Source organism: Neopelma chrysocephalum, unplaced genomic scaffold, assembly GCF_003984885.1.
Source record: "Neopelma chrysocephalum unplaced genomic scaffold, ASM398488v2 Primary Assembly neopelma1_26, whole genome shotgun sequence".
Classification (NCBI taxonomy): Eukaryota; Metazoa; Chordata; class Aves; order Passeriformes; family Pipridae; genus Neopelma; species Neopelma chrysocephalum.
Window position 1 is genome coordinate 953,618 of NW_020897695.1, and position 71,658 is coordinate 1,025,275.

A 71,658-nucleotide genomic window follows, 5' to 3' on the forward strand; every position below is an offset into this window, starting at 1 on the left:
ACTCAATTGAATTGCTTAGTTAGCAGGGTTTATTGTCATTTCAAGTCTAGCTATTTATAACATAAAATGGAATTGGTGCTTCCATCCACCATTCCACCCTCCATGCTTTCTAAACCATGGCTGCATTTCAAATAATAAAGTACTCTTCTATTCTGGTATTTTCAGGATATTTTAGGGCTTATTATGAATATAGATAAACAGCAAGAAATGTTTTCCTTTTTAACTGAAATTAAGTAGGTATCAATTGATAAGATTAATTATCATCACATAGTTAAAGTATACAGGCAGAAAGTGACATCATTAACCTTAGAGCTGAATGATATTGGCTATGCATCATTATATTTAATTATTAATTGTATTTAATCCTACAAAGTAGCAAAATGGAACTACTGGTTACGTTACTAGAGACTGTGTTTCTTTTGCCTAACTTCTACTGGTATTGGACAATCTTTAAGGTTCATTCTATGATTCTGTTCTGGAAATGCTACTTAATTATTCAAAATGTGGCAAAGATCACCAGGCCTGTGCTGCATCTTTTCAGCTAATAACAAGGAGAGGGCCAGTTTAACAGAGAAGTGCAGTTAATAAAGGAGAAGGGACAGAAGTTTGCAGAAAATCATCTCTAAGGTTAATGACATCAATGAAGCAATTTAAAACTTGACAACTGAAATAGAGAATGTAATGTAGAGTAATTAGAAGACAGCACGTGAATGGGATACATGAGTAATCAGCACAAAATAAAATGTCCTTTTGCAAATAATTGTGGTCATGTACGTTTGCTCTGGCACTGGGATATTTGTAGTGATAACTCAGAGTCTGACTGCAGTGAAACAGCTTTCAAGGGGCAGGTACCACCTGCCCCTCAGTGCTACATGTGCACCCAGGCAAACTACCCTGTCTGCTTTGTTCTACTCTGGCAAGACCTTCCTGTTACTCCAGAGCTAGTTCAGATATTTGTGTGCACTTGTAGCCCTGAGCTGTATAGTTTTAGCCCTGTTTGCCAACTCCACATAGATCAATAGCTGAAAACAGCATGTTCATGCTTTCTGCTGCTCCTAGAGAGGTGCCTTGTTCACCCATCCAATACATCACATAAGCCTATTCGTATTTTGCTATCATTACAGGTTCTGCTCCCTATACATTCTTTTATGGACAACAGGTAATACATGCGTGTGGGAAGCAAGGGAGGAGATATGTGGAGGGATAGTCTAATATGTGGTGCACCCAGTTCATGCTGAGATCAATACTCTGACTTACTTAATTGGAAACTGAAGGCTCTATTTTTAACATAGATTAAGAAACTCTGGAAACCAGACAGAGCAGGCATCAGCCTTCCAATTAAGCATAGGAGAGGTCACCCACAAAACCATACTTTCTCTCATCTACCCATTAATTCTTGGACCACCTTAAGTAGCAGATTTGACATAAATTACTATTTTTCATATTCCGTAGACTGACAAACTGAAGCCAACAGTTGACCTGAGGTAAATTGTGCCTTAGGAAGAGCAGATGCACAGTTAGAGCCCATCCCTCCACCTACAAGGCTGGTGTATAATTTGGTAAATCAGACTTAGTCTCAGATTGTTCTTTAACTCAACTCAGACTAGTAAATGCAAACACAAGACGAGAACTTGAGATACTTGGGATTTTATTTTTTTAATTATTATTTTTTCTTGGAGTTTCAGTGTAATTCTCTGGCTTTGTGCTTGTGCAGAAATCCTTCCAAATGCAAATCAAAGGTTGTCTTCAGGTAGAGTTGCAGTTTAGCGTTTGGAAACAGCCTGCTGTGGGAGGTGTGAACTTCCACACCCTCCAGTGGTAGAAGTGGAAAGGCTGCTGCAGTAGATGGGCTTTGTGGTAACATTAAGTCTTCCACAATCAGCAAAAATCAAGTCTTTTTCTCTGTATGGAGACAACCACATGCTGTCCTGATCTTTTGGGTTCATAGTGGTATTACTGTAATTCAATTAATCTTCTGACACCATTATTGTAAAATAAGGAACAAGACAGAAACACCAAGTGTGGCAGCGCAGTACTGAGTAAGTAGTATCTACACCCAGTCCCTCTTGTCATTAGATGTATATCCAGGCTCTAAAATTATCTTTAAAGAAATGCCTTGTTGAAAAGCATAATATGGCTGTTTCTGGGGGAGACATATCTCCTATTCTCCCCATAGCGGTAGTCCAGCAGTCAATCCCAAGTGATGCACAGGCACTTGGGAAGCATTCTGTTGTTGAGCTGTACTATTCAGCTGTTCTTCATCACTGGGGAAGACCTACAAGCTGGTGGAAAGTGTAATGTCAGAGTATAAACATTCATCAGCATAATCTAGGGGATTTTTGGTAAAAGCCAAAACTGAGAAATGAAGAGGAAAAGGTTCTGGTTGCGTTACTTGATTTCCATAGAGGGTTTCACTGAAATGGTCACATATGTATAAATTGGTGATGTGAACAATCTTACATGTGCTGTATCTATACCACCACTGTTGTGAAAAGCTGGTTACAGGGCCATGATCCTTCAGAAACTGCTCTAGTGGTGATGAAAACAGGTTTTTTTCTGAGGATGGATAAATTATTGCAGTAATAATCAGTGTGAGCAGCCATGAGTATATTTTAATACTGTCTGCTGGAGGAAGAAACAGTGTTAGTAAGACTAATATTCAAAGCCACATGGTGCAGCATTATTAGACTCTTTCAGAAGAGATGATACATTCCCTTTGGTAAGCTACAGGGAATGGTCATGTCTGCAAATGTGAGACCCTGCTTCCCTCCCATCCCCATTGGCACCTCTGTTCCATTCACATGAGCAGGAACTTTCTACAAAAAAAAAGCAAAAAGGATGGAGACTGACCTTACTGCTGTGCTTAAGCCAAAGGGTCCTTAGGGCAAAATGGTATGTGATCCTGTAGTGCAGCTGGGAGCTCTCAGCCTGGAAACTAAAGGTACCAAGATACTGTCTATGGCTGAGCAGAGAAAATAGTCGTATTATATTTTTTTTTCCTAAAAAATACATAAAAATCAATGCAGACTCCAGAGAAATCTTAACATTTGTGGTTGGAAATATTCCCCATCTCCTCAGTGGTCAATAGCTTTATATATTGATAGGAAAAGACTTGAAAATTCAATTGTCTGACACTCTGGGGAAACTGAATCCATTATAGTCTTCACAAATTTCAGTGAGCTTCAGGAGCATTTAATTTCCCCTCAGAAAAGAGCTGTTCCCTCAGGCACATCAAAAATTCAGTTCTCCTCACAATGGTCTTGGGAAGGACCATCTCCATCGTAGATTTTAGCAGACCAACATTATTTGCAGTTGCAAGAGAGGAGCCCCGAAGAAAAGATACAAGGACTCCCTGAAACAACATCTCAGCCTCAGGCATATTGATCACCATAACTGGTCTACTCTGGCCTCCAATCGGGAGGCCTGGAGACACACCATCTATAATGCTGCTGATGCTTTTGAGAAAGCACGCAGGATCACCCTTGAGGAGAAAAGACAACGCAGAAAGAATCGTGCCTTGCAGAATATACCATCTAAGGAGTCTTTCTACTGTGCCTTTTGCAACTGGACTTGCCTTTCTCGTATTGGCCTTTTTAGCCACCAATGCGCTTGCAAGAAATGTGGGTAGAGCCCTTCCCAAATCTTCGTTCGCGAAGCCTAGCCATGATGCTGATTATTTGCAGTCAGATTTGCACCGTAAGCAAGTTGAACTGTGAGGGTTTAAAATGATCTGTGGACATGCCATGGACTCTTCCCAAAGTTACTGCAAGCTTTTCTTTTCTCTGGCAGTGAAATAAGTTTGTATCCCTGGAAATTTCAATAGGACTCATTGAATTGTCACTCTTATACTTTCTGTATTCAAAACCAGTGTTTACTGTGGGTTTTTTGAGGCATCACACTATAGATATCACATTTCTAACTATTTCCTGCATTAGCCTCTTCTGCAGCCAAGAGAGTAATGAATTTGCTGTTTTGTTCAGCAGCTGAAGACTCTGCTGCAAGAGCATCTTTCCAGGCCACTTGGCTCCAGAGGAGCTGCTTCAGGTCTTTAATAGCAGTTGTCCTTGATTTCTTATTCACTTTTGATGGTGATGAATTTTATTAATTACAATGACTAGCAGATCATATTTGTTGGATAAATATTAGTTTGGTTCTCTGTAAAATTAAAGACTACTCCTAATCTTGCAAGCACATAACTATGGGACTAATTTCATGCCTGTGAGTAGCTCCGTTGAACTCATTTAAGTGTTTGCAAGTAGCTACATACCATGTTCTCAGTGTCCTGTGTACTAAATTGCCTCTTTTTCTGTTTTAGTACATAGAGAAAACTGTTGGTTGGGGTTTTGTTGTTGTTGTTGTTTTGTGCGTGTATGTATGTGTTTAGGCAAGTAAATTTGTCTTCTCACAGTTGGCAATAACAAGTCATCTGGTCATTTCCATCTGTGGCTGACAAAGAAGACATAGTGTATTGGAATATCATTTCTAACGACTGGAAATTGTGTTAGGCATCATTGAAGGAAAGTACATCACAGTGACAGATGAGTGTCCTACATATCTATCTTTTTTTACAAATGACTGTTTATAAAGCTAAAGTTCCCTTCCAATCTTGAAAAGAAAGTTCAGAAAAATTGAAAGCAAAAAATAAAATCAGTTTAAAATAAAAATAATTTTCATATTTTAAAATATTTAAATAGAATGTATAAAATTGAAAATAATAATTTATTTTGAAAATATATTTAATCTTATTCCAATATCCTGTTTTTAAACCTCTTTACATTTAATCTTTAGTGTGTTTTGTATGAAGCAATAATTTAAAAACTCTTATACGTTTTGATGACTATTAAAACTGCAGTTTTTATAAAGTTTACGCTTTCATATCAAACCTGTAAAGTAAATAAATCTGTTGTGATTTTTAGAACAGAACACCATCTCATTATGTTTGCTGCTGTTGAAAGCTTGTCTTTTCTGCTCCTGCCACAGCATTTTGTTGGGAATATGTGGAACTAATACAGTGTGGCCACTTGGTTTCCTGGTTGCCATTCCACTGAGTTTCACATTTTAATAACACAGAGTTGCCCTATAAAAGCTGAAATATCAGCATATTTTTTAAAAATGCATTTTTAAAAAATATAAATTAGCACTGATTCCTTCTTACCCTAGCAATACAAGCCCTATAATAAATATTTTAAAAGTCTGATGCTATGACTATAGATAAAACAAAACTTGAAGATTGCTTCTGAGACCACTAAATCTGAACAACTTCATCACTAGAGATTAAAAAACCTCATCATTTGGATAAATGGGAATGGGTAGTGAAGCGAAGCTATTACAATACATGTAAATGAGGGATTTTGCTAACCAGCCATATATAATTCCAGCATTGAATATATATTTGGCTTGGATATGTTGTTGTGAAATGACATACAAATGACATCGATAGCCCAAACTTTTTATGAAATCACATCATCCTATGTCTGTATTAGAAGAATTTGTTTCCAGTGTCCATTTCTACTGCAGATGGGTTCAGTGCCTAGGCACCAGAATAGGCAGTGGTGGCTGCCCAGCTGAACCGACACTGGTCTCATTCTGCCCTCAAAGTCCACACAGTCAGTTCATCCACATGACCTGTTCAGTGTATATTTTATTTGAAATGCTGTAGAAAAAAAGAAAAAAGTGCATTTTAAAGATTGGTTTTGACAGTGTGTTACATAATAGAACTGTTTTGTTTGTATCTTCAGGATGTTGATCTGAAAGCATGTCAGGAAGCTTTGGATGACTGCTGTCCACACCGAGGAGATGATCAGCTGGAACTGCAAGAGGAGGAGGAGAAAGACATAAATCAAGTAAATGATGAAAAAAGTGGGAGAAGAGAAAACTGTGAAGAGAAAGTGAGGGAGGAAATATCCTTATCAAGATAAGGAGAAGTGAAAAGAAATGGAGTTAAAGGTTTTTGAAAGGAATATTTTATTTCCTCTTTTCATTTGGAATATCCCTTGCAAGGGCAGGAAAGGAATGGTCACTTTAGAGGATACTTCGTGAATGATGCCCTTGTACCTTCTTGAAAATTGCCTCCTCCTCTCTACCCCCCAGTATAGTTTATGTAGTTGAAATATTCTAAAGTTTACAAAAACACTTGCAAATAACCATTTTTCAATTTGGTTTGATTTCCTCCATCATGAAGGTGTTGTGCTTGTGGGCAAGGGTTTTCTTTTACCTACAAACACTAGAGACATGGATGATAAATTATACTGCTCTCACCATTTATGTAAAGCTTAATGCTTGGATGTAGAATTCCATTTGGGACACTGTGATTCTGTGCATTTCGGGGTTTGTTCTCCCTGAGAGCTACAATGAAAAGGGCACTCAATCTTCTTGAGACCTTGTGAAAGCTGAGCTGTTCTGCTAATTCTAGCAACGTGTTATCTCCCATCAGTATGAGGACTTGATGATGGGGTCAGCAGCATTATTTCACAGAGCTGTGCTCTGTTTCCTCTCAGACTGTGATTTTTACCTCCTTTTATGTAAAATAACTGTCCTTTACAACATGTTTCTCTTTCTTCTGTCACAGAGCAACCGCAACCATGTAGATTCCCTTCTCTCCCTCGAGGGCTATTTACAGCTTCTGTCATCGCAGATGGAAAACATGCTAGAGGTAAATGAGAAAAAAACGTATTGCTGATAGATTGGAATACAGTCAGCAATTACTGGGTAATGACTTATTCTGTTTCATCTAATAACCACAGCCTACCTCACCCACTCCAGGAATATACCAGCAAATCAATGTAGTAAATCTTACCTGAAGATGCTAAAGATGCTCCTATCCACCTTTTACAGCAGCTGTCATTGGCTCTACTTGAAAAATTTTCCCCAGGAACTTGTCTGGGATATGAAAGCTACAGAGCTCTGTCTGTACTGTGACCTGGTGTTCAAAGTTGGATGGAGCCACTGGACAACTATTAGTTCAACTAATAGTTGCTTTTCTGAAACCTAATGCCATTTCATATTTATACAGTAGCTCTTGGTGTGTTTCTCTAGAGCAACACTGCGTTATTACACAGTAGCAGCTATTGAGCATTTGTGGTGAAAGATTACAGTTGTCATAAATACTGGGTCATGTGCTGACAAGGTCACTACCCTCAGGGAGAACAGACCCATCTTCACTGCAAATCAGGTCAGTCAGCATTAGCAGCAAACTCATTCAGTTTCTGGCCTTCTGATACTATTGTTTACTTTCTGTGTGCCTGTCTTGACAAAAAAACCCCAGTAGTTATTTTAATTGGAGTCTCCCTTCTCTCCCACAGCTCATAGCTGCAATCATTAACCATGAAGCTATTCTCTACATTCCTTTTTTGCAACACTTCAAGGGCATCTTACATCCACTTCATCATAGGAGCCTCTCCCAGGGTCAGTAGTGTTTTCCATATAACTTCATAGATTTGGGAACATAACTACCTAGATTTGATAATCCCTAGGTTGGATAGTGCCTCCTAGCCCAGAAATTAGTCTTCTCCTCTGTTCAGTTCTAGTAATGGATTGCATGCTAACAAGATGCAGAAGTTCATCAGTTTAGTTTTCTTCATTCTCATAATTTGAAAGGAATTTGGCTGTAGCCTTTATGCAGCTCTAACAATACACAGTTCCATATTTTATTTAAGACTATTTATGCAGTGCTATCTTCTGACAATCTATCTCTTGAAAATGGATTGATTGTTTCTTCCAGGTATCAAGTCTTTATTCTGCAGGGGGTCTAGTACAAGGTAACTCCCTAGGAGAAATAAGGCAAGACCTTCTTTGGTTACCTGAGCTCTTAGTAAGGATAATAGAGACTTTAAGATGTTCTGGTCTTTATGGTACATCATTCCTTCCCTGTGCAAAGTGCTTTTTACACTGTCTGTTCAATGAATGGCAATCTGAAAGCCCTTTCCTGCAACACACTAAGGATGGAGGAATCCTTTATGCTTCCTACTAAATGTATTTACATTCTCAAGTATTTTGTATCCATCTATGGATATGACTACTCTGCTTGTCAGCAAGTGCCCTGACATAATCTCAGGCAGTGGCTTTGTACTTCTAGAACCCAGCAACTATAACTCAGGCCAGAAAAGGTGGACCTTAATGCTACTGGAGCATTATCAGTCCAGTTTACTGTTTGGACTTCAGGGCTGAGGGATCACACATCAGCTTTATTTTTGTAAAGAAAAAGTGAGTGGTAATGTAAAGTTCTAAGACATCCAAAAAATGTGTGATCTTGGGGGAGCTGTTTCCTCTAAACTTACTAACAAAGGAATTTGGTTGAAATCTGGTCGCAACAGACATCAGTTAAGAAGAGCTAAGCCAAATGTGGCACCTCACAGCCCCCAAAGCTTTATAAACTGTGAGAGAAAAGTAGTGAGACTGTGACAGCAAGATCCTAATGTTCCTGTCTTCCACCCTTCTTTTCTTCACCAGTGTTCTCACTGGTTAACTTCTGTACTGAGCTATTTATCTTCTTTAAAAAGTTAATTTTCTAGCAGGTTAGCAGATTGAACCAGCTCACCCTTGAATCATCAATACCACTACCAGTGAAGGGCCATTGTTGCAGTCAGAAATTCGGATACCAAAACAAAAGGAACTGATAGGATTAAACAGGAAACCTTGGGCCACAGGGGCTGGGGAAAAACCACCATCTAAAAGACCAGACAAGACAAGATCCATTGTCCTGATCTCCCCCAGCAGCATGTAGAGAGACTTTGCATGATGCTGTCAGATTTCCCATTGTTTTCTCCCTCCCTGTGTAAATCCTTCTTTGGGGTAAAAGCTGATCACCCTTCCCCAATGTAACCCTGCTTACTGGAAATATCAAACCTTTTTCCCCAAAATGTAAATACTGTATCTGAGAAATGTAAATCCATTTTTCCCCTTATGTCACCCCTGTTACTGGAAACGCTAATAGATTGTGGAAACCCCTGTTTGGAATAACTCTGCCTCCTCATTAGCATGTAAGCCCCTGAGACCCTTAAGTAGCACTTGCTTGTTCAATAAATCATTCCAGATTTTGCCCCCATATCTGGGATTGTGATAGCTTTCTTGGACCATTACAGGCCATGACCACTCCTCCAAGAAAGACCTTTTCTTAGACCAGATCAGGTGTAACACACAAGTGTAGTTTGATGTACACTTGGCAACAGTCCCATTTCTACCTCTCAACACTCATCAGTCCCACACTGTCCTTTGCAAGTCCTTCTCCCATTCCTTAAGTCATTTTACTTCTGCACCCTTCCCATTTCCTTTTGCCATATGCCAGTACAGGTTATGCTTTGTAAAGATGGCAAACAGCATTCAGAATAGCTAGAAGAAGAGTTTGACATATAAAAAATTGGCTTTAATAGAGTCAAATAGTGGATTATTAAAAAACAAATTGATTGTGACTGTGCAGGTGAGGGATATAGAGGCATTAATTTTATAAAGATCCCATTTTTCCCCCCATTATCTTTTAGGTGAGCTTACTGGAAGATACACAAGTTGCTACTTCTAGTAGAGGTCAAAACCCATCATCCTTACACCACAGTATAAATTTGACCCAGACACTTCACGACTATTTCAGTCCTCCTGATGCCATGCTACTAAAAACAGACTACCCCACTCAATCAAATTCAAAACCAAGACATTTACAAAGGCAAGAGTCTTTTCCTCAGTCAAGTTCTAATATCACAAATCCAGAATCACTACTTCATGGGCCAAATTTGACAGGGCTGGTTTCAGCGGTTGACCTTAGAAACCTAACAGCCCATGATGATAATTTTGATGAAATTAAACTCACGTCTTTGGCTTTGGATGAAGACTTTGGTCCTATAGAAATTTCTCAGATCTTTGAAGAGTCTGGCTCAGATTTGGGACTATCTTTGAATTCAAGTCACAGTACCACCTCTTATTCAGTCTGCTGTGAAGATGCTGTTGGGTACAGCAGGGGTGTTAAATCTGCTCCTTCACATGGCATAGGAGCTGTTGATGGCCATTGCCAAGAAAACACTAAATATGACCATGTGGAATATCCAGGTGATGCAGAGTGTCCTAGAGAAGCCACACTTCAGCAGTTTCTTCATAACCACACTTATAATCAGCTGCCAAGTCAAGGAGCATCTGCTCCAGAGCATCAACAGTCATGGATGAAGAAATCGAACGATATAAAGGATAGGTGCCATAATTCTACTGATACAAACCATAGTAGTGATGAATGCTCTGCAAAAGCTCTGAAAATACCGTTTTCAGTCGATGAAGTTGTGAGCATGCCCATCGACTCTTTCAACACCATGCTAGCAAAGAACCAGCTGACAGACACTCAGGTATCACTTCTACGTGACATCAGACGAAGAGGAAAAAACAAGGTAGCTGCCCAAAATTGCCGTAAACGCAAACTAAATGCAATTCTTGACTTGGAAGAAGATGTGTGTAATCTTCAAACGCAAAAGGAGAGCCTTAGAAAGGAGCACTCTCAGTGTAGCCGATCAATCAGCCAGATAAAGCAAAAATTAAATAACTTGTACTGTGACATTTTCAGTAGACTGAGGGATGACCAGGGTAGACCTGTTAACCCACACCAATATGTCATTCACTGCAGTAATAATGGTAGTGCTTTCATAATACCCAAACACTTGGTCAAATCTGAACAGAAACAAGATACTGCAAAAGCGCAGAAACAAAGATAAAATGGCTGAAGATCAACTAGGTTTTATTTTGCATGGAAGAACAGGGAGACTTGTGTGAAAACTGGAGGTCAGTGATTACAGTAGTTCAAACAGAAACAACTACACTTGAGGAGAAACACTTCATATTCAAAGGTCTGTCAAACTCACCTGACTGGGATCTGTTAGAAAGTCATCAGAGTTTTAGTCAGAATTAAAGGAGCTAGCCCATCAGTATAGGTGTAGTTTTATATACCTACGTTAAAACTAGGAATTTCGTTGCTGGTGATGGGGGGAGAGGGGAGAACATCAGTGGGGGGATAAAAGCCAGCTTTAGATCAAAGTTAGACATGCAAGAAAAATGTGTTTTAGTCTTGAGTACTTGATTCTTCATACAGAAAGTGACCTTATTTTATTCTCTAGCACTGAAAGAAAAATTGTAGCTCTAGTGCATCTCTAACTTAAATTCACTGTGGATTCCCATATTCTCAAGACATAATCTCTGCTTCGCATTTGTTCAGAACTGTTCTGCTTTTCCTAGTTTTCCCTTGAGAAGAGAGGCCCAGGAGGCTACTGTATTTTTCCTCACTGCTTTCATCATCACAGCTTCAAGCAAAGATAATGTACCAATTAATTTTACAACTCAAATGATCAATCTGCAAATAGATTCTGAAAAAGTGTCTGATTCAGTATTGTCTTACCTTCATCTACTGCAACTGAATCATTCTCAGCTTTCTTTCATGAAAACAACTGATGGTGAACAAGTTCCCATTCTGCTTCCTAGTGACTGGGATATATTTACTTGTGCACCTTCCCTTTTCCCACCATTTGATACCTTCAAGGAGAAGTACTAGAGTTTTTCTTTTTGGCTTTATTAAACTGGTATTTTTTAATGTCGTCAATGTTACAGACTATTTTTTTAAATATTTTCCCTAATCTTTAAAGTAAATTAAATTGACCCAAATTACTGTTTATCTGTACTTGTGACTATGAGTTTACACTGATAGCACTGTGAATGAAGTTTTTGGTTTGGACATTTCTGTCTTTGTGCTATGAAAAAGAAGACATTTTATTCACTCACACACCTAATCACAACATCCTGTCCTTTACTATTTTACAACCTGAAAAGGTTGCAAAAAGAGATGGCCTAAAAGGCATGTAATGAATGACTAGGAAAGAATATTGAAGTATAGTAGTCTCTAAGGTATGAAAATAAATATTAACATCTAGATAGCACAAATAAATTTTTATATATTTTATAAGCAAAACATAAAATTGGTATTAAAAAAAAATTCTCATTGGTCATGGCATAATGACAATGGAGCAAATTTACAGTCAGGTATGTTAAAAAATTGCTTGTACCAAACACATAAGAACTACATATACAAGCTTAAATGCCAAATTATACCTTTTGAAAAAAACTACCCTTAAATCATGTTGGTTGCTTGCACTTATGTTTAAGCAAACTGATAGTCTATCAAATGATATTTTCTAAAAAAAGGAGCACTGACTCAGTGCCAAGGGCACTGGATTATCAATAATGAAATCAGCATGTTTGAACAATTTGCTTAGCATTTTATATTAAAAGATTTCTTTCAAATAAATGTGTGCATCTGTTATTTTTTTCACCACAGCCTCAAATTCATAGCGTAAATTCATAGCAAAAAGTCTCATTAGTGAGGCCATGAAATTTGTTAAGCAGCAGTGTGAAGCATATCTATCCTAAATGGTATTCACAAGGAATTCATCTAATAGCTAGATCACCAACTTCAACCAAAACATGCAGTAGGTACCAGAAACATATGATGAATTGTGAACTTTACTTCTAGCGGCAGGGGGAAAAGGTACATGTTTGAGTCAGCGGGATTTTAATCTCTTAATTAAATGACATAATAAGCATTTGAAAGTCCATGCACTTACCTTTTGCAGGACTAGGCCTTTAAGCCTATTTCTTTTTTCATGTGCACAAATTCTGATACTAGATTAGGCTCATAACTGATAAATCCAGAAAGCCAAGTAGTTGTTTTGGGGCCTCACAAGGGCAGGGGAAAAAAAAAGTAAGTAAAAAAGGCTAAGCCTTTTGGTGCCCACTCCTTCAGTAGCAGTGGCAGGTAATCTCTATGGACTCTTAAAAAGCCAGCTGCTAATATGACATACACCCAACTGGGAAACAGTTACTGCCCTCAACTAACTCAACCCTCGTTATTGTTCAATAAATGTATATGTGAATCTCAATTTCTCAGAATTCAACTAGCTACTATACCCTTACAAAAACCTCTTAGGCAAAAGACCAATTGTGAGTGGACTGTAACAGCACTGACACAGATACTGAGCATTAGGTCTGGATGTACTGCACGATTTTCTTAAACATTCAACTATCTGCCCACAGAACAGACAAAACTGTAAGCAGAATTCAGACCAATGTCCTGTTTTTATAGCTTGAGTAAACTGCCATTAATATTACCTAACAACTGGTGTTAGCTTTTGAAGTGTCTTCCCCTTCTGCAGCTAGCCTAGGTTTAAAGAAAAAAACAAACAAAGCAACCAAGTCCCAAACATTGCTCAGTCTTGATTATGCCTTACAATTTCACATCCTTAAATGATTGGTGGTTAGGCCAGACAGCCTGAAGCTTTTAATACACTTCCTGTAATGGCCTTAGTCTGTATTTGCAACCCATATACAAAAAATGCGATACTGTACAGGACTTACAGAGCTATTCAGGAAGACTGATAACAGAACCTTGCTACTGAAATGGTTGTAAAAGGTGGGTAACACCTGACTGACGTCTGTCCTGGCTTCATTATTGATAGATCTTAACTTTCAAGAAACCAAAACCTAAAGTATACAAGTCAGGAACTTTATTATGTAAAAACATATGATGGATTATCGAACCTGGTGTGTAAAAAGCTATTAAGGCTGCATCCTACCTTACTATGTAGAAAAGCAACTCTCTGACACAGGAACAATAAAAACATTAGAACACTGCAAAGCTGAGGATTGTAAATGTAGCTGTTGATACAGCAACAAAAAAATGGAAATGTCAACGTGGGACTAGTCATTAAAGTATCGTTTCCATGGTAAAGCTATTATGTAGCCTGTAACACTTCCGGGTACACTACATTTTTCATTACATTAATAGTGAAAAGTAAGAAATTATCTTCAAGGTAGAAAAGGTCAGATTATATATAAAGAAAAAACAGTGAGTGGTGGGGATATCACAATGCATATATATTACTTCTGTTATTGCTGGAAGCAACATGCTTGGGCACTACAGAGCATTACCTGCTGGCTGCTCTTAGATCCACACCTTTCAGGAAAAACATCCAACCAGAAACAAATGCGAGCCACGTACTTTATTAGACTGCAATATGCACCGTATGGTTTATGACATGTAAGGCTGAACACTCCTGCAGAGGCATCCTGCAGACAAGCCCTTCCTGAGGAGTCACAGCATATAGCTCCAACACTACAAACGCTTCGAATGACCACTACAGCACCGCACTGAAGTGTAGCTTTAGCTTCACGGGTTTGGTTTTGTTCAACAGATTTGGCTTTTTACAAAGCCAAATTTTACGAGCTAAGGCTGTTCCTGCTCAAGAGCTTACAATCTAGTTATAGAGGGAAGAACCAGAAAAAAAATTTCAATGAGGAAATACGAGACAAAACACCTTCATATCAGTTTGTCAATCTTTGTCCCAAAACACACACAACATTTGTATCTTATGGGAGTCATAAGTACAGTATTAACAAGAATCTTGAGGAGAGTTAGCAGAGGCCTATAAATGAGGCAACAGGACACTCAACACCAGTTTGTAGTGAAAAACTATTTATTAAATAAACCAATCAGAGATGGCACATGTAACCATGTGAAGTCTTATCACTGTAGGTACCTCGTAAAAGTGCTGCAACTTGACACCTGCTACACAGCTACTAGAACTCCATTAAGTGCATCAGCCACTCACTTTCACACATGAATGCCCCAAAATAAACCAAGAGGAAGCAGACCAAATAAGGAGGGAAAGGGAGGTACTGGTAACAGCAATTGTCTAGGACTTTCCCCCAGTCATACTTTTTCATACAGTGAAGCAACATGGGAGGTCACACATAGTTTGTAACTATATGGTCCCCAAATATGTTCACAGCACTGTCAGGCAAGTCACACAGCTATTTATATACTGTTAATTTTACTGCTGATAAACAAGTTCTTTCTCCATTAACTGGAATAACTCCTGACAACACTGAAACTTCTGCTGCAATGCCAATCAACACTAGCTGCAAAGCAAGAACACGACTGTTAAAAGGGACAACTTCTGGAAAAATGGATCGGTGTTACCAAGACAAACCCTTCCACGTAACACTCCTGTACATCCCTAGTACACTGAATGGTACAGCTGAATAAATGAGGACTGGGCATCTACCTTAGGAGAAAAAAAAAAACCAACAGCACTACTATGAGGTTTCGCTCACATCACACACCCAGCTTTGAAAACGAACTGAAACACTACAGCTACACAGAATGCACTGTTCCAGTATGTTCCCAGCAAATCATCCTGCACCACGGATGTGGTCAAGCTGCCAAAACACACTCAGCTGACAACTCCTTGAAAATTCATATCTGTTTCTGGGCCTTGGTTCTTCTTCCCCAGAAGTAGTTATGATTTCATCCCCAAGGTATCATGTACATTCATCATAAACCTAAAATACAGTCTTCTTCCCTACACGTAACGAAGTTCAAGTCCCGTTCATTTTACAATATTAAAAGCGATTGTTCACATTTTCCTAAATGGTTTTCAGCACCTGCAGCACAACAGAAATTAATAAAATCCAATTTTCATTGTAAATAACACCATCTCAATGGCCAGACCCCTAGTACTGACCTTTTCACCATCACTTTATTTGCAAGTCAACCACTGTGTTTTTTGGCTCCCATACCAGTTACCAACAAGTTGTTTTTCATCCTTCCCTCAGTCTGCTGCAGAAAGTGTTTTTGCTGGGGGAAAAGTGGGCCTAGTACTGACAACCTGATCCTTAGTTGTTAGTACACTGAAACATGATGTTATGCTTACTTTGAAAACGAAGGCTGTAGTGACATAAACCCAACTTGACAGAAATTCAGAAGTACACACTGTCTACAAATTGATGACCAGGAATTGACCACACACACTGCTGTTTTTATTTGAAGTTGCTGACTTCCAGCATCAGGCTGACTCAAAATGGTGATTTCTTTCACCAAATTCATGGGTGAACACTGCAACTGTCACTTGCTTTAACTTTTAAGAAGGTACCAAGAGAAAAGTCATGAAAATTCAACAGTAAGACATCAGGAAACTTAAAACACCAGGTTTCCAAGACTTTAAATATCCACTAACTTCATTTTTGCGTAGTGCTGTCACATTATACACTCCCTTCCCCCACTGCCAGCAGATCAAAATTAAAACATCCTCATTATGGAAAATATAAGACATTTAATTCAAGTAAATTTTAAACCTTGTTGCAAAATTACTGAAAGACTATCTCAGAAATAGAAGAATTAATTACTTCCCTTCAAAGTGGTTAGGGTTTTTTTTAATGTTGTATGAATGTGGACTTGGCAACTGTAAAGAAAAAACTTCCATCAACTAAATCTAAGTTACAGGAAAGAAGGCAAATTCCTTATGATCTGGTCAACTCATTCTGTTGGAAAGAAGAAAGTAAAGCAGATTTTATCTTCATTTTCTGCTTCCGTTGCAGCCCACCGGTTACCTATGCAAATATTTTAAAGTTCAATTTAAGAAACAGAAAAAAGTTGCATGTGAATCCTTAAACAGTATTATAAAGAAGGTTAAAGACACGATGATTCTGCCAAAGCTAGGCATATAAATTTCAAGTTTAGAATAAACTGTGTATGAAGGTAACTGGTTAAAACAGTATAAACTGAAGATACTTTCCCTCAAATACATTCTCAACTGAAGTTTTCCCAAGCTCAGACTTAGTGTTTGATTTTGTAGGGTTTTTGTTTTGTTTGGGTTTTTTTTGGTTTGATTTTTTTTTTCCGCCCCCAGATGCAGCTATCAATACAGTTCTGGTACAGCAAGAACTCTACATTCCACTTGGTCTTTCTCTCTTCACCCTAAAAGATCTTTACAGGTGAAAAGGATATTGTCCTATTGCAATTTGACAAACTGACAAACACAGCCAAAAAAATCTATTTTTAAGCACTTGTGTCCAACAGCAAAGAGATCAGCCTTTTTAAGTTGCAGCACTGTTTCTCCCAGCAGAGAACAGATGCCTATGGTCAGAGAAACAAGTTATGTAAATACACTTATCAAACTGATTCTGTTTTAAATTCACCTCAAAATGGAATGTTTCAAATCATGAAAGGGTCTAAAAGCTGCACATAAACATTATTTAATGTTAGATACACACTAAGTTTTTATTAAGCATTACACTAGAACTACTTTGGTATAAAAAATACTTTATTTTAAAGCTATGAAAGTTATAAATATATGTAGTTAAACTTTCTACTCACAGAATGTTTTCTATTTTAACATTAGTGATTTGTTTCTCCTAACGAATCTGAATTTTATTCGAAAGGTTTACAAGACATTATTACTATAATTTAAAAAACCCAGCATTACAGGGAGCTGTACTAATTGTGATGTTTTATCAGTATTCATTTAACCTCTAGATTTTTAATGAAGGCAGCAAAAACAACTATTTTCTGATGATACAGAATTTCTTATTTCTTGAAGCGTTTCTGTGGTTGACCACTTCTTCATTAGTTACCTGCAGCATGGCACCTTCCTGCCAAAGAAAAAAAAAGTGTATCTGAAGATGTTTATCACATATGTCTAAACCAAATTACCAATAGGGGAACTTCAGCCATTTTTTTTAAAAAAAGAAGTATAAGCAGTTCACTGGTGTGTCTAACACAAAAGGAACAGGACTCCTGTTAGCTGAGTCCATGTTCTTCAGTGGGTAGCCTTTTAAAGGCAATGGAACTTTGAAATTAGGGCATTTTTTGGTTGCCTTTTTTGATAGGCTTCTTTGATTTTTATTTAAAAACCAAATCTATTAGAGTATGCCACCCTTACTCTGAATAACTTGTTCATTACTTGATGAATTTTCATTAATTTGAGGTGCAAACATTCAATGCAGTGAGAGTAAGGCTGACTGAATTTGGCACTAAGGTTTGTTAGCTGCAAGAACTATAAAAAATGGTGGAAACCTCAACATTCTAGCCAAATTCCAATTTACATAAACACATTGTACACTAAAGAAATACCACCTGCAGTTTCATTTGAAGTTTTCACTTCCCCTCCTAAAGAACTGCTTATGCAGTTGTTAAAAGAATGGACGACACATTCCTTCACAGAGGCAGATGTATTCTGTGGTGCAATTTTTTTCCTTACACGTAAACAGTCTACAGTTACTTGGGAACCTTCAGGATGAAACGTGTTATATAAAATAGATTACAGCAGACAAGACACAAAACAACATAGTTCATTTTCAACAGCACAGAACTACCTTCATTGCATTACCTTGCAACCACCATAATGCATAGACTCCCAAGAAAAAAGAAAATGTTGCAGGATGCAAAAATAAAGTTGTACGATTTAATTAACTTGTGACCTACCATTTTAACTACCAACACCAGGGATGGAACCCTTGCAAAGCTTTACTAATGGACACTTGCAGGTCTCATTTGTTCAACTGTAGCAGTGTACAGTGGCAGCAGGCTATGCTTGTCCAGGGTTCATATCATAGCTAGATTCCAGTAGGAAAAAAATATGTTAAGTAGCTGAAATTAACAAAAATTTGTTTGTAAAAATTTAATACAAGAAAACAGGATTCACAAATTTCTTTTTAATTTGTAATTGTTAACTCAATTAATTGCTATGTTAAACTAAATAACGATAATCACTATACTGAAAGAATACTGTCAGACAATATTAGATTTGGTTTTGATACATTAAGAAAGGAAAAGTAAATAAGATCTTACCTAAAGAAGTTTAACTGAAGCTTAGAACTATTTTGCTCTACACCCTCAGCCTTCGTTGGCATCCTTATTAATCAACTACCGTAGTTAAAGCTTTGCAGAAATACAGCACAGCTTTTTAAGACTGGCTGAACTTAGTGACGTTTTCAAGAGTTCTCTTGTACTAGACCTGTGTCCCTGGAAGAGTACCTTGCTGGGGTTATTTCCTTCCCTTGCCATTGAAGAAGCAGCATCTAAAAAATCTAGAAAGGTGTTTCTCCTTGCAGAGATACCCCTTAAGTTACCTAGATATTTTACACCTGATCATTTACAGACAACATACTTTTTCTGACCAGCATTTAGTTTACACGTACAACAAAAGCTTTATATTATTTGTGGGACCTTATACTACCCACTCCTTGCCTTATTTTACAGTATTAAAAAAAAAATCTAAAATTACACAATATTTCCTTTAGAATTATTTTATTAAAATCATAAATGTACAACAGCTTCTTAACTCTACACACGCACTTAAATTTTTAAAAGGAAAACGTTATGTCTTATTACACCATGATCCTGGCTAAAAGCTTTTCAAAACTTTGAGAAAAATCTTAAAAAAGGTTTCACATGTCACCTGAAACTTACAAATTTAACATTATCAAAGGAATGCTTCTACACTTACAAAGACCACTAGAAAGAAACAACAATTAAAAAGCTAAGAAACTGTCTCAAAGGCATTTTTACAATCCTTCCTCCACGGTAAGGTAATGTTATTAAATAATCCAAATCCATTCACAAAATGGCTCTCTGCATCTGCTCTGGTGTCTTCTGCCATACCACTGCATATTTATGCATGACTGAGATAAGTGTTTCCTTAACATTGTTATTTCGATAACCTGAAGCTGTTCTGTTACCTCTGGGCTCTCATCCTCTCCTATTTATACAGTGAAGCCTGTTTCAACAGAAGTAAAGAGTAAAAAAATAGGTTATGAAATTATTCATCTAACCATTTTTTAAAGGAAAGACAATATCCTAAAAAGCTTTAAACTCCTGCAGCTACTCTCAAGAATCACTGCATTTTTAACACTTATAAACATACTTACCCATGGCATGCTTGAAGAAACTCAGTAACGGCTCCTCCCTCCATATCCACCACTTCCTCCACTGCCTCCTGGACCATAGTTTCCTGCAATTGCAGAACAAGAAACAGAATAGTTTCATCAGTACACTTCTCAAATCTAGGAATGCTTTTGACTGAAGCAATCAATCAAAGCTTGACTGAATGAACATTAACATCTACTTTACTTCCAGAAACAGCATATACAACAAAGACTTTAACATTTCACTGTCTTCCACTAACTAACCTCCAAAGACTTTCACAGTTAGGAACTACATGCCGAAATCTTAAAAGATTCAACAGTGTTACATGTAATTTGACACACTGTCCTGTCTTGACCCTGTGAGGGCTGACTCTACTTGCATGCTAAATCTTACAAGAAAGGGCCTTATGTTTCAGTTTCCATTTCACAAGCTTTACATGCCATATTAAACAACATTTAGGCAACAAAACCCAGGAAGTGTCAGGAAAAAAATTACACAAGAGGAAAGAAAAAAGAAATCCCAACAAGTCTGGTGGTGATTAACTACTCTCTCTACAAAGTGTAACAACTAAAATCTCTGCAGATTGGAAAATGCAAAACACTGTAGAGCGAGTTTCTATCTTTTAACCCTGAGACAAGCTTTGCAGTTTTAAGATGGGAAACTGTAGCCAACTTGCAGAAAGAGCGTGAGTGCTGCAGTCCATCTATTGCAGAGGTTACCCAATTTCTACACATCAATCTTGGAATTATACAGAATGGCCTGGGTTGGAAGGGACCTTTCATCCTGTTCCAAGCCCTCTGTCACAGGCAGGGGTATCTTTCACTAGACCTGGTTGCTCAAAGCCCCATCCAACCTTGCTTTGAACACTGCCAGGGATGGGCCACACACAACTTCTCTGGGCAACCTGTTCCAGTGCCTCACTACCCTCACAGTAAAAGATATTTTCCTAAAATCTAATCCCAATATACCCTCTCTTTAGTTCAAAACATGTCCTTTCTTCCCTTCTACTTCTCCAAAGGACTAAAAGCCCACTCACTCTAGCTACAAGGAAAGTCAGGACATATACAATACCTCCACCATATGGTCCCCCCATGTTTCTACTGCCACCAAAATTTCCACTCTTCATCGGACCGTAATTTGAAGGTTGTTGGTTGTAGTTTCCAAAATCATTATAGTTCCCACTTCCATAATTGCCTGCGTTATCAATACAAAAGTGAAGAAATACCTAGATGAGCTAAAACGGATACAACACTAAGTTACCTCATTATTAGAATTTTTAATAAAGTAAGAAATTACACAGGTATTCCAGCAGGGCATGCAACAAACAGTGTTTTCATTTTATGTCAAACTACTTGGAAAACAACAGCTTCCTTAGGTAACATTTATAAATACCCCTCGCCCCAATTTCAAATGATTTGTACTAACTTAAACTTAAATGCTTGGATGTTTCAAGCCTAAACATTACCTCCTCCATAGTTGTCATAACCACCTCCATAGCCCCCACCCTGGTTGCCATATCCAGGTCCTCCTCCACCATATCCTCCTCTTCCTCCTCCATAACCAGGACTGCCACCGAAGTTGCCACCTGTGACAACACAATCCTTTAAAATAAACTTTTCAATGTAGGAGGCACTCCAATCATACAGAAATAAAGGCTATTCTTGCAATTAGAAGTCGACAGGGGGGAAAAAAAAAAAAGTAGTTTTGGAAAGAAATGTCTATGAACAGTATTCTTAAAGGCACATACCAACTCTCACCGTAACTGGACCATGATCAAATCCCACAAGACAGACTGCCTAAAAGCCTCACTGATAGGCTTAATCAAAATCTTTGTTTTTCAGGAAATTTAAGACACACTCCTATTATACAGAAAAGGGCATGGTTGTCCACGAAACAACCATACAAAAGTTTAACATGAGCCAACAACCACGTACACTTCCTAAAGCCAACAAAATGGTTTAGGCAAATTAATATGAATTTTATACAAACACTAAGTAAATATAAAAGTGTTTCTGAAGGAGAGAAAAACAATCACCACAACAGTAAACTAACCTCCAGGTCCTCCGCCATATCCGTTATACCCATCACCAAATCCACGGCCACTTCCATATCCATCTATTGGAAGAAAAAAAAAACCAAAATATTTGAATCTACCTGTACCAATCTAGTTGAATTCTCAAAACCCTATGACTTTAAGAACCAAACCTCAGAAATTAAGGACAGGTACACTTGACTTCAATACACATACATCCAATCAATGTTTAATCAATTTTTCCTTTTCTTGCATTTCTACAATATCCAATTTTAAAAGGTCAGGTGAGTGCTGCACAGAATCAGAAAAGTCTCTGAATTCCTTAACAAACAAGATGATTAAGTTTAGTTTACTTCTGGCTTTCAATAGAAGCTTTAAAAATCCCAAAACTTCATTTGCAAATTATTTTTCCCCAAAAATGTCTAACTGCTACAACTGCATCGTATTAAACAGCAGCAGAACTTACGAAGTTACCCAGAACCAGAAAGACAGTATTAGTAAAGTAAAAAAAAAAAAAAATGCTACAAACATGCCTGTCTTACCGGCTCCCCCTCTGAAATTGCTGCCAGGTCCTGGACCAAAGTTGCCACCACCTCCACGAGCATCACCAAAACCAAAGTTCCCTGTAACAGTTTAACATTTGTAAAGAGTGAGGTTGCGGAAAGTGAACACAAAAATCAACCACAAACCACTAACCGTTACTTTTACATACCTCCTCTCCCACTCCTAGAATTCTGAACCTCCTGCATTTCCTGTCTAGAGAGAGCTTTCCTTACTTCTGCATTATGGCCATTGATGGTGTGGTACTTCTGCACTGTAACCATATCAAATAAGATACTATCAGCATATAAGTACTGATCTGGCAACAACTAAGAGCATCAAACTTCCAATAAATGTACACTCAGAATCATTTAAAAGAACACAAATTTTTAAACAAAGACAACAATACTTACTTGAAATACACATTCCCACACAAGTCACCAAAACCATGATGTAGCAAATATACAGTACATAACTTATATCGTATAATAACATATGCCAAAACAGAATCATTATCTCTTTAAGTTTAGTTTTACACAATTACCAAGACTACAAGGGTTAGTACTACCAAAAGAAAGAATGAAATGAAGCTTACTTACATACAATTTTATCCACAGGATCATGGTCATCAAATGTAACAAATCCAAACCCTCTCTTTTTACCAGACTGTCTATCAGTAATGATTTCAATAGTATCGATTTTCCCATATTCTTCAAAATAGTCACGAAGGTGGTGCTCTTCAGTGTCCTCTTTAATACCACCAACAAATAGTTTTTTCACAGTAACATGAGCACCAGGTTTTCCAGATTCCTGTTAAAAGAACTCTAAATTAGCATAAAGAGAAACAATGTCACCAATCACTATTTTGCCAGGATTTCAGGAATAGAATACTGATAAACTAGGATTTCTCAAGCACTGAGGTACAGCTCTCTCCCGATACACGCCCCTGGCAACCTTGTTAGGGAAGCAACATGGGGTCAGGTCACTTGGAGGTTTTTCGTCCCCCCTTAAAAAAGCCTTAAAAGCTCTGAAAAATATACGGATCAAGTGTATGGAAGTATTTAATAACTTACGCTAGAGTGTGATTTTTGTAACTGAAACCAAGATACATCAGCTTCCTCTGCCCAATTCCCCAACAGCAGTGAACCTTTTTTTACTCATATAAACGTCTTTCAACCTCTGCAAATTAACAACTGTGCATTTTAACCCCTATTTAAAATACGAAGGCAACTCCAAATATTCATGAGCTATTTCTGCACTTTGACCATGATAACCAAGCTGCTGCACTAGCTACGAACGACTTAGTCCTAAAGCTTAGCAGTAGGTTTGTGTGTATAAGCACTATGCACGTATGCTGCTGTAATTACCTTTTTCCAAATGCTAACCAACCTTGCATTCTGCAGGGAATGGAAAGAAAACTGGAATAGCTAACAGGGGTACCAGTGATTACAAATTCCATTTCCCCACACCTTTGGGACAGCTCATTTAATTCCAGTTCATTAGTCCAAATATGCTAAACACCTGAGTCCAACGTGGTAAACAGAACTTGCCTTATAATCCACACTTGCTCCCCAAGTACCTCTGAACCACCATAACCTGACTTACAAGTTCACTGCATTCCTGTGAACACACCTGCTTTGTGCCCTGAATTTGAAAATCAAGTATGCCTAGAGCTAAAACCAGCACAGTCCAAGGATGATTCTGTACATCACCACCAGAAAAGAACTTTCCCTACTACATCTTCTGCTTTTAGTCACTTACTATATACCTTTTAGAAACACCCCAAAATGATCCTGGAATAATCAAAAAGGACGGACAGGACTTAATTAATTTGAGGTTTAGTAACAGTTCCATAATTACAGGCACTCAACATGTTTTTGCTAACACTACTTTCAGATCTCAGATGAATCCCTTGCAGACATGAATAGTACAGCCAGAGTACCTTCACAAGTCACTGTAATTACAGACATTTATGTAATTGCATCAATTAACAGACCAAAAGTGTGGGAAATAGGGCCCCAACTATAGCCTTTCAACCAGAGAATTTAAACCACGGCAATTTCAAACAAGAACAAAGCCTAAGTGTCCAACCAAAACAGAAATCTTTTTTCAAATCAGGTGAAGTATCTGCTTTCAAAGCCATACTTACCTCTCTAGCCACAGCTCTCTTAGGCTCAACCACCCTTCCATCAATTGTGTGAGGTCTTGCAGCCATAGCTGCATCAACTTCAGCCATGGAAGAGAACGTTACAAAACCAAACCCCCTTGATCTTTTGCTTGCAGGATCCCTCATTACCTAAAACCAATAAACACATTTAAACCATTTATACCTCTGTTATATTAAGCTTTACAGTAACAGTATTTGTAGAAAGCGTGTAAACTTAATTTACGTTTTCCTTGATTTAATTTTGAAACACAATGATAATAAAGTAGCAGGCTCTGCTGATTTAATACATGAATGGCACTGCTTGGCATCACAGAAATTCAAACCACTGTTGTCCTCCAAGACTCTACCTGTTAACTCAGAAATGTTGCTAGATCAGTGAGAAACTTTCTGAAGACTGCAAACTTTAAATCTGTGTTATGAAATAGGTATTTAGTACTCCCAAAACAAATTCTGCGGAAGAACTTCTACGACAGCCACCATCCCTGGTGGTATTCGAAAGACACAGAGACGTGGTGCTTAGGAACATTGTTTAGTGGTGGACTTGGCAGTGCTGGGTTAACAGTTGATAATATTAAGGGTTTCTTCCAACCTAAATGCCTCTATGAAAACATCATAGAGAAAGACATCCTTTTCCAGCTTTATCAAGGTATTATTACCATAATACCAGCTTTCTGCCAAATGTTACCAATCACACAGACGTAACTGTGCCCTGTGTGAGTACTTCCTATGCACTTCAGCCAATGACACCAGTGTTAAACTGCTGGAATCAAAGGTTACATTGTCTGGGAAGATTTTACAGGAAACAGATTGTAAACGCTCCCTAACCCTGTCAACAGAGTTTGCAAGGGAAAAATCTACGCATTGCTTCCATGGACTGATTTGTGTATAAACCAAACTGGACACTTAAGAAAATCTAATATTCCATATTCTCATTAAACTATCCAGAAAACAAACTCCCCATTTAAAACTCCTAAACATTCCATGCCATTGTTGTGTATTAGTATGTTAAACTTACCACACAGTCTGTAAGCTTTCCCCATTGCTCATAGTAACTCCTCAAGCTTTCCTCTGTGGTTTCAAAGCTTAAGCCGCCAATAAACAGTTTGCGGAACTGCTCCTTTTCCCTCTGCCACAGAAAAGAAGATTACATTAATATAATTAAAAACACCTCTCTTTCATCAACAAATTAAACACTAAGATTTTCATAAGTGTCAAAAACTTTCAGTTAAGTCTTATTTTCAAAATCAAGATTGACTCTTTTAAATGTTCTACCCCATTAAAAAAATTAACAATTTATGCAATTCTACAGGTCCACTTTTACTGCACAGATTTTATTAGTGTGCTTATTCCTGTCTCTTCCTCCGAGTATCAAAAACGAGGGAGCACACTAAAGACTTCCAGAACATTCCTCTCAAAGACCTTTATGAGATGCTTTTTAAAGAAAAGGAACATAAAAACAAACCTGAAAGTTCTCACTATATAAAACAAAATCATTCATACCATCCAGTTCTATTCTAGGTGACAGTTATTTTTAAAAACTGTTCTGGCTCAAACTACTGTACATGAACAATACTATGCTATTTACCCAAGGCAATAAAGGTAAAAATAAACAAAATACAACTAAAAACGTTCTAAAACAGGTCAACAATTGATATTTTCTCCATAATCATTAAAATAAATGAGAGTCAGAGCATCTGTAAAATCGATCTGGGATCCCACACCACTGGAATTAGCAGCAAACCTCTCTGCCTCAACAGCAGCAGTATCAAAACAACTCCCCTTAAAACAGACATATGAATAATACACATTTGTATCCACTAATATAAATCATGCTTCCAATAAGACTTTATTACCCTACAGAGAAACCATCACTGTACTTGTTCAGCAGAAATCTCTGCTGCAATGACAAGGACATCATAAAAAAACTCCAAAAACCCAACACAAATGGAACAGTAATACTGTATTACATTTACTCTTTCGTATGTAGTCATATACCAAAGCAGGAAGGACAACCTTCCAACCTCTATCAGTTCAAAACACTTTTACAGCAGCTTTATATACCAAGCATGCATTGTAATTGGCATTTTCTACACACAGTAGTATCACTAGCTCGTACCTGTTAAAATTTCACGTCAAGCAATTTAAAAATGCACTAAAAAGTTGTTCCCTTTTCACAGAATTTTTGATTTCTGAATGTTGTTTTAAAGAAAACTGTCCTGCTAATGACAAGAGAATTCAAATGCAATGATGACTTTAGCTTTATACTGACATATAACCTTAAGAATCGAGAAAATCTGCTTGGGTGTTTTGGTTTCCTTCAGGGGGTAGTTGTTTTTTTTAAACCAAAACAATGCACAGATAGTTGTAAATGGCAAACACAACATGACCAACTATGCACTGGACATGAAGGTAAATGGATAAAAGGAAACTAGAGAAACAATGAGACTTAGAAAACAAGCAAAATACTTCAGCACACATATGCTTTTAGAAGTATTAAGCCAACCTGCATGTAGACCAACATGTTTTCTGAGGTTGTTCAAGGCAGGCCTGGATCTAGATATTTGAGAACTGTCAGTTTAAATGTCTCTTGAAAACACTTGGAATCTGCTGTTGGATCTAATTTTTCTTCTAGGAACACAGACAAAGCTAGTACTGTCGCCTCCTTGTACAGAGAGGCAAAATGACACACGAGTTTAAAAGCAGCAAATCCATATTTTATGCCATGTCATTTCCTTTTGCCTTATCTCATAAAAGAAATAAAGGAAAGAACACTGCATACCAGATCTGGGCTAAAAAACACCATATGCTGCATGCTAATGCTATACTATAATTTTTTTTAACTTGAGTAAGCTGGCAAAGAAAAGTTTTTAAGCAATAATATTGTGAAAAAAATCCTCCCTTGAAATTACTTCAGTTTTGCTGCCTAAAAATTAGGGACCACGTGGTTACTGTTTCATAAGCCCACAAAAGACACTTTTTCCTATATAATCGTCATGCATTTAATAATGCACGTTATTAAAAAAATATGAGAATCAAGCATGTTTAGTAGGCTGCTAGGCTTTTTCCAGTAAGTATTAGGTCCACCTCTGAAAAGTTATAAAACATGTAAATGAAATTCAAGGAAAGAAGGGAACCTATCAGCTGCAACAATGCCAAAACATACCACGCATTACTAGAATCGAACAAGACAGTAATACACTTTTATAGCCGTATTCGGTGTCATACCTCACCCAGAACAACATCTAGGTACCACGTGTCAGGACACACCAATAACAAAATTTATTACCAGGTACTTTAATGAAAATCACTGTGCAAAACCAGCATAAACGTGTTGCTCCACACACACACAGCCTCTGAGTGTGGAGAATCTATTCGTTTAAAATGCTGTCAGTTTGAAGAAGCTCTGGTTAACCTAACATTAACCTCCCACCAGGGTCCAGAGAGCTCTGACCGTGTAAAGCTTATGCTGAAGGTTTAAAATGTACGACAATAATCATCACTCCCGTCCCTGTCCCTCTTAAAATCCTGAGGGAAACACACCGACATTCCGTGTCTACCAAGGCATACAAAATAAAAACTGGAGGAAACACCTCCTTGAAGATTTCCACAGTAAACCCTGTGGCAGGAACGGAGTGCGAGAGGAAATTTTTACAACCCCTATAGAATCTTCATTTGTGTGCATTTTAAGCTTTCCTTCACAGGCTTAAAGAAACACTTCAGAGGACTGGAAAACGCACAGCCTTTACTGGAGTATTAATCACCGGAGCAAGGAAACCTGTCTGATATAGCAATAACGTGCGCGCACACAACCTACGCTGACCGCAGAATTACTAACTAGGGTAACAAAATTGTTTGACGGAGACCAGCGATAGGGGATCCCCAAACTCCAGAGCTCCGCAATTCCTTGGCCCAGCTCCCCGCTCGCCGCCTGAGGCGGGCGGGACGTGGCGGCCGCGCCGGCTCCGCCATGTGGCGGCCGCAGGAACACCGCGGCCCCGAGCCGGGCGGGGAAAATGGCGCCCGGGAGCAGCCGCCGCTTCCAGGGACAGGGCTGCAAAGCGCTCCTAGCGTGCACCTACACACCCGGCACCAGGAAGACCTCTCCGGCGCTCCTTCCCGCCCCCGCTGATACCGAACGACTACAGCTTCCCCCTCCGCCTCGCCCCCTCTCCTAGAGCGACCCCCCCAGCCCCTGGCAGGCGCGATCCTCGGCCAGGCCGCCATTTTACCCCTCCCCCTCGGCACCGCCATTACCCACTGCACCGCCCCGGCCGCTCCGCACCTCGCGAGGCCAAGGCGGCCCCCGGCCCGCCCACCGACCGACCCTCGGAGTCCCGCGTCCCCTGCCTCCGGCGACACTTCAGGGCAGCGCGGCCACCGCTTAACAATGCGCTGTTCACCATGCGCGGTTACCGCAGCTTCCGCCGCCTTGCCCGGCTGCGCGTCAGCCCCAGCCGCCGCTTCCAGAACCTTCCTCCGCGCAGACACCCAGCGCCCGGCCCGCGGTGCGACCCGGCGGCGGCGCCAAGACCCGCGCGGACAAAGGCTCAAGCCTGCTAGTAATGCCTAGCCCCAGAAAAATTCACTCCTCCCGCAGAAGCAAATGCGCCTCCCTCCTTAAAAACAAACTGAATCCTCCCTTCCTACGTACCATGTTCTTCATGGTTTACGTATTCCTGCTCGAGAGTACCGTACAACCGGTCGGTAATGGCTGCCTGAACTGTTACGTAATTTGAAATTCAGCTCCGCGTAGAGCTAGCGCCCTCCTTCTTCAGCCCGGGCTCGCTTCCGATATTATGGATTAATTAATTAAAAAAAAAAAAAAAAAAGCTAGAATCTGGAGCTTAAATGTCTCCAGAGGGGCGGCAGTTCTGTATAACGCCCCTACGTGTTTTTATCGCGCAATGAAAAGTCATCGACTCCGTTAGTAATGGCCGTCTCCGGAATGAGCCGAAGAAGCCGTCGTCGTCGAGCTTATGCGCTTCGACAGCCGCCGGAAAAAGCCGAACGGGGAACGGAAGCCCATTCGGCTCACTTCGGCAATTTCCGGAAGCTGCCGAAGCAGGCAAAAATGGCGCTCGGCGCCCACTCGGCAATTTCCGGACAGAAAGACGCAGCCAGTTATCGACTGCCCCGGCCCGCTCGGCAATTTCCGACAACGGAACTGGCTCGCGAGACGTGCTCGAGCGAAGCCGAAGCGGCCCCGACCACCGCTGGCACCGTGTCACGGCTGTTTTTTGGGGGTTTTAAATTTATTTTATTTTTCCGGAAATTGCCGAGCGAACACGAAGGCTCAAAGACCGGGTTATAATTAGCCGCGGGCGGCCCCACATTGCCCCTCCATACGCGCGGTACTGTCAGGGAGCGGGCGGGCGCAGCGTACCTCCGAAATATCGCCCTGGCCCCTGCCCCTTCCCCCTCCGCCCGGGCAGGAGGAAATGCGAACTGCACAGATTTTGGCACCAGCGCCGACACATCGCGGGGCCCCGGCGGAGGGAGGCGGACTTCGCCGCAGCCCGCTCCGCTCTACCCCGCACCGCCGGCATCAGGCACACCGCCTGTTCCGGCGCTCTGCTCTCCTCCCCTCCTTCATCCCCTCCCTCCCTCTCTCTCTCTCTGGCGGCCCCGCACCCACCGCAACACAGGGTGAGCGCTGCCGCCAGGCGTGCGAGAGAAATGGCGCTGGAGAGGCTCCTTTCTTCCCGCCCCCTCAGCTCCCCCTCCCCCTCAGCTCCACCGCGGATACACCCGCGGCTCCCCCGCCCGCAGAGAAGCCTCCCCATCTGGCTCCCCGACCCTTTTTTTCTACTTATGAATGACTTTTGGAGCCCCACAGCCCCGCTGCTCTCCGAGCCCGCTTCCCTACCCCCACCCCTCGCGTAGGGCCGGGCCTCCCCAGCGCAACGCGGGAAATGGCTGCCCTCCACACGGGCCCCTCCAGACGAGCGAGGCCCTCACTCCGCGGCGGGGGGCGGCTCCGGCCCGGCGCGGACTCCCGGCGGCGGCCATCATGGCGACCGGGGTCTGCAGGCCCGCTCCGCTCCCCCCACCTCACCCAGTCGCTTTCCCTGTCGCCGCGAGGCATCTTCCTTCTTTTGGACGCCTGGCGCGGTCCTGCGCTCGCCCCGCGTTGGAGAGACGTCTTGGCCCCCCTCCTGTGCCGGCGGCGACGACGGTCGGAGGTTGTAGCGGCTCGCGCGTAGGCGGTGGCGGCGTCGTGCGCTCTGCCCCGTCACAGCCGCCGGCGCGCAGTGCTCGCCCAGCCCAGCCCAGCCCAGCCCAGCCCCGCCAGCCGCCGCCGCGCTGCTCCCCGCCCTCCCTCCTTCCCTCCCTGCCCCCACCCGCTGCCTCAGCCCCCCGCGGATGTCGCTGTTGCTGCCGCTGCCGCTCAGTGCGCGCAGGGCGGGAGCGAGGAGGAGACGGGAGACCCAAGCGGCTGGGCGCCATTGAAGTCTGTATCCTTCTCTCTCTCTCCCTATTTTCTCTCGCTGCAGCCGCCTCCTTCCACCCCACCCGCTCCCGAGTCCTCTTCCCTGATTCCTCTTCCCTCTACGGCTTGCTGCGGGCCGTCGCGGGAAGATGCGGAGCGCAGCCCACCCTTCTCCCCCCCCCCACCTCCACCCCCGCTTCCTTGGCGGTGGGGGGTGGCGGGCGGAGCGGGGCTGCCGGGGGGTCGCGGCCCCGGCGCCCGCTCGGCGAGGGAGAGAGAGAAGGAGGGAGGAAGGGAGGGAGGCCCCCGGAGTCGCGGGCGCTGCCGCCGCGGGGAAAGAGGGCAGCGCCGGGGGCGGGGGCAGCGGCACCAGCGCGGCAGACAAAGCCGGCTCGCGGCCGTCCCTGCGTCCCTGTCGGGCCCGGGAGAAACGTGGCGGGGCGGGGGCAAGGGGACGGCGTGGAAGGGGCCCTGGTGGCGGGGGCGGGAGCGGCCCGGGGCCCCCTCTCCCGGCCCCGTTACCTCGCCCGGGGCGGCCCCGCCGGCCTCATGTTCGCCCGCCACAGGCCCGAGGCGCAGCCGCCCCCAGCAGGCCTCCCCAGGGCTGCCTGTTTTCTGACGGGGGATTTGTTACTGGTTTTGTTGGGGGGTTTTCCCCTTTCTTCCGCCTTTCAAGAGGGGGGACACAAGGCAAGAGTCTTCGCGCTGGGGCCCTGGCCCCTGCCCTTCTCCCACCTCGCCTACCCCACCGCCTATGCTGTTGCCAAAATCCACCTCCCCTGTCAAGGGGAGGATTGGGCGGGATTACTGAGTCCGGGAGGTATTCTGGCCTTGAAGGACTTTTCCCTTTTGCCTTGCCCAGGCAAATGGGGAATTCTGACAGTTCTATAGCTCGCAGCGGGGTGGGGACAATACATGCCTAAGGATCTCGTCGGTATGAGAAATGACGTGGAAAAGGGAATGAATTGCGTTCAACATCATTTGCGTAGGTTAATTATGTAGTGTGTATGGTTTAGCTGACCCCTGGTGGCCTAGTGGTTAGCATGCAGGACTTTCACTGCTGCGACCACGGGTTCAAATCCCGGTCTCCTGGCCTGATGGAGGTCGTTAGCCCTGTGTGGCCATCCATCTATGAGAAGGACACTCTAAACAAACCTACGTCCTGAGGACCTCACTGCCATTGTCCAAGCTTGCTTGGCCCCGGCAGATGAACCTTAGGATTAAAGGGTGGGCTCAGTTCAGCGCAGGCTGTGTCTCACCTAAAAAATCCATTGCGCAGGCTGGAAAGGTAAAAGACCTTTCCCCAAATCTTCGTTCGCGAAGATGGGCCATTATGGTTTAGCTGAGTTAATATTGCTCTAGGACCTTAACTCTTGCAAACGTGAGAATTAGAAGGCAACGTTATAGTTGCATTAAGATAAATATTTGCTGTTTATAAGCATTTGCTACCATGTAAGAGTAATGGGTGATTCATTACACCACAGATATGTAGCTGATCCCCACCAGATTCGCAGTTAATATACCTTAGGTATATCTCCAACTGCTAGAATCTGAAATCCTGTTCTGTTGGGTTTAAGGAAATAAGCATCCCTGATGGTCCTCCCCCTTTTCCCTAGAAACATCTCTAAGCCTTTGAAGGCCTTGGGAAAAACCTTTTTTAACCCTATCTACCACCTTGTCAGTACCATTTATCCTGGCTAGTGTAATGGTGCGTTACTGCGTTATGCCAGACAAAGTAATAACCTACTTTTTGTTCTGGATTTAATCCGTATAAGAAATGTTATATGCAGTGAATACATGGGGGTTGGAACAAGGACCATGTTTGTCTTGGGATGCCTTTCTTCGAGTTATGCAAACTTCCTTTTAATTGTCATGCATTTTTCTAGTAAAAGCTCTGCAAGTCTGCAATAAAAATGGCCTCCAATAAAACTACATTGGTAAGTTCATGCACACCTAAAGTATATAAGGATTTAATCAACATATTTTTCTTCAAACCTATAACTTGGCATCTCCATTTAAAAGATACATCCACATCTCCCCTCCCCAGCATTATTCTGACCAAAATTTCAGATCCAGAAAGTAAGGCTACTAGAAAGGACATTGGCTTTAATAAATCTGCCATTTCTAAAGAGACTTGTTGGGAAAAAAGTGTGAAAGGACTCTGTACTATTTCATCTGTCCTACAGTAGAAAATACTAAGGATTTTTTTAGCTTCCTTTCAGCACACCATGTAATTCATCATACATGTAAAAAATAAAATTGAAATCATGTACTGATTTGATTTCTTCCAGTGTATTTAGAGAAAACTAATTGCCTGAGAAAAGGCAGTTTTTACAGATGAAAAGTAATATTGTTGAGAAATGATGTGGCATAGTTAAGATGCCTTTTGAAATGATTTTTAACAAATAACAGTTTCTTTGAATTTCATAGGAGCAGAGATTATCAGATGTCAACCCTTCCTGGACCATTTTAATGATGCATTCATGGATCTCAAGTCCTGTAAAGCTTTGCTTGACATTAAAATATGGACTTCTAAGGGCAGTTGGTTGCTGGTTACCATTCAACTAATGATGATATATAGTTTTGTGAAAAACAGAACTGAAAAAGTATAGTGTGAGATACATCTGAGTTTGAGGTGGGGAAGTAAGCAAAAAATATAAATGCACAATTCAAAATTTGGATAGCAGAACAACTGCTTTATAACAAACTCAAAAGGCCTGTTCTTAAATTTACTGAAATGATTACTAGTTCACTCAGCTTGAGATATATTAAAAACTTGTATTAACTCCTGGCTTAGAGGTGCAATGGCGTGCTTCCTCTATGTTGTATGATAACAAGCTATTTTAAAAGATTTCACCAAGGTGAATGTCTGAACTTTCTGTTTGTAATTGATTGACCACTTATCCCAAATTTGAGGAAGAGAAGAGTTAGCCAGCCTGGGGGGAGGGTGCCTTAGAGAGAGGAAAAAATCTATGAATGCAGAATTTTTAATCTTTTGATGTTGTTAAGAATTTTGCTGCACAGGTCAGGAAAATCAGTTATGGTTCCCATGGGAACCGTAACTAATTCTGCTTCATTATGTATTTGCATGCAAAACCTAAATGTATTAGGGGATAGGGTAACCCTAGAGCTGTAATTCTGATTTTCTTACCTCTTGTATGTTAAAACCCTACACTACAGTGTCACTTCAGTGTTTTAACCTTGCCCTTAAAAGAAAGAGTGGTTATCCGTAGCTCTGCATCTGTCACATGTGACTTTTGAATGCAGAAAGGGAAACAAGCCGTAGAAAAGCCTTCAGTGTCAAGTGCCTAAGTTACAGCTTATATCATACAACCCTAGAGAAGGGAGATTCAGGGGCCTAGTGGACATTTAGTACCCTTTAACTTCAGTCAGATATCACATTCACTTGTGGGCTGAGATTTGCATGGGCATGTATAATCTCAGAATGTACAGCTTTTTTAACATGTTCAGTATTTCTGCAGGCTCTGCAACCAAGTATTATTTTAATAAGTTCAAGAGTTTGGAGAGCAGTGCTGATGCACGAGACCCAATTAAATCTTTAATACTAAAAGCAGCATAGTCTTGATTTTGTTATTTCTTACTGCACTTCAAGAAAAAAATACAGACCCCCATGACATTAATTTTCTTCTGTGGAAGATACTTAATATACTTAAGTCTTAGAAAGTAAAAAAAAAAATTGTTGCTTTGATACAGAAATCCAAAACATTGATCTTTAAGTGACAAGAATTAGTGAAGCCGAAAAGAGTACCAGAAAACAATCTTCCATTGAATCAAAGAATTTTAGTCCAACGGAGAATACAGATGGAGATGTTCCCCACTTGTAGCCTGCTTGCCTCATCACCAGTAATTATAATGTTATTACTATGGTATAGTGAGTCTGTCTTTTACTGTGTTGTTGTTTTTTCCTCTGCTTCTTTTATTGTTTGTTTCTTTTCCTCATCTCTACCCCTTTCTCTTTTTCACATTTCCATTTCTTGAAAGAAGCTGCCTTCATAGAAGCATTGGACGTCTTCATGTTTTATTTCCTTTCAATTTCAGTCTTGCATTCTTTTTCCTGTGGAGGCAAAAAAAAAAGCCAGTGTGCTTAAGTTGACACTTTTCAGACATGAATGCTGTGGTCAAAATACACCTGGGATATGCAGGCAGTTAAAATCTAATTGGAAATACATACTCTGTTCTAGATAATCTCTCTTCTATGCTTCCAAATCAAAACAATTCCCATGCAAGGTATAATCTACAGAAACTTCTTGTTTCAATAAGAAACTAGAAACTTTTTCTCCTCTTTCTCATTTGGACCTTCAATTTATGGGTTGCTAACCCAGAGTAAAGCTATTTTGGAGAGAGAGGGAGGGAGGGAAAAAATAATTGTGAAAAATAAAGAGTACGAAGACAGGGCTTTGGCAAGAGAATCATCTTCAAATCTTCAGTTTACAAAAATGAGACAATTTTTTTGTGTCTAACATACTTTTTTTTTTTTTACCTTTCACCACATCAAGATAAAATTCTATGAAGTCAAAAAAATTGAAAATTTCCAAATTGCAGTATTCTCAAACTAACCCACATCAATTATAGAGAGGAATAGAGACAGGCCATCAAGCAAATAAAGGTGCTTTGCGGTTTTTGCGTGTCTGCTTTCTGTTGTATAGAAAGTGCTTTAGTGAGGAATTAGTTCTCTTCTCTTTGATTTAGAGTGCTGCATGACTATATGTTTTAAGAGCTTAAAAGTTTATGGCTGCCGCTTTAACCATTTCCTTGTAAGGTGCGGTCCAAAATGGCAAGCAGAATGATTTTGGTCTGCCAGTCCTCCAGAAATGTGACACAACACGATAGGCTTGTTCCAACCTTTTTGAGATTACAAACAAGGAAATTCTGAAACGTGTCCTTCTACGACGATTTGATTGTGCCTTATTAAACTGGGAATGCCTTGAGGATGATGTGGATGTAATATTTATTTTAAGAACTTAATATTAATTGAAATATCAAATGTAAACTTGAAACAAAGTTTTTTAAGTTAGCAACATTTCATTGATGTGTTAACTGCTGTACTTAAGGATAGCAATCTTAAATTTATGCACCTTTGTGACACATCTTTGTAAGTTACGTAGGTGCGTGGCTAAGAATGGGAGGAAACTGCAGTAATGGAATGCTCCTAGCATGTGTCCTGTTCAATAGTTACGGGTTATTGTTGAGTATTTTGCTTATTGTAGCACTACACTATAAACTTCACTGCCATCAGTTTCTCCTTATTTTTTTGGAACAGGTAGTAACCACCTTTTTTTGAGTACCATCCCTTTTCTATTTTATGCATTTTCACAGTTCTCTTATTTCTTTTCTTTATTTCTGCCTTGCCCTCTGCCTTTTCACAGGCATAGAGTTAAATTTTAGAAGCTTCATAATTTTTTGAGCATGTAGGACTGAGAATTAAATTTATAAGGGGAGTATAGTCACTGAGTATGTGGACAAAAAATTTAATCTTTTTAAAAACTGGTGTTGGGTGTCTCATTAAGCAGCTGAAAAAAACCCCAAAACATTAATATGTCTTGCTCAGGTTACCTGACCACATGCACTAACGTTAAAGGAGTCTGAGCTTCTGGCTTTAGTGTTAATAAGTACATGATTCGTTGCTGTTTACTGAGCAAAGTTGGATTTGGCCAGTGAAGTAATCGTATAAAGCAAAAGAATTAATAATGTCATTCTGAATTTCTATTGTAGCACAAAATGGGAAAGAAACAGAATGGCAAAGGTAAAAAAGTTGAAGAGGCAGAGTCTGAAGAATTTGTTGTAGAGAAGGTCCTGGACAGACGTGTTCAAAATGGAAAGGTGGAATACTTCTTGAAGTGGAAAGGATTTACAGAGTAAGGCATTTCTTTTTTTTTTTTTCCCTATTAGAATGATAAACACAAACCGTTTATTTGAAATAACTGTACAGAGAGGAGATTGGGTGATGGGGATCCACTTCAAAGAACCTTGAGGGAAGGACATCCATAAATGCATATTCAGGTGGGACAGTCAAGTCTGAAAATAAAATAGAAGATAATGTAGCTCGGTGTTTGTGCTAGATAAAATAGTCGAGGACTTTAACCATGTCCTTAGTGATTGTTCTCTATAGGTTCTGTGAATATCTGTCAAGGTAAGCTAGAATGACAGTAGTTACGTATGTAGTGGAATGAATGTTACTTCTGAGTAGGAAATTATGCAGGGATTTAAACTGTAGGCAGCTCTGAAGCAATGAATTTGAAGCAGATAGTTTGCTTATTATTCATTTTCCCGAACTGCTCTCAAATTAGCAAATTTGCCTAAGGAATTCTGTGGCATGGTTGTCTTTTTGTGTCTTGCCCAGGACTTACGTATGTACACAAGAACTTTACAGTGGACTTATAAAGTTGATAGTTTAAGAAGGAATTCAATTGTGCATCTTCTCTCCTTCCAGTGACACTTCATGGCAGCTTTTTTTACTAGCTGAGAAAAAGCGATGCCCCCAACATTTGAGCATAAGTGGTTACGTATGCAGTGACATTAATTTTTGTTAATGTCACTGCACTCTCAAAATTATTGCATTGCAACATTGTGCTCTCTGGCACCTGAAATGTGTGTGGTGATGAATATATAAATGCAAAACACGTGTTTCGTAATTGAGGGTCTTATTTGAACTTGTTATAGTAATGGAAAAAATTTATTAAAAGTTGATATCCTGCTTGTGCAGTAGCACTGTGGCAGTATTTGTGCGTGAGTACTTCTGACGAGGTGCTTAGTTGTTGCAGGGGCTTGTTAAAATTTTAGTTAACAAAATGCACTGAAACATATGCAGTGCTGAGCTCTGCCCTCCTGTAGTCAACGGAAGGAGGAAGATAGTTCCAGGTGTAGTTGCGCTCAGTTCTCAGAGACAACTTCAGAGAGTGTTCCTGGTATCTGGAAGCTTATATATATATATATTTTTAAGCTGTTTGTAACAAGTGTTGTGTACACCTTGTTCCCTGTGAGTGCTTGTATCATATGGTTTGTTTGCATGGACAGTCTTTAGAGGAACCACGGAAGCGAGTCGGTGTAAATGGGCAGATAGGTTTTTGTAGAGTGGGAGTTGCTTGTTTTAACTCTGATGATCCCACTGAGAACATAGGAGTTAATAGAGCTGCTTATTGTGCTATCTTTTCTTTAAGAACATTGTTTTTCGACACTATTTGAGCATACTCCTTTCAGTCATCAATTGCAGTACATGAAGGCTACTAAAGATGGCACAATAAACATCCTTAGGGTTAGATAAACATCCTTAGATGTTTATACCTTATATAATAAGACAAAATTCACTTGCTTAAATTAAGAGGAGCCATACGGTTAGTTTTACATAAATGTGTGTATGTTTCAGTGCTGACAACACATGGGAACCTGAAGAGAACTTAGATTGTCCAGAGCTAATTGAAGCTTTTTTGAACTCTCAGAAAGCTGGTAAAGAAAAAACAGACGGTGCCAAAAGAAAATCTTTGTCAGATAGTGAATCTGATGATAGTAAATCAAAGAAAAAACGTGATTCTGTAAGTATATGTTCATGTGCTAAGCTTTTTTCCCCCTACATTTCTTCTCTACCTCTCCATCACCCAAAAAATCTATTGTGACTTTGAGAATGAGACTGAACACTGATTTAAAAGTGTAGAAATTGCATAGTATCTGGAACTGTGGTCTGAAAAGGATATACATTCATTGTGGTTAATGAGACTGTCCAAATGGTAAGTAAAAGATGATTGAGTACATGATGATTAAAAGTTCTTGCATTGTCCCATGACACTTATTGAATAATTGAAAATAAGTCTGGTTAAGAGTTATTAATTAATGGTGTTAAGTGATCAGTTTGTATTAGAGCAAAAGGTCCAAGATGTTTGACTTTTGTATTTAGCGTATGATTTTGAATAGGTGAGTTGCAAGATGGCAAAATGTGAAGACCAGTCAGTTACTTAGATCAGGACCAGACATGATGGTGGAAAGGGAGTAGAAAGCATGACCGCAGAAAGCCTACCTTTTCTGAAAGTGTGGATTTTTTTCTGCAATACAAATGAGTGAACAACATTACATTTGTAGTGCTGCTAAGTACAAAATAATGCACATGTAGTAAGGCATTCCAATAGTTTACATTTTCGTCTGTAAACTTTCAGACTAGCATTTTGAAACTGCTGGTATTGGCAACCATTTTCACGTATGAAGACAAGTCTTAGACGTACGGTTACTGTCAAAAGGATTGGAAAGTATCAGAAGGAATAGTTGATGAATAGTACAATGAGTATTTTACTTTCTGTATGGAGTCAGTTGTGTGGTTTCATCTGGTACAGGAGTGGCCACTGTCTCTAAAAGTGTATTGTGAACCTCTAAAGGAGCTAATACAGGAAATAGTTGTGATATTTCTTGTCACCAGTGTGGTCTCAGTGAGCCAAGAAGAGTGGAGGTGTTCCCCAAGAGTTTCGCTGTTGGTTTAAGCCAACCTGAACCTGTTGTTTTGCTGAAAAGCATGCGGTTTTCCCACTTCCAGGAATGCATTTTTGCTTTGCTGCTTTTGTTACTTTTACTGACCATGCTTGTTTGTTTATCTGCTATGATGATTTTAGAACACTTTTTTCATCTATTGTGTTTTCATAAATAAATGCTGGAAACATGGATGTAAAATTCTTCATTGTTACGACCCTAAATGACTTGGCCTGAAGATTGGTCGTGAAAAAATCAATGTCCTATTCCAACAATTATATGTAATTATAGATTTGATGTTTTTTTAAGACTATATTTTTTGTTCTGATACACACACACATATATGTATGTACAAAAATTTATACATCTAGCAGCAAAATGGAATTTCATCTTAAACTGGATAACTATATTCTAACTTAATCAATAGGTTGATAAACCAAGAGGGTTTGCAAGGGGTCTTGCTCCTGAGCGGATAATTGGGGCTACGGATAGCAGTGGAGAGCTTATGTTCCTCATGAAATGGTAAGTCTTACATCCACAGTTCTTATCCATGTTACAAGAGGGCAGCAGTTGCACTTAGGCTCATGAGACAACTTCATTGCAGGAGTAAGACAGAGAAGCTGGTGGTCTCCTAATTAGTCTTGTATTCTTAGAAAAGCAAGCCTTCTATATTCAGTTAGTACTTAATCCCTCTTCCTTCAAAACACAAAATATCTTTCATTTCAGTTAGTTTAGTTTTACAGAAGTAGAAATTTGAAAGGTAATTTCTCATAAAAAAAGGGAAAATTGGCATTTGTATGGAAAAACTGGATCTTGGCAATGCTCTTGCTGAGGAAATGGCAGGCAGGAATACAGCTTTATATGTTTCAGTAAGCAGAAGCCAGCTGCTGGATAGCCAACCATTTAACCAACCATAGTGCCAGCTATTCTGCATGCAGCAAACTGGAACTGGAAGCAAGTAGTGGAGGAAGCAGAGGTGGAGATGAAGAATAAACAATATGGAGAGGCTTGCCATTATGGGCTAGTAAGAGGGGAAAGTGACGTGGGGAGTTTGTGTTTTTGGGAGGGTAGGTAACATAGTGTTGACAGAAGGATTTCTTGAACAAATGGGATAAAATTAGTACTTTCTAGCAGTTGAGAAATCAAGAGATTGAATTGACATTTGCTAGGGGTCAGATCTCTTTAAATGGTGGGATAAGAAGGATAGCTTTCCACAGCCTTTGAGAAGGACGTGATTTTCTGAATGGAGTCGAACTGAGTGGTCTCCAGAGACATTTGTCATGTGATGTGCCTGGACTGCTGCAGATTAGTGCTTTAGAAGATTGTCTCCCTTCTGCCTTTTCAAATTCGCTATAAATTTTATGTGAAACTTAGAAGAGTTGCAAAACAAAGATTATGAGTGTTTGAATTTCTATAGTGATAATTGCCAAAATCAGACTCAGAGGACAAAAAGAATCTTTTTTTTTGTTTAGTTCTGTTGCAGTTGATTAGTTTTTCATAATTGGTCATAGGTAACATGCATAGATATGACTATGCACAAAGCTGACTCGTAAAGGCAGCATACACTTAAAAATGGAATCTGAAGCATGTCAGACTGGAAAGTTTGTTTTGTTACCCCAACACAGCATCAAGAATAGCAATATGAATACAGGAAGTTACTTGCATAAACAGTAAATATAATTTGGATGTAAGTACCACCTCTTAAGACTGGTGCTATTAATTTTTAAGTCTCACTTTGAAGTTTTGATTAGTCTTTAAAAGACAAAATTAACCAAGTTTTACTTGTTTCATTACATACTGCAGTATGTAACCATATAATTGGTACCCTTTGAAAAGCGTTTTCATTTCCAACAGAGAAAATACGGGAAGGGAAGGAAGATGGAGCTATGAAACCTTGTCATTACCATTAGCGTGGAAATTCTTGGTAGCTGTAGTGAAAGGTATACTGGAAACCAATTTCTAGCTGACATTCTTTTAAAACTTAGGACTTATCAAGAGCTGCTAAATATTTTGAAATAATGATTTTGCTTTTTCTTAAATCCCACTCTCTTCTATATCAGGAAAGGCTCTGATGAGGCAGATCTGGTGCTGGCCAAAGACGCTAACAAGGAGTGTCCTCAGATCGTAATCGCTTTTTATGAAGAACGACTAACTTGGCATTCATGCCCAGAAGATGAAGCACAATAATTGTTCGCGTTGCTTTTTTTATATATAAGAATATTAAAACCTGAAGTTTGATTTATTAGCAATGTGAGAAGCATACGTTCTAACAAGTTTTGAATTTGATATTTTTTTGAAGTAGTATGTTTTGCATCAACAGCAAGTAAATAAAAGCTTTCTGCAACTTGTTTCATTTATCACAAGAGAGCATTTGATACTACTACTTCCTCCATATTAGGTTAAAGCTTTTATAAAACATGGATGAACTTCCATAGTTATTACAGGATCATAATGAATGTCTAAACAAACTCACAGATGTTTTGTAGTCTTCTGTACTATTGATGTGCATGTATCTTCTTTACCCAAACCTAGCCCTTTAAACCTGTAGGGTCATTCTTTTTAGTATTTGGGATCGCTTGGTCTTCAGAAGACTAGGTGAAAACTAACTTTGTAGTAATTTGAATGTTATCAGACTTGTTATTATATTGTTACTTATATTGTTTACTTTATTGTAAATAATGGTGAACAGTGGTCAATAAAATAGTTTTATATTCTTCCTTTATACTGATAGGCTGTGACTCTTTTGAAGCAGTATATTTCCCAACTTTTGATATGTTAAACTCAGTTTGTAATGTATTAATTGTCAGTTGTTTTTTGGGGGGTAGGTTGATTATTAATATTACCCCAATGCCACTCTCTAATTCCAGAAAAGTACCGGGCTTTGATTATTAATATTTTTATTTTGTGAATACTGCCTGAGATGTAGTTCTTTTCAGGCAGGAAGGGCATGTGAAATGAATGTGCTTTGGGCATTTGTGTAAGTCATGGATAGCAACCATACGGTTAGGTATGGCAGTTGGTCCCAAGGCCAAGTGACCTCTGCAGGCATACTAATAAATATTTGATATGTATTGACAGCATTAGCCTTTGCTTTAATTTCAGGTCTTAATAGGAGGCAATAGTGTAGCTAGGGCTGGTTCAGAAGGAATTATTCTTCAGGCCATCACCTGAAGAATACTTACATAACTCAACCCTTAAAATGGAATATTTAAATGAAGATACTTAAGTCATGTTACTTGGAACAAAAGATGTAGTTTCTGTTTCTGTTTGAATTTTAAAATTAGTCCTATAATCAGCTGCTTGGAGAATGCCTTTAGAAGAGCAGAAGTAAAGGGTGGGGAACTCAAGAGGAGGGAAGTTGCCTTTTTCCATTCTTTCTCCAGTTGCCATTCATCTCTTCAGTTGCTCTCATCTACACACCTTCTTTTATTTGTGTTTTGACTACCATGGTATAGTTTGCCTTGAGCTGTGCCTCTGTATGTCCATGACTGAGATTGTTTCAAAATTATCCTTAATTTAAAGTTTTGACTAAAAAATATAATCCTGTAATACACTGTCAGAGTCATAGAATGGTTTGTGACCTCAAGGGTAATCTGGTTCCAACACCCCTGCTATGGGCAGGGACACCTTCCATTAGACCAGGTTGCTCCAAGCCCCATCCAACCTGGACTTGAAGACTTCCAGGGATGGAGCAGCCACAACTTCTCTGGGCAACCTGTGCCAGTGCCTTATCACCTTAATAATAAAGAATTTCTTGCTATAATATCTCATCTAACCCTACTTTCTTTCAGTTTGAAGCCGTTGCCCCTTTTCCTGTCACTACATGCTTTGTAAAGTCTCTCTCCAGACTTCTTGGAGGCCTTGTTTAGGTCCTGGAAGGTGCTCTATGGTCTTGCTGGACCCTTCTCGTCTCCAGGCTGAACCCTGACTCTCTCAGCATGTCTTCACAAGAGAGATGCTACAGCCCTGTGACCAACTTAGTGACCCTTCTCAAAGGCGATACAGTTGATATTTCCCAAGTATCTTTTTTTAGATTAAAAAAAAATGGGTGGTCCTGGAAACCCTCATGGTGTGCTGAGGAGTAAATGAAGGAATTCAGCCTGTGCTTGAAGTTCTTTCAATACTGTTTCACAAAACATTATTATAACTATAGTTTCAAAAACAATTTATGTTGTCTGAGTTTAATGAGACTGAAGTGTTTGTGAAGGAGGATGAGTTATGAGGAAGACCAAGCTCCTCCCTCCAAGCGGTTGTAAATCTGAAATTAAGAGGCTCCAATTGAGGAAATACGGAGAAAGAAAAAGATAACAGCCCTTTATTAAAGGATATATGTGTATTGGCAGAGCAACAAAAGAACACAAAAACAATAATTCTGCACCCGAAGTTCCCTACAAAAAAAAAAACAGTTCAGTACTTTCTGCCTTCTGGCACAATTCTAACCACGGTCGGCAGGGGGCGCTGTCGGATCTCTGGAGGAGCAGAGCCTGCAGTTGCTCGGTGTGGGTCAGCAGGGGGCGCTGTTGGGCCCTGGCGCTCGCCGCGTGGGGCCTCGGTGTGTGGGAGAAGGCAAAACTGGAGATCCCAAACACAACAAGAAGGGGAAGGCAAAATGGGGAAAAGGGGGTTCTTCCCACGAAAACTCATGCTGTCTGCGGCTGCCTGTCGCCGGGATTTCCCCCCCTTTGTCGATGGGCACAAGCCACTGCCAGCACGGGAGCAGAAGAGGGAAAGGATGATCTCCCCCAAAGGTTCCTCTGCAGGTGGGTCTAGCCTCTCCGATGAAATCCGAGCAGATCTGGGCTGGGGGCAGAACAGGGCACAGGAAAACAGAGGCAAACCGGGGCCAGAAGCAGCCAGATGACCAGGCCAAAAACAAAATGAACCTCGGACCCCTCCACACACATACCTTCCCTGAGTCAGGGCAAAAGTGAAGTGACTGCCGTTTCCTGAGGAGAGGAAAAAAGACTCCCCCCCCCCCCCCCCCAGTCTTCTGACAGCCATCAGTCTGGAATACAGGCCTGCTAGTTAGTTCTTTTGTGCATGTCAATCCTGAGGTGCCTGCCTGCCTGCACCTCAGGAAGTATTCCATCATCCCCATATCACCATTGGCCAATCAGAGCTCAAGTCAGTCCAGTAGTTTAATTACCTAGGTAGCCTCATCACCTCAGATGGTAAGATTGACGGAGAGACAGACAAAGGTTAGCAAAGGCATATAGTGCTTTCGGAAAACTCCATAAAAGAGTATGGCGTAATAAACATTTGAAGAAAAAAGTACCAAGATCAGTGTTTACAAAGCCATTGTGCTGTCTACTCTCTTATATGGATCCGAATCATGGGTTATCTACCGCCACCAACTGTGTCTCCTAGAACACTTCCATCAATGCTGCCTCCATTCAATCCTAAACATCCACTGGTCAGATTATGTGACCAATACATCTGTTTTAGAACAAGCAGCAGTTACGAGTATTGAGGCCGTGTTGCTGAGAACACAGCTGCGTTGGGCAGGACATGTCTCAGGGATGAAGGACCACCACCTCCCTAAGATCCTGCTTTATGGTGAACTTGCCACTGGCTGCTGCAAGAGAGGAGCCCCAAAGAAAAGATACAAGGACTCCCTGAAACAACATCTCAGCCTCGGCCATATTGATCAACATAACTGGTCTACTCTGGCCTCAAATCGGGAGGCCTGGAGACAGACCATCTATAACGCTGCTGCTTCCTTTGAGAACGCACGCAGGATTACTCTCAAGGAGAAAAGACAACGCAGAAAGAATCGTGTCTTGCAGAATATACCACCTAAGGAGTCTTTCTGCTGTGCCTTTTGCAATCGGTCATGTCTATCTCGTATTGGCCTTATTAGCCACCAGCGCGCTTGTAACAAATGTGGATAGAGCCTTTCCCAAATCTTCGTTCGTGAAGCCTAGCCATGAGCATGTCAATCACCTTCCCCCTCCCTTGTTCAACATCTTTCTTTTAAGATCAAGTCCAACCATTAACCCAGCACTGCTGAGTTCACTGCTAAACCATATCCCTAAGTGTCACATATACACATCTTTTTAAATATTTCCAGGGATGGTGAATCCACCACTTCCCTGGGCAGCCTGTTCCAATGCTTGACAAGCCTTTCAGTGAGAAATTTTCCCTAATATCCAATCTAAACCTCTGCTGGTGCAACTTGAGGCCATTTCCTCTTGTCCTGTCACTTGTTATTTGGGAGAAGAGACCAACCTCCATCTGGCTACAACCTCCTTTCAGGTAGTTGCAGAAAGTGATAAGGCCCCGCTAAGCCTCCTCTTCTCCAAGGTGAACAACCAGAGGTCCCTTGGCCACTCCTCACAGGACTTGTGCTCCAGACCCTTCAGCAGCTCCCTTGCCCTTCTCTGGACACACTCCAGCACCTCAATGTCTTTCTAGCAATGAGGGACCAAAGTTGAACAAAGGACTCAAGGTGCAGCCTCACCAGTGCTGAGTACAGGGGGACAATCACTGCCCTGGTCTTGCTTGTCGCACTATTGCTGATACAAGCCCAGATGCCTTTGGTCTTCTTAGCCACCTGGGCACACTGCTGGCTCACATTCAGCTGGCTGTCGACCAGCACTCCTAGGTCCTTTTCCACTGGGCAGCTTTTCAGTCGCTCTCTGTCGAGCATATAAAACTGCATGGGGGGGGTTGTGACCAAAGTGCAGGACCCTGAACTTCATCTTATTGGACCTCACACAGTTGTCCTCAGCCCATTAATCCAGCCTGTCAAGATCCCTCTGGAGAGCCTTCCTACCCTCCAGCAGGTAATGCTCCCGGTCACTTTAGTGTCATCTGCAAACTTAATAAGGGTGCACTTGAGCCCCTCATCCAGATCAGCAATAAAGACACTGAAGAGGACTGGCCCTGATACTGAAACCTGGGGAACCACTAGTGACCAGCCATCAGCTGGATGTAGTACTCTGGCACCAGCCATTCAACCAGTTTTTTACCCAGTAAACAGTGCCCCCATCCAAGCCACGAGCAGCCAGTTTCTCCAGGAGAATGCTGTGAGAAATCAAAGGCTTTGCTAAAGTCCAGGTGGACAACATCCACAGCCTCTCCCACTTCCACTAAGTGGGTCAGCTGGTCATAGATGGAGACCAGGTTGGTCAAGCTATACTGGCTTGACCATCTCTGTGATGGCACTCAGGATGAGCTGCTCGCTAACTCTCCAGCACCAAGGTTAGACTGACAGTCCTGTAGTTCCCTGAATCCTTCCAACCCTTCTTGCAGGTGAGCATCACATTTACTGACTTCCAGTCAACTGGGACCTTGCCAGTGAGCCAGAGCTGCTGATAAATGATGGATAGTGTCTTTGATGAGCATTTTTGCCAGCTGCCTCAGTACACTTGGGTGGATCCCACCTGACCCCACAGATTTGTGTGTGTCTAAGTGGTGTAGCAGGTTGATGACCACTTCCCCTTGAATTATGGGGGCTTAATTCTGCTACCTGTCCATGTCTTCCAGCTCAGGGGGCTGGATACCACAAGAACAACTGGACTTACCATTAAAGACTGAAGCAAAGAAGGCATTAAGTACCTCAGCCTGAGCTCCAGCCAAAACTGTTTAGCCAGGCTGGTCTTCCCCACTGGCTCATCTTTTGGCACATGGGGATGGCCTGCTCCTCTGCCTTTAAGATTTCCTCTTTGAAGAATGCCCAGCCTTCCTGGACTCCCTTGCCCTTCAGGACTACCTCCCAAGGTCTCCTAAATAGGCCGAAGTCTGCCCTCTGGAAGTCCAAGGTGCAATTCTGCTGACCCTCCTCCTTACTTCTCTGACAATCAAAAACTCTATAATTTCATATGTCCAAGACGGCCTTCAACTTTCTGTCATGGTTTAACCCCAGCCAGCAACTAAGTACTATGCAGCCACTCGCTCACTTCTCCACCCATCCCAGTCAGATAGGAAGAAGAATCAGAAAAAGGTAAAACCTGTGGGCTGAGATAGAAGCAATTTAAGAATTGAAACGAAGTAAAACATAATAATAAGGGTAATAATAATTATGATGATGATGATGATGAAAATGGAGATAACAAAAAGAGAGAGAGAGGAATAAAACCCAAGAAAGACAAGACAGGCACAATGCACTCACTGACCAATGCCCAGCCCCCCAAGCAATGATCAGTGCCTCCTGGCCAATTCCCTGCCAATTGATATACTGAGCATGACGTTCTGTGTTATGGAATATCCTTTGGCCAGTTCAGGTCAGCTGTCCTGGCTGTGCTTCCTCCTGGCTTCTAGTGCACCTGCTTGTTGAGAGAGCATGAGACACTCAAAGTCTGAAGTAAGCACTACCCAGTAACTACTTAACATCCATATGTTATCAACATTATTCTCATCCTAAATCCAAAACACAGTATTGTACTAGCTAGTAGGAAGAAAATTAACTCTATCCCAACCAAAACCAAGACACCATCACATCACTCACAAGCCTCTGTTCACAAAGAACAGGTCCAGCTGGGTGCCTCCCCTTGTTGGCTCACTCACCAACTTGCCTAAGATACAAATGTGCCAATAGTGCTTCGTTTTATCCAAAGAGTTTTAAGAAATTAATCCTAAAGGTAGTTATAATTTCAAGACAGGATGTGGAGACTATATGCAATGTAGTATCACACGATGGTAAGTGGAGCACCACTGGCCATACAGAGGAAAGATGAATTATGTCTCTTAGGATGGAAGATGAGCAAATCTTCACCTTATTCTCAGCTTGAAGGTATTTTAAATTCTAGAGTTGAGAATATTTGTTCACACATCCAAACACACGCCTGGTCTGGGAAATCATAATGAAAAGATGATGGCGATTATTTTTTTCTCCATCATTTCTAGATTAAATTATTTCAATCAGAAAATGATCTCTTTCTTCACCTAAGGAAGTCACTATTTCTTTATCCTATTCTTGTAGAGCCCACACTTCCCTTTTGTTACCAACTCAGGACATAGCATAAATCAGCAACATGTCCTTTCATGGCTTCTCCCATTTCCTGCCTTTGCTTATGTACCTCTCTTGCCATAGCATGGCTGCTGCAGTTCCCTCCAGCTTGTCTCCCTTTGCCTTGGCTGCAGCACTGGTATTTTGAACTGTTGTCCTCAGCACATGCCTTCTGCTGGACTTAGCAGTACTGCTGTGATACCACCATTTATTTGCACTTTCCCAGCAGATAGGGATAGATATAGAGATATATAGACAGATATAAAGATAGATAGATAGATAGACAGACAGATAGATTACATAGATGATAGAGAGAGAGAGAGATGTGTGTGATTGTGTGTGGGTATTTTTTCCTGGTGGTTTCTAAGAAGTGATTTTGCTTATTTTGTTCCAGGAAAGGGCAGAGGCAGTAGCATTTTCTTCTGTTGTTTTGAATGTGAATTATGGTGTTATGCCTAAAAGAAGAGTTTGTTCAAACAAACACAAAAATTTTCTCATTTCAGATATGAACCCAGCTGAGGCTGTCTTCTGCAGACCACAGTAACATCTCCGATAACAAGCTCAGTGACTTTCCCTTTTCTCCTGATAGATCTCTCAAGAAATAAGCCTTATGGGAGAGAGATCAACAGTCATTCTGCATTTTGAGGATGTGAACAAACTTGCCAGGGTGATTTGTTTTCAGTCTCTAAATATCTACCTTCCATACAGTACCCTTAAGTGATATGTAGCTGAGGTTTTTTAAACTCTTATTTTTCCTGAGTTGTGTAGGGAAAACCTGTTCAGTCCACATAGCTTTAAACCAAATTGGGATCAGAGTGCTTTATCGATCTGTCAACAATATGGTATTGAGCAGCAATCAGTGAAGTGTTGCAGTCAAGTAGTAATGCAACAAGTAAACCTCCAGACTAGACACATTAATGTTAATAAACACTGGCAAATTTCTAAACACCCTCTGTAACAAATGCAAAAGAGATTTCTGAAATGCTACAAGTCTGCCCCTGGTTACTCATGTGCCTTGTGTTAATGCTTGTGAGCATTGACTCTGAGACAGATTCAGAAAAATAAAACCCTTTTTCCACTTGTAACCTTTCTGTGTGCTTGAGAGTGTTTTTTGGAGCTGACAAAACCCTGGTATTTCATGCAAATAGTGGTGTCACTTTTATTAAACTAATTGTGAGTTAAGGCAATAGAATAGAATAGGTTTAGATTACATATTAAGAAAAAAGTCTTAACTGATGGTGTGCATGTTGTCTGTGCCTGATGATTGCATTATTCTTTAAATGTCTCTCTGTAGTACCCAGCATGACCTTCTCCATAATTTTTCAATGTACTGAATCCATTTTGCACATCAAGTTGCACACCAGTTCTACATCTCCACAAGAAAGGGACTGTTATAGTGGACGTGTTGAGGTCTAATGATTCTACCGGACCCCACTGTAATTCCGGGCTTTGTGTTCAGTGGATTCTTTACCATAATTTGAAACTATTGACCTGAAACAAAAAAGCACTACAGAAAAGCATCTTCTTGTATTTTAAAAAACTGTATATTAGTGAAATCACAGATAAATAATGGAGTCTTCTCTGCATAACAAAGAAATAGTACTTTTAGTAACTCATTTTGAATCATATGAACAGAGTTGCAGTTTGGGTTTTCTGTTAATTTTCATTTATTTGATTAATTTAAAAAACCCCAGATATATACCTGTAAAACTTGAAAGGAGAAATTTTTCACTAGGGCAAGGAAGGCAATCATGTTATATGCTGAACCTTCAAACTTTATACTCCAGCTCTTGTACTAGGCCATAAATCCTGAGAAGGCAGTAAAATCAGAGATTCAAGGGAGAAACAGCATCTCACCTTATTTTCACAGACATTCAACAGTTGTTGCAGAAACATCACTGTCTTTAACCAAGCAGCATTTCTGATTATTCTGTATTATTCCATCTGCTGTACCTGATTACTCTGCAGTTTTGGATGCTATTGGTAAACATTTCTTGGTTTTGACAAGTCACAGCACAGTTGATTTCGAGTAAATGCATCTCTCTGAATTCAAGATTTTATATTTGGCAACCACACCATTGCTCTCACTGCAATATAAAATCTGACAAAGAAATTGGTGAATGCAACACTTTGGATGAGGAAATTTAAGGCGAGAGATACCACGAAGATACATCTGAGACATATGTAAAGGTGAATAAAGAGGTTTTGCTTCCTTAAGAAATCAGGAGTTACAAATTTTGATTTTCAGTATAATTCTCAGTGATGTCTGTTCTAATAGACTAAGCTGCAAATTCTCAAGTACTCAGTAACTGATGTTAAAAAGTCAGATATTCTTTTCCCTTAATGACAACCAAAGGCTAGTTTAAACTAGATAACTACAGTTAAACACAAATAAAACAGAAAAATACTGTCCCATAAGCAATAACAATTTCTCGTTAGCGTGGACATGCTATGGTCAGCAATCTAAAAATATCTCTCATTTTTGTGGACAATCCATTTCAAAAGAAGCCAAGAGCACCAAGAAAGATAAATACCGTTATGGAGGCTACTATAAAGAAATATATATTCTCACAAGTTGGACAGCAGGAGACTGCTAAATGTATTTTTTTCTTCCACTGTCTGCAATTCAAAGGCTGCTTGAAATTCTTTACCCAACTTTTTTAATTACCAATCAAAAGGCAGGCAATGAATTGTGACTTCGCATTTCCCAGAATTACCAAATGCTCTTTGTACTAAAGATATTGGGAGGGTAAAGAACTGAAAACTTATTTATTCCTTCCATCATCAACCACCACAAGTAGCCTGGACAAGACACATTTATGTTGAACAAAAGCCAGGTGAAACAGTGTGCAGGCAGTACGCTTCTAGTCACCTGAGAAATCTTTGTGTCCTGACAGTGTTAATCATTGCATTAATGATCCAGGTGGAGGCGCTTAAAACTTTCACTTTTATAGAATAATACAGTCTTTAGATAGTATCTTTAGTAGTCTTCAGATAAAAAGCAGAATTCATGAGCTTCCTGTTGAAATTCTGTTGTTTTTCCAAATTGTCAGGGACCCAGAGGTGGGCATGTCTGTCAGTATTCTGCACATCATTGCTTAGAAAACATATCCTATCCCCTCAATTTAGAAAAAAATCCTAGTTATATCTATCTTTTTTGAGTGAGTTGTTGACTTACAGTTGGTTTTACACCTGCAGGGGCAGTTGAAGGCATAGTTGCTGGGTTTAAGCATTTAAACGTGTGGTTAGGTATAAGACATAATTTAAATATCTCACATATTGCTGCTTTTATTTCAAATGCTGTGGCTAAATCAACAAACCCTAACCCATTTGCCATCGGTAATGATGGTGGTGATTCAGTAGATGGCACTCCAGCATGGGAGTCATGTTTTTGCCTGCACCCAGCTCTGTCAGTCCTCAGCAGGTGGAGAGTGGCTGGATCTGCACTGGCTGGGTGGGCATCGACTAGGGGAAGATGATGGGGAATCACAGAGGACCTCTGAGAACACCTGGTTGTTCATGGTCTGAATAGCATTGTGGTCTTGCAGGGAGTGAGTTACTCTTGTGCCATCCTGTGATGCCTAAAATGGAAGAAAAATTCTCCAAACAATATTAGTATAGATAAAGTAGAGAGCAGTACTTTAATGAAAGCTTTCAGGTGCATGGAGTACACAGGTGCACACCCACACACAGAATTCTCACACTTTTATAACTTCAACTAATTACCATATCTAGTGGGTACATCCAACCTGAAAACCATTTTGCCCCTGGTACCACCCTCAGAACTGCCCTATTGGAGCCCCTCCAAGGGTTCTGGGCCCTCTATTTTGTTTTGACTAAAATATATCTTCTTATTCCAGGTACATATCCCAAACAGGATGTCCTTGCTAAAATATCTTTCCATGGAAAGATTGTTAAACAGAAATTCACTGGAATGTTGCAAAACCTTGAGAAAAAATTAAGTAACTGTCTAAAGTGTCTAAGGTGAAAGAAAACTATACAGCTATATTAAAATCTACAAAATGCCTAAAAATCTTTAGGCATCATCTGCTGTTAACTCTTCCAAGAGTTTCATGGCTAAAGGGACCTTAAGCTGTTGTGTTTTAACAGCAGATTGCTGAAGTCTGTTCCTTCCCTTTCAAAAAGGTGTTGATGCCTGGGGGGTGATGTTTGCATTTTCCCACATAACTGCAAAGAATTCATAGCTAGTGTGCTATGCTCCAATGACATACCTTTTGACTGCTCCATAGGATGTGTTTTACAACCTATAGAATAGTAAGGATTGGGGTCAAATTAACAATGTAGTGTTTCTTCATGTTCAGTGCTCCACAGTAAATTTGCTGCTAATGCTCTCTCTAGGTACCATATTCAAAGTACTGTGCACCATCTTTCTGACAACCACTAATACCAAATCGTTCTTCAGGCATATTGGCCCTTATCTTGGTGGACAACTTTGAATAGTTGGAAGATGGGGCTTCGAGCAACCTGGTCTAGTGGAAGGTGTCCCTGCCCATGGCAGAGGGGTTGGAATGAGGTGACCTTTAAGGTCCCTTCCAACGCAAACCATTCTGTGATTCTATTCTGTGATTCTATGCCACTGTGACATAGCATAGACAGCGGTGAAGAAAGAGGATCATGAAAGCAGCTCCTTGTAAAGCTCCACTTAGGGTGTGCTAGTGCTGAGAATGGAATGGCAAGCAGTGGCCAAAGAATTTCAGAGGTGAACAGTGACTTCCCTCAAGATGGTTCCAGACATTGACACCTCCTTCAGGAATCTAATTATGCTCATTCCTTTCTAGTGACTAATCTATTTGCTGCCAGTAGATCAGCAGTCAGAGCTGCTGTCATGAAGATTAGTGCCTCCATTAAGAGGATGTTGTGTTCATTTAGAGGGAAATAAACGGACCAAGGGAATGAAGATAGTAATGTAAGTCTTAAATATTAAGGGCTTAAATATGGATCAGGGTTTGAATAAAGAGACTTTGATTTTTTTTATTTCATGGCAGACATGCAAGATCCATGCTGAAGTGTGTAAATGTATTTTTAGGATGAATGACAACTAAATGTTAAAGTTTAAAAGGATTAAATTAAGTGGAATAGATATGTAAGATAACATGAATTAGAATATTAAAATCCCTTACCAAAGACATTGTAAAGGACTCTTCTATCTTGCCAATAGTTCTGATGAAAAAGAAAAACTTTTCAAACTGATTTTGGGAGAGTCATATTTACCTTCCTGCTTGTGATTTCATGGCTGCTAGTCACACTGGTGGTGGTGTGATGTCCTGAAGATACAACTTACTATTTTCTTCATTGGCTTCCAAATGGCTTTACTGATTTTTGGGCAGGAGGCAGAAGTTGTTTAACTTCATCCAGGACAGGTGTGGAATAGCAGGAGGGAGCAGATGTGGAGGAATGCAGACTAGCTGTACATAGTGATGTGCACAGTTTGCCTGCTGTGCCTACGTGCAAGAGCAATGGAAGAACCAGATCAAATGGTGGTAAACAGATTTGGTGGTAAACTTTCTCACCAGTTGGAAGTGTTGCCTCTGCAGAATACAAATATTTCAAATTAGTCAAAAGACTATGCATTGATAAATGACTACCTTTCCAATAAAGTTGTTGTGCTAAAACAGCTCTTGAAGCAGCACCCATTGAAACATTCCTGTTCCTTTTGCAGTAATATCAGTAAATGCTGGACTAGACTCACAGAGCTGACCTGCTGATGCAAGGCTGAAGATGCAGTAAAGTGCCTGAGGAAAAACAGTGGAAATAATTGACAGCACTTTACCCATACAGATAGAATTATTGGAGTATATACTGAGGATGTTACAGGAAAAGGACAGACATGGAGCATTTTGCTTTTTTTTTTTTAACACAGTTGCAAGAAACCTACAGTACCAATGCCATCACAGTCTTAATGCCTAGTCCCTCACTCTTTCCCATGATTAATATTAACCGCTGTCAAAATAAGAGATGCTGTATTTTTAAAAAGGGGCAAACTGGTATGATAGTGCTTCAGAAGAGCAAAACTGAAGTTTAAGACAATACTAAAGCTCGAATTAGTAGAGGACAATGTATGTACCTAAAGCCATGAGCACTGGAGTAGATTTCAAAGACAGAGTTACAAACTTTAGAGATACTCTCTGTTAGTGGAGAACTGAGGCTTAAACATCTAAAGCAAAACTGAGGTTCAAACATCCTGCTCTTCCTTAGCATCCTTCATATTCTTTGCCATCTGAGGCTGCTCAATAAGACTGGCTACAGACTACCCACTGCTTGTGTCTATTTTGAATAAGCACAAAAACAGATCCGATTTCATCTTTTTGTGTCTGACCCAGTCACATCTCACTATTAACACAACTCGGCAGACTCTCATTTAAAATGTATGTACTTAGTGAGAAACTGTACTTTCCTGTACCTAGTGAGAAATGAATTCCATAGTGTCTGAGGCTGATCTAAGTGAAGTTTGCTGTATCAAGGGCTGGACATTGCAGCTATGAAAGAATACACGCTATGAAAAGGCATGTGAGAGTGACAGGTAAGGGAGAGTTGCTCATGTGCTCCCTTGAAATCTTAGTTCTTCCTGTTCCCCAGATATTACACAATGTATCTGTAATCAGAGTATAATCTGTATAAGGGCAACAGCATGCCCAGCTACCATGCTCTCCATTCACAGGGGCATAGTACTTTTTTATTATTTTATTTTGTTTTAGTATTACAAAAACTTTCTGAGAAAACAAATAAATTATTGCAAAAAGGCTTTTGTTTTTTTGCTTAACTGTACTAATGAAGTGAGAGAGTGCAGCATAGTACAGCATGGAAATACTTACTTGAAATCACAGCAAGCGTGTGGCAGTCCCACATCCCAAACTGAGATGAGACAGGAGGCATTACCAACAAATCTGAAGGTCAGACCAACGAGTTTTGTAAAAATTTAACTAAGAAATTCTTATCATTCTTCCCACGTTACACTAGTATCCAACATTGATTACAAACTAATTAAAAATAAACCCGAATATTTTAGAATTTGGAGTCAGAAAGAGGGAATAAAACCACAAGTGGAAACTAGAATCACTCAAATGCCCAAAAGCATGTCTAATTAAGTAACACACTTCAGATAGATCTTGACATCAGCTTTTTTTTTGCCAAGTAATAATAAAAAAACCACATGAGGACATTAAGGGCAGACAAAGCAATGATCTACACCACAGGGCTTGTCTACACAGGAAAGACCTCAGAACAAACACTGCAGAGTATCTGGTCTGCAACAGCTCCCCGAGGGGACATGTTTTTTTGCACTAACTATGCATTTGTGTGATTTAGCTTAATACACATGAGAAGTGAACTATGTTGAAAGCAAACAAAGGCATTCATATGGAAAATAAGTGCATCTACTGGAGGAACTGGTACACCATAACTGCTGGGCTCTCAACTCCGCACTTCAGATTGTTTCCCAGTAACCACCTTACACAGATCAATCCAAAGTGCACTACTCCTTCATTGTAAATGTACAAAATGAAGGAAATGGAACAATAGACCACATGGATTTATGATGAGGTAATAGTTAGCCAGAAGCTGCTTGTGGTGCTGAGCTATTGCTGCAACTAATACATTTAGTCTCATAAAGTCCAGGCTGCCAACTGCAAAGAAGCAACAATAGTCCAGCACCACTCACACCCTCCAACATGTTTCTGTGGCCATAAATGCCATTGCAGATGTTTCTAAGTCAATTAAGAAGCTGCTTTAAATGTACTAGTGAATACAGTGTAATTCATATTGTAAGTTTAAATATTACATAGCAGTGACTGTTTATTCCACGTAGATTTTAGAATGAGTCTGAAAAAAATAGCAGCATTTCTTCACTGTATTAACTAAAAGATAATAGATATACTCTTCTTAAAGGAACAGAATACGTGGTAAAGAGGGAGGGCAAAACCTGTCTTATGTGGCTGTACCAGGAAGTAGGAAATATCTGATCCACCTGACTTACTGTTGAAAGAACTAAGCAAGACCCCCTAAAATACAAGAGGGGATTCTGAACAACAGATAGTTTAGCTCACCCATCTGCTTTGTTGAACAAGCCAGCTGGTTCAGTAGATTTCAACCATAGGTACGAGTAAAATTTATTCGCAGCAACGAGGTATTGATATAATTAAAAGTGACAGCCATTGACATGTTAAATGCTGTAGTTAGAGATTGCCTATGTATGGGAGTCATATCACCACATGAAAGTAGTGTCATTCTAACTATCACAGAATCACAGAATATGCTGAGCTGGAAGGGACCCACAAGGCTCATCAAGTCCAATCCTTAGCCCTGCCTTCCTCATGTCCACAGCTGAGGTTTTGCTGGAACATTTCCTCCTGTCAACAGAGATTTTAAACTCATCTCCTCGTGGTCACTGTGGCCAAGACGTCCACCAATCTCCATTTCTCTCATGAGATCCACTCTGTTGACAAGCAGTAGATCAAGGAGGGCATCTTTCCAAGTTGGCTCCCTTATGACCTATTCCATAAAGTTGTCATCCAGATTTTTTAGCAATCTTCTGGCCCAGGTTGTACCAGTTGTGTGATGCTCCCAGTTAATTTCTGGTAAGTTGAAGGTCCCCATAAGGACAAGGGCAGTTGACTTGGAAACGTCCCTTAGTTCCTCAAAGAATAATTTGTTGGCGTCAGCATCCTGGCTGGGAGGTCTATAGCAGACTCTCATGATGACATCCACATTATTTTTTTGCCCCTTGATTCTTATGCAGAGGCTCTTAACTGTGCCATTGCCAACTGTGAGCTCCATACATTTCAACTCTTCTATTACACACAGTGCCACCCCTCTGCCTCTCCCTACAGAAGACCCTGTAACCATCCAACAGGGCGCTCCAGTCACAGGTCTCATCCCACCAGGTTTCACTTATGCCAATGATGTCAAATCTCTCTGGGACTGGGCCAAAGCAGGTGTGTCTAAAATAATAAATACTTGTCAAACATTTCACTAAATTGGCATTAGGAGGGTGTAAGCTTATGCTTGTGCTGAGGAAGAGAATAAGTTATACTAAGTAACATAGCTTTAAATCAACATAATACATTAATAGTAGGAATTGTACCAGCATATTTATTCTGGTAAAAAAATACCAGAAATATACCAGAAATACCCTAAATGGCACCTACACCAGCACAAACCCTGCATGTAACCAGGCCACAGGGCCAAGGGGTGATAATGGCAGGAAAAATCCACCACAGGAGCAATCTCCCATTGTTCCTTGGCCTGAGAGATCCATGTCAGAGCACCAGGAAAGCAAGGTGACAGGCTTTAGCTTAAATTTTTCTTGTTGCCTCCTAAAGGAGATTGTATGCTGTGGCATTTACATGAACCAACAGCAGCATCAGTGAAACCTGGCTGATGCACAATAACTTGTTCAGCTGCCACATCTTTGGCAGAGGCATAAGCCCTGAGCCTTTGATGTCAATGAACCAATGGAAAATGTTCGTTCTGTGTGTGACTAGAACAAGTTCTCCAGCTGTTAGGAAATGGGGTCTCTTCCCCAGTAACCCAACCACCTCCAGTAATGCCAGACCCTGTAAATCTTGGTGTTTCAAAACTTGCTTCTCCTAACTGCCTCTCGCTTTCTTGATCATCTAACTCCATTGGTAGCCACCTGGCTGCAACTTCTCCTAAAATATTAACCACCAACTTGACCCCTCCCATCTGTGCTCATCTCAGAAAAAAAACTATCAATCCCAACACCTTTCAAAATGACTAATTCCTCCCAGCTTCTTTATTGTCAGCCCTGGTCCCCATCGCTGGTACTTCAACTTCCTTCTGCCTGAGGGGAACAAAAAGTTACCTTAGCAGGTCAGTGCACAGACACTGTCTAGAAGTCAACTGCAGAAGTCACCTCAGTGGGTGCGACCCACCTGCCCCTCAGTCTTGGAGTACCGTGAGCAGAAGAGGCAAATTTCCAAGACTTCAAGAGTGTGGTGAGAACTGTGGGGTAATCTGCCAAAGGAAACAGATGATCATTTGGAAACACACATGTACAACCTGCTGAAAGCAGGGCTCCCTCTAATGTTTATAAAGAATGGCTAATTTTTTTAATTTCATTTTATTTTTTCAAAACGTGGAGTAAATGGTGCATGAGAGTTTATCACAGGTTTCTTTCACCAAAATTAAAACCAGAAAGGTTTGTACTAACTGAGAGTATTTGGACTGAGAATATCACAACCCTCTTCTTATTCCACCCCTTTTTATGAATGTATCAGGACAATGGTGGCAGTACACAGTAGTCCACATAGGTACTGCCTTTTGTATGACATGCACATTTTCTGTGCTAACCAAATACCAAATGCCAGCTCATGGCCAAGCCTCTGCAAGCTGAAATTAAAAACTACCATTTTATAGCCAGTTGACCCAGATATCTTCCACTTGAGGTGTAGAATTGCCCTCAGCTGCTGTCCTGGACCCTGGAGGCACAGGTGTTCTCAGAGGACAAATTAAATCCTAGGTAATCTGAATTGTCTAAAAGAGATGTTTGTATCTGCCTTGACTACAAACATCCAAGTAACCAGTATAAGCAGGGAAAATAGGGCAGCCAGCTCCTTGGCCTTTGCTCCTTGCATCCCAGTAGAAAGGGACACTAATGGAAAGGGAAACTGGGAAACACTTATCTGGAATCCCCTTCAAGGAGAAGATTGTTCTGGTCTCATATTCTGCAAGAAACCAGCACGCAACCAGTAAGAAACTGCAGATGCAAAACCAGTGTCTGAGGCTCTTCCAGTCAACCACTGCTTTATGCTATTATTACCTTCTCTGAAATAGTCACAAACATCAAGCTAAATTTGAGGGCTATATATTTTGTTACTCTAGGATTTTCCCTAGATGTTGATTTTAATTTGTCAGTCTGGAGGATTCATGAAAGTAAACACAGTGGGTCTATGTTATTTTATTAAATCTAACTCAGAGAAACAAAGTTAAGCAGAATAAAAATTGCCTAGAAATAAAGGGAGTAAACAACAAAAACCTTGTAAGAAGCAAAGTTAGAGAGGAAAAAGGAAAAGAGAATCTCTATTACTTTGCTTCTATCAAATGTGTAAAGGAGGAGTCCTTTTAAAATATTTCTTTTTCTTTCGTCCTTGCTTATTTTTACTGCAGCATATCATGCAAGTCCTGGCTAGACAACTCTAAGAAACACCAAGTGAGTGGCAATGAATCATAGCTCTTTCTGATGGTTTTCAGTTTTTAATAAGGCATTTGGCTTCCACTCAAGTTCAAAAGATGGCATAGGGATTTCTTTAATAATCCTTTTTTTTCTTTTAATTTTCTTCTTCACACTAGAAACATTGAGGTCTTTCATTTTACCATGTCTTCAAATCAGATATAATACAGAAAACTGGAATTACTTATGAGTAAAAAAGAAAAAAAAATGAAACAAAATAAACAGTCCTTTTTCGTATTACATGCAAATCCAAATAATCCCCTCCCTCCCAGAGTCTGACCCAATTTTGCTTGGGCAGACTTTGTACTTCTAAGCCAGGCACCTTTGAGTCTGCAAACTTAGCAGATACTACTGAATATGAGAGCACAGCACTTGCAAAATCAAGTTTCAAGCTACTGCAGTCATGGCACTAAAATGTCCAGTGTACTGGCAACTTACCTGTTCTAACCAAAGTCCTGCCTTAGCCATGCTCACATAAATGGACAAGCCAAAGCCAAGAGTTTTATTCCTTGAGCAATTTAAATATGAGAACATCTGCCCAAACTGCATGAGGGAACATCCTATTCACAGGTAGAAGTATTTATCACCATACATACTTGGAAAATGGATATAAATTATTAGGAGGACATTGGCAAATGTGTTGATTTCATACTTTATTACAAATAAGCTACAAAGAAGTCACTACTTGCCAAATACAATGTGACATCACAGTTGAGGGACAACTTGTTATCCATCACAGAACACAAACCAGTAAGGGGAAATATTTGCTGAGTTCTTTTTTTTCTTCTTCTCACTGTTTTCTTAATCCTTACACTTTCCACAAGATGAAAACACCGAGCATCTTTACTGAGAGTTTTTCAGAACTGCAGTCATTGACACAACTCCTCTGCACTCTTTATTGATGCTTCCTGAGAGTAACACCTAAAATCCCACTGCAGCCTAATGCTGCATAATTTCCTCCTCTCTTTAGCCACAGAAAGGAAATTACAGGAAAATCTTAAATTTTTTTTTTTATTATTTTGTGTCTGTAGTATGCCATGTGTTTTTGTTCTTTAGTTCTCTAGTTCAAAGTAGGACACCCTGCAAATTTAAGAATCTTTCTTTTTATCTGGAAGTTTTCATTATATGATCAAGCAGTCAAGATCCAGAGAGTCCTGTAGCATTTTCTGAATGCAGAAATTTATTCAAATGTAATGAAATAATCACTCTATGACTTAGGATAGGTCTATATTAACAAGTAGCATGATGCCACCAGGTAAAACTCTGCAGTGCAAACCAGCTTCTGTGGAGGATGTAACCTTCACCCTGTGCATGCTCTGGAAGGTTTGTTCCAGTCTGGCTTCATCAATGATTGGAGCGCAGTTTCTTGTTATGTTTCAGGTGAAGCATTTCTTATGTGTCTTCTGAGGCTGCTCTACAAAATGAATCAAAAAGCAGGAAGGGAGGGCAACCAGAGATTTCCTTCAAACAATACATACCTCATCTGAAACAAAATGTTAATGTAGATGAAGGCATATTTAAGTTTATCCGTAGGAATAAATGGATGGCCATAGCTGTGATAGGTTTAATCTGAAATAAATGAGACTGATGTAAAGATAGCTGAATAAAACCTTGTTTCAGTAGAAATTTTAAGAGAGAGCTGTTGTGGAATGAAGTTCCCCTTTTTTTGGCTGAAACATGGAGAAAATACTTTACATAGATTCAGTAACTCCCTAAAGCACAATTAGTTTATCACAACATTCAGAGGGAAGTTCTTGGCATAGAGGAAGAACCCCCAGACCAGCAGGTCAGCCAAGGCCAGCAGGAGGCTATATCACTCATACTAGCACCACAGCTGCCCCCCGAGGAATGCTCACAAAAAACCTTGAAGCAAATGCATTCTTGGACATCATGTCTGGACACAGTGCTACTAGCACAAAAAAACTGGACAAAAGTAGCATGAGAACTTAACAGAAAATGCACAGGAATTTCCTTTATGCAAATTCTCATCTGTCAACAGAATTGAATTGGCAACACCAGTTCTCTGGTAGCAAAAACTGATATTGACCAAACTAAGCCATGGAAAGAGAAACCCACCCCTTTGAGGAAGTTCATCAAGGAGGTCTTGGACAGACCTTCCACTTTAGAAGCACAAAATGTAGATATTATGATGATTGGCATCTGGTTCTTTTGATGCAAGCTTTCCTATCAAAATAGGAAGGAAGAAAAGTTCTGTAGGAGCCACATTCATGTGTTCATTCTCCTGCTTGCCACAGTCATCTTAGTAAGGTCTGATGTCTTTCAGTTTTCATTCTTTACTGGAATATATCTGCACACCATATGCTTAGGAAAAGTGGTAACCCAGTATGGCATTGAAGTAAGATAGGACAAAAACAGTCTGGAAAAGGAATTAAGGAATCAAATCCTACAAATAAGCGATTTGGAAGTTTGAACAGAGTTTAAAAAAAATAAATTGTTCCCCTCATAATTGTTCTTTAGATTTTTTCATTAAGAATGCTTGCCTGTATAGCCTCTCTTTGCTAAATTTGACTATATCTAATTATGATTTTCTTTTGTTGACAAAATTGTGTGGCTTAGAGGTAGCACTATTTCACTTTTATGCAGAGATAACCAAATTTTATAAATCTCATTGATAATATTTTTGTAATACTAGAATATAACAAAAAATTGATTTCTGAAAATGAGTTGATACTGGCAATCCGCAGAGAGTGTTTTAATTACCAGTTAGCCTCATTCTTCCCTTTCATTTCAGCCTTCTCCTATGCTGGCCTTTCTCTGTGAATCACTTCTTGGACAGGGTGGTTACTCAGAGTCACTGCTCAGCAGAGCATCTGACAGTAATAGCAAAAAAAAGTGAAGTTCAGTCTTGGCGCTTTCACCATCCTACCACAAAATTTGCCATTACAGCACAAGTGCCACTCAGAGCCCTGTCCACACCCATATGAAGTTTCCACTCCCAGTGATGGTGAACCACCATTACAAAAAGTGGCAAATATTTTGTGGAAAAGGCTGATGTAGCCACCTTACGTAATACCCCTGCAATTCTCTGTACTGTTACTGTGATTCAGTAGTTATTAATTTTGACCTCTACCTGTTTGTGTAGAGTTTTGCTTAATGACTTTTATCAAATGAAAGCTTTGAGGTACTCAAGGCAAATTAATAATTATTTTCTTTGAGAATTTTTATCTTAGAATTTGCTTCATATTTTGATATCTCATGGGAAAAATTAACCCAACAGTTTACAGAAAAAGGCTAAGAAAAGAAAAGATTATGGGGCTTCAGTATTTAGAAATAAAGCAAATATGTATTATGGTATTAAAATTATTTCTTTTTTAAAATAGGAGAAGTTGCTGATTCTTATCAGTACGTAGATAAGTAAAGATCATTCAAGCTCTTCAGAAGCAGAAACACCACTTCTTGTTGTAGCAGAAAACTAACTCTTTTCCTTGCACTCTCATTAGTGGATATTTCCCAAGGCGCTTTCATTTATTCCTCTTAATTTCAGCACAAAGAAAGAGCCTCAACATCAAGAGACAAGCATTCTCCCAGATAAATTATTTCCCCTAGCTTGCTAAGCTCCTTTTCATAAGCCAGATTCCAAAACCCAGGAATCCAAGGCTCTGGAGTTGTGGCATAAAATCACCATACTATTATGAAGAAGATCTCCAAACGTTGGCATATGATGTTAATTGTGTATTTCAAATCCCTCTGGGATCTTTAGCATCTAGTCAGTAAGTAAATAAAATTACTGGTATCTTGATTTCCTGAGAAATCAAGTAAAGCTGAAAATAAACCTTCATGGTAGATTTTATTCAGTCTTCAAAAAAATTTTAAAAATTAACTTATCAATCACAGAATCATTTAGGTTGGAAAAGAACTCCAAAGTCATCAAGTTCAACCTTTGAGCCATCACCTCCTTGTCAACTAGACCATAGCATTAACTGCCACATCCACTCATTTCTTGAACACTTCCAGGGATAATCTTATTTTCTTCCCCTTCTGAACCAAAAGGCTTCTAAAAAGCCCCAGTAAAACCTGTACTTTCTTCATTCTGAGTAAGGTGCGTGATTAGGGTGCAACATCATAAAGCACATCGGGTGCCCTCAACTGAGGCGTTACAAGGTGCAAACTTCAAAGACCGCAACTCAATCGAGGTGATTTGATCACAGGATGCAGATCTGATCAGGATGCAGATCACAGGGAATCTCCACGCCCTGTTCCATCAGCGGGGCCTCAGGACTCAGCACCCCTACACACACCTCCTGAGCTTTTGCGATTGAGAAAACCCCTGTTTGAGGAAAGCTATTCTGTGCGTCCCGAGTTTCCAGGGTGCAGGCGGGGCGGGGGATCGCGGCCCCGCCCGCTGCCAGTGACGCGCCGGCTTCTCCCGATCTGCGTGCGGCGGCGGGAGCGGCGGCGAGCGGCGGGTGAGCGGGGCGGCGGCGGGGGGGTAGAGAGGGTGTCAGCCCCTCCGGACAGCCGGGGTCACCGGAGCGGTACGGGATTGCTGGGGCTCTGTGTGTGTGGGGGGGTGTCTGTGTGCACCTGGAAGCGGCGGGGCGGTGGTGTAGGGCCGCTCTCCTCCGGTCTCGGGTGACAGTGGGGCGCTGCCTGAGCTCGGTAGCATCGGCCGCGGTCCAGGCAGCGGCTCGGGAAGCCCCGGTACGAGCCCTCTCACCGGGCTGCCCGCGGCGGCGGCGCTCGGCTCCACCCGGCCCTTTCAAGTGTGTTTATTCCCCTGGTCTGATAGAGGGCTCTGCCGCCGTTTACGGCGGTGTAAATGACAACTCTGAGCAGTGACTAATGCCGGGCAGGGGGAAAATTCGGTTTAATTACTAATCTTGTTTTAAACCGCCGCTTTTTGTTTCGCTATGGCAGATCCATCGCCTTTGGCAACTGTGACTTTTACAGGGATGTGCAAAAGCTCCACGTGTGTGTATATATATATATACACACACACGTTGTTATTATTGTGTATACACCTCATGCATATTACTTTGTATACTAATATACAAATATATAATGACACCTATATCATTACTTCCTTTGTATTAAATGCACTCATATTCATTGTACTATTTTGTTAGGAGACTGCCTTGTTTTTAAATTCTGCGTTAATCTAAATTAAGCAGCGCGAGAATTTTTAGGCGCATACGAAGACAGTCTTTGGAAACAGTGTGCGCAATTAAAACTAACCGATTTATGAAGCGAAGGAAGTTCCAGTGACTGAGAGTTGCTGGGTTTGCCATGGGATACGTTCTGGAGTTGGGCACAAAGGCGCAGGGGCAGCTGCCTGTGCTTTTCCTTGAGGCAACTGTGTTTGCTGTTTGTCTCATACACACTCACTGGGATCATCTCCGTGGAGACAGACAGTCGCCATCGGATCAGCACAACAGGCTGGGTGTTCTCACAGCCCTTCAAGGATGTGGCAATTCTAAGTAAATATTGCCTAGTTCTGCTAGCAGTGTCGAAGGGATAAAGACAGACGGAGGTGTGGAGCCAGGCCATGCAGGGTCAGGGTCTGGCCTGCTCAGGTGTGTTTGAGGCTCCCACCTGGCACGTGCCCACGTCACCCATTGCCCAAGGGAAACAGTGGCTGGAGGTTTCATTGCCCACTCTGCTTCTCACATTGACAGAAGTAGCTCAAGTGAAGGGAAAGGTCTTCCTATTTGTGCTAAGGACAACTGAAACTGAAAGTAATGCAAGGCAGGGCTTTCCTGAATGACACAAAACTGGACTTCCTTTAGAAAAGTGGAAATGCCAATGTTTTCTGTGTGTAGAAGATGCAAATTATAGTTATGACTGATTTAGCCTAGGGTATTATTTATGATGCTTGACTTGAAATCCAAGTGTCTCTTGTTTACTATGTATATTTTTCGTTGACTTTTTTAATGAATTTAAATTTAAAAATCTTGCATTGGTACACCATGCTTGTATTCATATAAATAGTTTTAAGTATTAGCTTTATTATAGATTATTATTATTATTATCATTATTACTTTAAATTTTATTTGGAAAATAATTATATTTTATTATTTTTTGAAAAAGGAGAAAAATGTTCTGAAAATATTAATACTAAAATGTAAAGATTTATGCTCGTGTACCATTGCAAAACAGCAGTTGCCAGCTTGCAGATACGCTTTTGTAAAATTAGCTGTTTTGTGATAGAATCTGCTGCAGTAGTTTTTATATTTGAATAAGATAGTAATTTATTTGAACCATGTGGTTAATTTATTTATTCATTGATTATACAATTAATAGGGGATGTTTGTGGTACAAACAGTCAGGGATAGTTCAGTAGAAAGCTGGAGTAGCATCACTTCACAGTGTTACTGTGTTTCATGAAATACTACCTCGATCCTCTCTCAGCAGACTTTAATTTCTCTGGTTTTCCCTTGTTCCCTGCCCTGCAGGAAGACCTGCGTAAACATTGCCTTTACTCATCGAGACCTTTCTCTCTCATCTTTTCATCCACTTAGAAGTTGTTTTCAGCTGTGCTTTTCCACATTTAACTCCTGAAGAGCAGCTATTCTCAGGCAGTGTCATTAACCAGCCCTGATGTACCTGCTTAAGCTGATTCAGTGATCATTGCATGCCCGCAGGGATGTGATGCTTTTAGCGCAGATGCAGCGTACAGGTCAGATGTCAGTGGTGCCCTGCTGTGCCACTGGCTCCAAACGTCCTGGGACTTCCCTTCCCGAGCACAGTGCCATACAGTGCAAAAACTACTGAGGATTTGGGTCAAACTGTGTCATTCTCAGACATAAGAGGAAGTGGAGCATTAAATCAAGCCAGCAATTGGTAAACATGTGATGTGACCTCTTAGATTGGTGATGTGACTAGTACAAAGTAGTACCACTGACCAGATGAGGACCAGAACATGATAAGGCTGAAGGCTATGTTCCCAGAAATTTTAGAGTGCATGCTGCTGCTCCTGCATGTGGATCTCTTACAGAATAACTTTTTCCACTCAGAAAAATGTTATATCAGTCATAAGTTTAAACATTCCTGTATCCTGTTTCTAACTAAGCAACCCTAGACCACCTTTCCTTCATACTTCCCTCCTTCTTCCCCTGGTAGCTTATTTATCCCTGCCATAGAGCAGCATTGCCTTTGGCCCACGGGGCTAAGCCTGTTGGTACAAAATGTGCTTGCTTCAGTGTGGTGTTCCCCTCTAGCCACCCATCTCCTGGTCCTCTGATCCTGTGGAGTGAGAGATAGGGTCAAGGGTATCAATTCAGAAGGTAGGGCCTTTCTGACTGTAAAGGGCTGAATCAGTCTTGCAGCCTCATTTTAGTCAATTTTTCCTCAGTACTTTTCCAAGTTGTCATAATTTCAGGTTACTGCAACCTTCTCTGCTTTTATTTTGTAATTTTGTAATTTCATCATATGAAAGAAGGAAACACTTCTCTGGCAGGCTGATTTAAAAAAAAAAAGCAAACAAAAATCCAAGCCAAAATAAAAAAAACAAACCCCACACTATAATAAATCACAAAGCAAACATTTACTCAGCAGGATGGACTGCTGGGGGTGTTTCTTGCTTCCTGGAAGTAGGTAGGTAGGATAAGACAGGTGACGACTTTGGTGTATCATATCTCTGCAATGTGTCGCATGGATCTTATTTCCATGTGTATGGTATGCAACATGCATAAGCTTTTGGCTTTTGTAAAGAGACAAGTAAAAGAGATCTCATTAATTTAGGATATTGTGATTTTTCTTTCTTCTCATTAAACATTTTGCATATTTTTATTGTCTTAAAAAAAAAACCAAACCCAAACCTCAGCGACCTTTATGTTCTTCTGATACTAAAAATACAAGGGGGAGAGTATAGCTGTGTCTCCTACAGGAACTTCCTGACTTCTTGGAAAGATAATTCTTGGAGTAGAGAAGCAAATCATGCTACATGACTACATGCACAAGTTTGGTGTGTAATGTTTGGCTTTGGATCTTTGTAGCATTGCTTGCTAAATCTCTACACAGAACTTAAGAATGGAAACACCTTCCATAAGCATTCTTCTTCCCCAGCTTAGAGGAAAAAAACAAACCCCAGGAAATCCTTGATTAATGTGTTTACAAAATGTTCATGTTTTGTATATAGATATTGAAGAACAAGGAAGCAAAAATAAAAAGCTTATCATGTCACTTCATTGGTGGCTGCAGGAGTGGCCGCTCTGCTCACAGAAAGCACCGTGATTTCCTTGTTGGCAGAAGCTCTCACTGAGTCACACACTTGGTCAACAGGTCTCTGTGCTCTTAAAATCAAGCGTCCATGGGAGGGAAAGAACAAGCAGAGAGACTGCAAAGACATCTTGGAGCTGAAACCACTAGCAACAGCCCTGGCACAGACCAACCCTCATGGTTGGAGACGTTGCAGATGGAGCAGAGTCTCCTGAGCAATCCTTCCCCAGTGCATGTAGCACCAAAGTGCTGCCTGTGCAGTGTCCAGCAGCTTGGGCATGGATCAGTTGCTTGGATTTGGGTGACTGGTGCCTTTCAAGGTGACCATCCAGAGGGGTCCAAGACACCTGTATGAGGCTGGCACCCTGACACATGACCTACTGTTGATCCCCCTTTTCTTGGGGGGAGCAGCTGAAGAGTAAATAGGACACGTTGTGAGCACCCACAAAGGCACAGAATATTCTTGTCTAGCTATCTGAATTCTACTTGCCCAGATTTCTGCAGACCAGGGGGAACAGTGGTAGTTTTAATGGAACATCATGCCATGATATAGCCACAAATGATTCTGCATTTCTCACAGTGTTCCTCCAGGGATCCTCTTTCAACTTGGAGAACTTCAAAATAGCATTTATCTTCTCAAGGTCTACTTAGTGATATGTCTTCAGAGAATCCTTAAATGTCCTCAGGGCTCCTGATTTCAGAAACCAGTTTCCTTTCTGACTTTGTTGGGCATGTTCATCGCAGAGTGGGCTCTAAAGGAATCAATAGCCCACACTGTCTGCCAGCCTTGTGCTGGCCCTGTGCTTGCAAGGTTGTGGGTTCAATCCCCACATGGGCCATTCACTTAGGAGTTGGATTCAATGATCTTTGTGGATCCCTTCCAACTCAGAATATTCTGTGAATATCCTTCAGTACTTAAAGGACAGACACATAAATAACATACATACTACATTTTTGCCTGTTTTCTTCTGTTTTGCTGAAAGTCTACAGTTGAACAGGGTATGTCTTTGGGTAGATGCCGTGCTCAAGGTGTCCCCAGAACATGGGCACTGCACATTGTCCAACTGGCACCTCAGCATGATTTATTTCAAACTGTCTCCCAGTATGGCAGATGAGTTCCTCAACAGACATGAACCTTACAAAAAACCTTTGCAACTCAGTATGACCCTGTGAACTACATGATTGGTTTGAGGGGAGTTTCTCTTTGCTCCAGCTTCTTCATGTGACTGACATTACAGATTGTCACAGAGCTGATAACCAGGATGCATACTGGTAAGTTTCATTTGTTTGAGAATAAATAAACCAACAATGATTTTGGTATGGATCTTCTCTCAGGTAACTCTTATGCGTAAAGAAAGTGCCATTTATTTTGCGTGCCTGCTTTTTTGTGGTATGAAGGAATTCCTGTTTCTTGGTACTGAAAGGATTTGTGGCTTAAGAAAATTACTTCTTCCTTTCACTTTCTTCTCCACCAGAGATGTCTAGGAAGATACACTCACTTATAGGTAAAACTACTCTTCAAAGCAAAACGGATGTTCTACTCCGGTAGCAAAGCATCTGTTGTACTATGGAGTTGACAATGAGTAATTTGCCCTGACTTCTGTTTCTGTGCCGCCAACGCATGGTTCAAGTTCCTGCCCCTCCTTTCCCTCAGGGAAGCCCTAACTGCTCACCTACCTTGCTTCTTGTGTACAGCAACAGTCACTTGGTTATAAGTTTCTGCCTTCTAATAGTCTCATCATTTTAATTGTGTAATGGTGATGTATGGTTTTAAATTAGTCATAACTTTAGCTTCTGTTTTAATGAGATCTTCAGTTGTCTTCCCAGAGGGGAAGGCTTTGTTTTCCTGATAACAGTGTGCCTTTTCCCAGAAGAAATGAATTTCTACTAATGAGGTATGAAAAGATGAGGTGGTAATGGTGATGTTGGGGAGTGGTTACAGAAAGAAGGAGATATCTGCAAGTCTCAGGCCCTGAAGGACATGCTGATAATGCCAGAGCCTATGACGTGCCAGGTACTCGTGTGTATAAATAGTCACATTGGCACGTAGTGTCATTGTGGTCATGCTTGCCTTGAGAACAGCTGAATCTAATAGCCTTGTCTCTCATAGCACAGCCCAAAGATTCCCTCACGTGTCTTCAGACATGGGAAATAATGAGTCTGATGTTTAATGCCTGTGACAACAGTTGATCTGCTCCCCAAGGATTTATGATGATGTTGCATTCGTTAGATCTCTCTAGTCACTGAGTGCAGGTATGATTATTTGGAGTTGAATCAACAGGATTGTTGGGGAGACAGGAAGGCAAATCCCTTATTCCAGATGAGGTAAAGTCCCTTGTTTTGCCCTCTCTGGGTAGACAAAGCTAGGGGTTCCTGTGCAGATGGCAAGGAAGGCAGCTAAGTGCCTGTCTTAAACAGTCCCTCCACCTCCCAGACCACGAAACTGAGTTTGGGCAGTAAGGTTGAAGAATCAAAGAGAATTTACGGCCAAAATATTATTTTGGGGATTTTATGAAAAACTGTTTGATTCACATAAATACTTATGCAGAAACAAGGCCTTCCTAATCTACTCATCTGCAAGGAAGCTTTCTAGCTGCCGTTCTGTCATCATCACATGTGCATTTAGAAGGAAGATCTGTTTGACCTGCTGGCCAGGAGAAGGATGTCTACACTGGGTGTGTAGTTGAAGGGTAAATCTTAGAGTAGGCATGCAAGATCCAGCTGAGGTCTTTTTCTGTGAGCTTTACACAGCTGAATCACAGGGGTTTAATGCAAACCCCAGGAAGATGGTGTTAATAGTGCAGGTCACCTTACAAAGAAAGCAGATTGATTTTCTCAGGAAAACTACCCATCAATACTTGCATCAAACCTTGTAAGTAATGCAAAACAACTGTAAAGATTATTTGGAGTAGCGTGGACTACCTTTAAGAAAATATAAAGGCAATCTTAGGCTTCAGTCAGGTTGAAAAAACAGTACAGTGTAGCATATGTTCATAAGCAGTGATTTTCTTTCAAAAATGATTCTTCCATTTTCTCCAGGATTTCTAGAGCCACAGATCTTTTTGTCCAAGGAGAGTTTTGCAAATTAAATATCTTTTCTTAGAGTAGTAGGTTTGTTTGGAAACATAAGGCTTCAGGATTTACAGCATTTGAACAACACTGCAACAAACACTAGTTGACACTACAGAATTATTTTTACCACCTGAGGATCACTAGAGCTTCTGTCATTCAAACCTTTTATAATAATTGACTTGTCCTAGACATCTGAAATATAAGCCTGCTAGCGGTGTGGAAAAATGATTGAGTCTGGTGCATATGATTATCCTTCACTGGATTTCTACCAAAACTTAATTGTAAGGAGAACTGTCTTTTCTCCATGAGCTCGGCTAAACTAGATAACTTTCAAACCTTGAATAGCTTTATTCTGTCTTTAATGTAAATGAAGTTCTGGATTTCAGCAGTCATTTAATGGCTAGCTTTTACAGTTGCAAAAGCTGTGTTGTTTTTAGGCTTGATGACAACCATTCTTGTTCCTGTTCTCCTGCTGGAACAATAATACAAACCCTGTCTAGGACAGTGCTATCCTTATATAGTGCTTTCCGATTATGTAAGGCACTTGCCTTTGTATAAAGTGGTGCAGGATTTGAACCTCACCTATATGGTGGAATGCCTCCTCAGTAATGGCTGTTTACAGCTCTGGTTGCAGTAGTGACCCAGTTGTGTCAGTTCTACAGAAGATTTACAGGCAGTGACAGAGTAGGCTGGATACCTGCAGTGGGGCTTTTCTCTGTGGGCTTCCAGCTGCAGAGGATGTGCTGTAACTGGTACCTTCTGCTCCTCTTCATCTGGGCCATTTGTTTCATTGAGTTGCCTTGATTGCAGTTTTTTTCAGCCCTGGGCTGAGAAACCGTGGCCCCTGCGACATTACCGTGTTTCTACAGAACAGTAGAGCTGGACAGAATC

General features: G+C 40.6%; 3 protein-coding genes across 13 annotated transcripts in view; 2 read left to right on the top strand and 1 right to left on the bottom strand.

Annotated features, from left to right (window-relative positions):
- Positions 1 to 10,850, top strand: part of NFE2L3 (nuclear factor, erythroid 2 like 3) — a 16,992-nt gene extending 6,142 nt beyond the window's left edge. The window contains exons 2-4 of the mRNA XM_027675257.1: positions 5,739 to 5,843; positions 6,569 to 6,652; positions 9,477 to 10,850. Of these exons, the coding sequence (XP_027531058.1) occupies positions 5,739 to 5,843; positions 6,569 to 6,652; positions 9,477 to 10,685 (1,398 nt within the window). The 3' untranslated portion in view covers positions 10,686 to 10,850. The remainder of the gene's footprint in view (positions 1 to 5,738; positions 5,844 to 6,568; positions 6,653 to 9,476) is intronic.
- Positions 10,851 to 14,471: 3,621 nt separating this feature from the next.
- On the bottom strand, positions 14,472 to 30,708 carry HNRNPA2B1 (heterogeneous nuclear ribonucleoprotein A2/B1). 8 transcript variants are annotated; one of them, XR_003532973.1, is made up of 12 exons: positions 30,515 to 30,708; positions 25,475 to 25,585; positions 24,442 to 24,588; positions 22,892 to 23,102; positions 22,465 to 22,566; positions 22,295 to 22,375; positions 21,773 to 21,835; positions 21,186 to 21,305; positions 20,792 to 20,914; positions 19,723 to 19,805; positions 18,278 to 18,408; positions 14,472 to 17,445 (listed from the first exon to the last, which is right to left on the bottom strand). XR_003532973.1 is itself a non-coding variant. In XM_027675269.1 (11 exons), exons 1-10 carry the CDS (start codon positions 30,542 to 30,544, stop codon positions 19,744 to 19,746), a joined length of 1,050 nt encoding a protein of 349 aa, XP_027531070.1. In that variant the 5' UTR covers positions 30,545 to 30,708; the 3' UTR covers positions 14,472 to 17,445; positions 19,723 to 19,743. The 8 variants fall into 8 exon arrangements, 6 of the variants coding, with proteins under 6 accessions (XP_027531070.1, XP_027531067.1, XP_027531066.1 ...); XR_003532972.1 differs by having other exon boundaries at positions 22,286 to 22,375; XM_027675269.1 differs by lacking the exon at positions 18,278 to 18,408.
- CBX3 (chromobox 3) lies at positions 30,260 to 42,080 on the top strand. 4 transcript variants are annotated; one of them, XM_027675262.1, is made up of 7 exons: positions 30,866 to 30,910; positions 32,776 to 32,826; positions 34,604 to 34,753; positions 36,623 to 36,765; positions 38,274 to 38,439; positions 39,786 to 39,880; positions 41,419 to 42,080. In XM_027675262.1, the coding sequence occupies exons 3-7, from the start codon at positions 34,712 to 34,714 to the stop codon at positions 41,543 to 41,545; spliced, it is 573 nt and encodes a 190-aa protein (XP_027531063.1). In that variant the 5' UTR covers positions 30,866 to 30,910; positions 32,776 to 32,826; positions 34,604 to 34,711; the 3' UTR covers positions 41,546 to 42,080. The 4 variants fall into 4 exon arrangements, with proteins under 4 accessions (XP_027531061.1, XP_027531064.1, XP_027531063.1 ...); XM_027675261.1 differs by lacking the exon at positions 34,604 to 34,753 and adding an exon at positions 36,016 to 36,170 and having other exon boundaries at positions 30,868 to 30,910; XM_027675263.1 differs by lacking the exon at positions 34,604 to 34,753 and having other exon boundaries at positions 30,796 to 30,910.
- Positions 42,081 to 71,658: the final 29,578 nt, after the last annotated feature.

What these genes read in the sequence shown, in the direction of transcription:
- CBX3 (XM_027675260.1), top strand. Translation starts at nt 30,275, where the DNA reads ATGACTTTTGGAGCCCCACAGCCCCGCTGCTCTCCGAGCCCGCTTCCC. An exon ending in AAGTGGAAAGGATTTACAGA is followed by an intron (nt 36,766 to 38,273) that starts GTAAGGCATTTC and finishes TGTATGTTTCAG; the next exon opens with TGCTGACAACACATGGGAAC. An exon ending in CAAAGAAAAAACGTGATTCT is followed by an intron (nt 38,440 to 39,785) that starts GTAAGTATATGT and finishes CTTAATCAATAG; the next exon opens with GTTGATAAACCAAGAGGGTT.
- HNRNPA2B1 (XM_027675266.1), bottom strand. Translation starts at nt 30,544, where the DNA reads ATGCCTCGCGGCGACAGGGAAAGCGACTGG. An exon ending in TTCTAGGAGTGGGAGAGGAG is followed by an intron (nt 22,376 to 22,464) that starts GTATGTAAAAGT and finishes AAACTGTTACAG; the next exon opens with GGAACTTTGGTTTTGGTGAT. An exon ending in AGGGGGAGCCGGTAAGACAG is followed by an intron (nt 21,836 to 22,285) that starts GCATGTTTGTAG and finishes TTCTTCCAATAG; the next exon opens with ATGGATATGGAAGTGGCCGT.